The sequence below is a fragment of the Pan paniscus genome, chromosome 7 (assembly GCF_029289425.2).
Source record: "Pan paniscus chromosome 7, NHGRI_mPanPan1-v2.0_pri, whole genome shotgun sequence".
NCBI classification, from domain to species: Eukaryota; Metazoa; Chordata; class Mammalia; order Primates; family Hominidae; genus Pan; species Pan paniscus.
In genome coordinates, this window is record NC_073256.2 from 118252447 (window position 1) to 118324535 (window position 72089).

The window sequence follows — 72089 nt, forward strand, 5'->3', positions numbered from 1 at the left end:
CCCATTGCGGGCTGCAGAGAGTTCTGGATGAGTAAGCACCAAAAACGTGGGAAGTTTCTGAAAAGGGTTTCTCAGCCAGCAGTGCTTTCACCCCTTGCTGGGCGAGTCGCTGCCGTGCAGTGCAGATGACTCATCTGGGTAACTCCCTTGACAGAAGGAGCCAGCCAAGCTGCAGCAAATGTGCATTGGGGGGATGGGGAAGAAAGGAATGAACACAGAGCATTCCCTGTCACCAGACGCTATGCTAGACACTATGTGTATCATCTTATTAAATGATCCCAAATACCCTGTGACGATTCCATCCCAGATACTCTGGCCCCACCGCACACCTTGGGATCCACTACATGAACACTTCCTTTCCTGACATCCCCAGGGCCCACCTATTTCACATGAAGCTCTGGATACTGTCAGAAAAAAACATCCAACACCTGGAGATAAGGCCAAGAAGGTGGCCGGCACATCCTTTCAATATCGTAGGTGGTAACAGGCCACCTTTATGAATCTTGCAGTCTAATACAATAGCCACTAGCCAAGTGTGGTTACAGAGCTCCTGACATACGCCAGTGTGAATTGAGATGTGCTGTAAGTGTATGATCTACACTGGGTTTCAAAGACTTAGTATGACAAAAATTATAATGTACCTTATTAACATTTTTAATGTTGAGTTCATGTTGAAATAGTATTTTTGATATATTGGGTTAAAGAAAACATCATTTAAATTAATTTCAGGTTAGGTGAGGTGGCTCATGCCTGTAGTCCTAGCACTTTGGGAGGCCAAGGCAGGAGGATTGCTTGAGCCCAGGAGTTTGAGACCAGCCTTGGCAACATAGAGAGACCCTGTCTCTACAAACAAAAAACAAAACAAATAGCCAGGTGTGGTGGTGGAGATATTTTACATTCTTTTTTTATAGTAAGTCTTCAAAATCTAGCACATCTCAGTTTGGACCACATTTCAACTTCTTAAGAGTCACATACAGTGAGTAGCTACCATATTGAGCAGTGCAGGTTTCGATCCTATGCTTAGAAGGATCATGACCAACAAATAAAGGCAGTTCAAGTTCTCTAGTGTTCCAGTGTGAGCTGGAAGGCAGTTGTCTCTACAAAGGGATCTTTTTCTATCCAAGGCAACCACAGGGCTGGGGATGGTAGGTGTGGAGCTGTACCTTAAAGCATATGTCAATGCTCTGGAAATCCATGTCTTTCCTTCAGACATTTCCCTCCTCTCTGTTCATGAGCTACATGACCTTGAGCAAATCACCTCCTCTCTTGGGTTCTCAGCTTCCTCATTTGCAAAATGAGAGGGTTGAACTTGAAGATGAGGCCCCTTCTGTCTTTGATGTGTCATCATTCTCTGAACCACCACTCGGGCAGCATCCTCTGGGGAGCAGCCACCCACTCTTGGGAGCTCTCAGGCACTTCTCAGAGCTGCCACCTGCTCTCAGCTACCTCCGGAGTAAGTGGTGCTCAGAGGCTGGGAAATGAATATTAAGCTGCCTACCCAACCTGAGAGTAGCTGCTCCCTTTGGAGAGGTGGGGAGATAAGACTTTGGATGTGTAGAATTCTAGGCGTACCTTTCTTTTTGGCCTACGCATGTATTTTTAAGGGGCACCTCTTGCTTCCTGGAGCTGCTGTGGTTAATCATTAGCAATAGAAGATAAAGGAAGTTTAGCAGTAGAATTATCTTCTGAGGATGCCCAAGAGACTGTGAAGGAAAGTCAAAGTCTGAGTGTAACAAAGGAAAAAGGGAAGCTACACACTGATTGCTCACTGAAGGAGCTATAACGAAGTCTTAATTTCTGTAGCTAAAAGTCACTGGAGCCTTTGATTAAACAAGGGGTTTGATGGTGAATATTTCTCTTAAATAAATCAACGAGGGGAAACCAAAGTGGATATGCCTTCCCCGACCCAAGATAATGTCTGTCCCCTGGGGACCCAACAACCAAATAACAAAAAGAGGCCTAACTGGACGGTGCCCCAGAAGTGCACCTATGGGCAGAAACTACAGGAACCAATTTCTGTCTGTAAGTGGAGGGAAACTCTGAGGGTGAGAAAGCCCTGCAAATCAACGGGCAGGAAATGCATGTCCCAGAGGTCCAGGCGGAGTCCAAATGACCACCTGGGAAAAATGGTACACATGGTGGCTTAGAACCCTCCATCTGTGCCTCGTTGTTGAAATTACCTTACGATATTGTTTCTCTATCTCTTTTTAAAATCTGACACTGACACTGCAATCTGTTGTTAAATAATAGTTGTGCTTGAATCCTGATCAAGTGATAAGGTTCTGTGCCTTTTATTCAACTTTTATGCATTGCCTGGGCCAGAGTTGCTACTCATTAGATGTTGAAAGAATGAATAAGCCAATCAATCAAACAAAAAACTGATGGATAAATGAATGAGTGAATTCATGAATGAATGAACATGTGATTCTTACATCAGATGGGTAGTTGGACTAGGTCATTTTCTTCAACCCTGAGGCTCAACGGTTCAGTGAAGTACGAACAGAGAGGAGACCATGACTCCCTTCTCTGATGCTGAGGTCTGGCAGGTGACAGTCCTTTCTCCTGACCTTTCCTTCCAGCAGAACAGCCTGGAGTTCATGCGACAGGTGTCCCTCTTCTCCTGGTGGTGACTTCTAACAGAAAGGGGCTGGGGGAGAAGCAGGGGCAGAGATGCCTTCTGTCACCTTGGAGCTTTTCCATTCAGGATGGTTCCCGTTTGTCACGTTAAGCCACAAGACTGGCCTTATATACAAGGGCCCTAGAGAGCCCTTCAGTGGTATGATTCATGAGATGCTAGGGAGAGCACAAAATATCGCCTTCTCTGCTGCCTGAAATCCCACCATTGTGGGGTGCACTGATAATTCCTTTGCATCTTGAAGGATGGGAATTTTAGGAGTTCTCTAGCATAGTACATGTAAATCTGGGAGAAGAGGCATCTTTAGCCTTCTTAGTGCTTATCAGCTTTGCCCTTAGCTTGGAAGGAACCCAGCAAGGGGTGCTGGAGACCCACTCTGCTGCCCTCCTCCCCAGGCACTGCAGGACCTGGACCCTCCCTCCCTAGAGCTTGGGGATATCAGTCACTCACCTGTAGGAACAGCCAGTGCCTTGCATGTATTCTGGGCTCTGCTCCCGCCTGCCCCTCCATACCTATCGCCCTCTGCTTCTCCACACAAACCTTGGCTTCATCCAGACATGCCTTCCTCATTCCACTCCCCAGGCTCTGTCCACCCCAGCTTTACCTGGCCTACCCTCCTTCCAATCCAGGCTCCAGCGCTGCTTGGCAAGCCTTGGATGTCTGATTAGGGGCCAGCCGGTTAACTTGCCTAGTTTCTTCAGTATCAAAACAGGAAGATTTATATCAACCCTGTCGATCTCACAGGGCAGTTGTAAGAAGTAAGGAATAATCCTGATTATGAAAGTGTTGTTTTTTAATTTTATTTTATCTGTTTATTTTTTTAGAGATGTGGTCTCAATATGTTGCCCTGGATGATTTGAAGTTCCTGGCCTTAAGCAGTCCTCTCACCTCAGCCTCCCAAAGTACTGGGATTACACGCAGGAGCTACCATGCCCAGCCAATGAAAATGTTTGAAAATTTCAAAATGCTACACAAACACAGGGTTATTATAATGCTGATCCTAAAGGACCAGCAAACACAGGCACTCACGTAAACTCGGGTTTTTAATGTCTGTCCTTATTGTGTTTTAGAGGAAATTTGATCATGGGCTTGCAAACTCTTTGTAAAAGTATGGGCTACAGGTGTGATATCACTTTCTCATGCTGCATGTGTTTTAAATGTGAGACGGGAAAATATTCTTTGATATTACACTTTTTCTCTGTATTATTATTATTTTATTTATTTATTTATTTTGAGATGGAGTCTTGCTCTGTCGCCCAGGCTGGAGTGCAGTGGTGCGATCTTGGCTCACTGCAAGCTCCGCCTCCCAGGTTCACACCATTCTCCTGCCTCAGCCTCCCGAGCAGCTGGGACCACAGGTGCCCGCCACCATACCCAGCTAATTTTTGTATTTTTAGTAGAGACGGGGTTTCACTGTGTTAGCCAGGATGGTCTTGATCTCCTGACCTTGTGATCCACCTGCCTCGGCCTCCCAAAGAGCTGGGATTACAGGCGTGAGCCACCGCACCCGGCCCCTCTCTGTATTATTTTTATAGTGAAGGTCTAATGGTCCTCTGGACATTGGTGGATAAATCGACAGTGAACTTTTTTCTTTCTTCTAGGCTAAGAGTCTTTGTAGTGACAGACACTGGATTCCGAGGAAATAGAGATGACATGAATAAGTAAGTAAGGGTTTTCTCTTTCTCTCTTTCTCTCTCTCTCTTTTTTTTTTTTTTTTTTTTTGACACAACTTCTGATCTCAAGCAATCTTCTCACTTTAGCCTCCAAGTAGCTGGGACTACAGGTGCACACCACTGAGCCCAGCTTTCTCTCTCTTTTTATTCACATCTTCAACTTGGACACCTGAAGAGCAACAGGCACTCAGGGCAATAGCAAAAGCCATTACCAGCCTGGCTTCTGAAGCTCTGTCTTTGGAATCCCAGCTCCTTACAAATCTCCTTCCTGTTCTAGGAGGATGTCTGATTCCAAAGCCCATTATTAGAATCCTTTTAACAGGCCAGGCACGGTGGCTCACACCTGTAATCCCAATACTTTGGGAGGCCAAGTTGGGAGGATCGCTTGAGCCCAGGAGTTTGAGAAAAGCCTGGGAAACATAGCAAGACTCAGTCTCTACTACTACTACTACTACTACTACTAATAATAATAATAATAATAATAATAAATTAGGCTGGTGTAGTGTTGCATGTCTGTAGTCCCACCTACTTGGGAAGCTGAGGTGACAGGATTGCTTGAGGCCAGGAGTTCAAGGCTGCTGTGATCATGCCATTATATTCCACCCTAGGAGACAGAGTAAGAAAGTCTGTCTAAAAAAAAAAAAAAAAAAAAAAAAGAATCCTTTAAACAGATGAGGAAACCAAACTCAGAGGCAAGAAAGTTATCACTTGTGCAAACACACAAGTGATGAGTGGGAGGTGAGACTAAGGCCTGACCCTCTCTCCAATGGCCCATGACGAATGCTTGCCATCATGTAATACATTATTTTCAAAGACTGTTTTAGCCACTTGTAGTCATAATTTACAAACATGGGTCAAAAATGCACAATTTTCTTTCTTTTTTTTTTTTTTGAGATGGAGTCTGGCTCTGTCACCTAGGCAGGAGTGCAGTGGCATGATCTTGGCTCACTGCAAGCTCTGCCTCCTGGGTTCACGCCCGCCATTCTCCTGCCTCAGCCTCCCAAGTAGCTGGGACTACAGGCACCTGCCACCACGCCCGGCTAATTTTGTTTTTGTATTTTTAGAACAGACAGGGTTTCACTGTGTTAGCCAGGATGGTCTCAATCTCCTGACCTCATGATCCACCCGCCTCGGCCTCCCAAAGAGCTGAGATTACAGGCGTGAGCCACCATGCCCGGCCAAAAATACAACATTTTCAAAAGACTGTTCCTCCCACCTTTCCCCCAAGTACCCAGTTCTTCTGAGAGGCAACAAAATATATCAGTTTCTTGCAAACTTTTTCAGATATTTAATGTATATATAAGCAAATGTATTTGTTTTGCTTTTTGAAGTTTTTTTTCACAATTGATATACTCACTGTCCCGCACCTGGCTTCTTTTTTTTTTTTTTTTTTGAGATGGAGTCTCGCTCTGTCACCCAGGCTGGAGTGCAGTGGTGCAATCTCGGCTCACTGCAAGCTCCGCCTCCCGGGTTCACGCCATTCTCCTGCCTCAGCCTCCTGAGTAGCTGCGACTACAGGCGCCCGCCACTACGCCCAGCTAATTTTTTGTATTTTTAGTAGAGACGGGGTTTCACCATGTTAGCCAGGATGGTCTCGATCTCCTGACCTCGTGATCCACCTGCCTCGGCCTCCCAAAGTGCTGGGATTACAGGCGTGAGCCACCGCGCCCGGCCCACCTGGCTTCTTTTACTTAACAATATATTTTGCAGGTTTTTTCATGTGAAAACATAAAAAGCTTCCTCTTTCTTTTTATGGCTGTTTGGTGTTCAGTAGACTGATAGATATATAGGTGGTTTCCAGTCATGTGCTATTTAAGCAAAGCTGCATTGAATAACTTTGGTATATGAGTATTTCTACAGGAAATCTTCCTAGAAGCAGATTGCTCAGTTGCTGGGGTATGTGACTTTGAAATTGAAAGGATATTGCCAAATTGTCCTCTGAGTTGGTTGTACCAAGTGACACCCCACAGCAATGCCCAAATGCTTTCTCCTCACCACCGCAGTGGCTTTTCAGGCTCTGTGATCCTTGCTAAGGTCTCTCTACTCTCAGACCTGCACACTAGGCCTGACAAGACTCATTTCTCATTTTGTATCCAGTATGACCTTCCAGTTTGTTTAGAACCAGATGTCACTCTTCTGGTGACTAATGCAATATAAACTTCCAGGAAAAACAAAAACACATCCTCCCTACAAGGTACGTCATGATTCTATCCAAATGGCCATTATGTTTTTAGGGTATGATTTAATCCTTATTTAACCAAATCCCTTCTTGCCCAAGACTACATGGCTCTGTGTAGGCAATGGCTCTGCCATGGTGCCTTAGCACTGCTGCATGTTACCCATATGGGCAAAGGCTCACGTCACAGCTTCTCTATGTCTTGGCAGAAGACCTCGGGAGCCTCCCAGAACGCAGAGGCAGGGAGACCTCTATGAAGCTGCTATGAGGCCATCCCCCACTCACCTCCCTATGTCCCCTGGAAGGCTGTCAGGAGACAGTTTTGTCACAGGATTCTTGGGATGTCACTTTTTCAGCTGGAAACCTCTGTGGCCAGTGGCGTCTTTGCCTGAGTTTTGTTTGGGCCCCCTGGGCTTGTTCTGCCCACTCAGCCCAGCAGGCTGTGCTTGGCTCACACTACCGGCCCGGATCCCACACCTGCCAGGGGCAAGCCAGGTGCTGAGCAGCAAGGGATGCGTGAGCAAGCACAGGGTCTGGCCACTGTGCACAGCCAGGTGTATGGGCTGCCAGGTGTATGGGCTGTGCTGGAGAGGACAGTTCCAGGTGCTGGCCCCAGGCACCTGCTGCATGTGAGGCTGCAGCTGGATCAGGCGTATCGCAAGCGCTTCTACTGCAGGCACTGGGCAACGTGGTGGCACCGAGAAGCTTGGAGACAACAGGAACTGCAGAGCCCCAAAGAGGGTGTCACAGACCTGGCTCGGGGAGCTCCTAGGTCTGGGCTCCCTAAAGGGTAGCAGTTCTCTCCTAGTCACCTGCAACATGGTGAGTGGGGTGGGGGGCGTGTTTCAGCCCTGTTTGTGTTACAGCTCTTTCAGTCCCGCCATTCAGCGGGTCCGAGTTCTTGTCGCAAGTCCAGGAAGAATGAGGTACATGGAAAACTGGAGGGTGAGCAAGGCAGAGAGGAGCTTCATTGAGTGACAGAACAGCTCTCAGGAGACCTGAAGTGGGTAGTTCCTTTCTGCAGGCAAGTGGTCCTGAGGAGTGTCCAGCTCTCAGGGGAGAGGAGACCCGGAGTGAGAAGCTCTTATCCGCAGGCAGGTCATCCTGACATCTCTCTGCGAGTCTAGCTGAGTCTGGGACTTCTATGGGTTTTGAAGGGAGGAAGTGTGTGCTGATTGGTCCATGAGTGGCCATCGGCGGGGCTGGAAAAAACACCAAAAGTTCTCACTCCCGCGGTGGACTCCACTGGGAACCGACAGGCCCCAGGCCTCAGGTCGTCCCTGTCTTCAAAGTGGGGCTTCACCGGGACCGCCCCTTTCCACCCAGGAACCTATCTGCCTCCTGCTGCCATTGACAGGTTTATCCACCGCAGTGCCCTGGCTATCCGTGCCATGGGGGACCTGCAGGCCCCTTTCAGCCTTCCTCCCCGTGCTCGTTGGCACCCAAAGTCTGGAGGGGGCAGAGGCGGCAGGGGGCTGGCATGGCAGCGCTGCCCCGAGTGTACGCACACCCGGCCGGGTTGCAAAGCGCCCGGACTTGACCAAAACTTTGCTCAGTCCCGGAGCAGACACTGGGAGTCGGGAGAAGCCACGCATCTGGAGCAGGCACTTCTGAGCCTGCAGAGGAAAGGGGACTTCCCGGGGCCCCGAGAGCACAGGGATGCCCGGGTTGGGAGCCTTGGCTAGGCAGCTGCAGCTGCGCAGGAGGCTGGGGCTTCCGCCCCGCCGACTCAGAAGGGGGCGGGGCTTCGGCCTCTTCCCGGCTCCCGCCAGCTCCGTGGAGCGTGGAGCGTGGAGCCTGGAGCCCCAGCCGCGCCTCCTTGGCTGCAGCTGGTGTATTCACAGTAGCCGCTTCAGGCGGGCCGCCACGGCGATCAGTTTTTCATGGCCTCCAGGTTCTGATGAAGCGTGGGATTTTCTGCCCTGTACCCCTCAGAACAAGAAACCATCTTACTGCAGTCTGTAAGTGGCTCCTCAGTAACAGGGCACCCACAACTTTCATGGCATCCGCCCGTTACTTTTGTGTCTTCCCTTCTGTGTGTGGGACCAGGAACCTGTGGAGCTGGCTCTCAGCTTACTGCTCTTTGTGCTATGTAAGCGATCAACTGTCTGACTCTAAAAGTGACTCGTATTTTTCCTTTTGAATCAGACAGACCCTGGTCTGGGTTTTGCTTTGTGTTTTATGTGTGAGCTTTATACTCTGAAGTCACTTTATATTTTATTTTTTCATTTATTAATATTTCTATCATATTTCCTATGGACCAAGCACTTTACAAAGTATTAATACATTTAATACTTGGTATAACCCTATAAAGTCAGTGCTATTATCACCCTCACTTTAAAAATGAGGAAGCAAAGCCCTAGAGTGGTTAAGAAACTTGTCCAAGATTACACAGCCAGTGGCAGAGTCAGATGGGCTGTTCTGGAGTCAAGGCTCTTAACCACTGTGTTTTGCTGCCTTATGTTAACAGAGTTTACACTTAGGGCACTTTTTCTCAGACAACACACATCAGAAGCACCTAGATTACCCAGTTGAAATGCAGTTTCCTGGGTTCCATCCGGACCTATCCTGTGAGAATCCTTGGTAATGGGTCCAGAAATTTCCAGATACCTAGAGATAGAACCAACACTCTGCCGCAATGAAGCAACTGGAGGATGGACAGACAGGAGGAGACCGGGTCCCTGGAGACCCGAGGAGCCACCATTTATGCAATTTGAAAACCCTGACTCTTGTCTTTGGAGAAAAATTCATTCCTATTTGGTTAAGCCACTGCAGCTGGGTTTTTCTTACATAAAGCTGACTGTATTCCTAAAAGACACAGAGGATCTCTTTAAATAGGAGTAATATATTTGCTTATAATAATTTGATTTTCTGAAATAGCACTGTAGAAATATAATGTAGTCCACATATGTAACACTTTCTAATAGCTACATTTTAAAATGGCAAAAAGAGGTAAAATTATTTTAATATGTTGTATTTAACCCAATATATTGAAAGCATTATTTCAACATGATGCTAAAAATCATCAGTGATATTTTTACATTCTTTTTTTAAGAAAACTAGGTCTTCATAGTTCAGTGTGCATTGTACACCTTTTATTTATGGCACATCTTAATTCAGTCTGGCCACATTTCAAGAGCTCCATAGCCCCACGTGGCGGCTAGCAGCTGCTGTATTGGACAGTGCAGTCCTACAACTCCTCATCTGTGACCTGTTTTGTGCTCTGGTTCTCAAACTCTACTGCACTGGAATCATCAGAGGAGCTTAAAGGAATGCTACCTTGGTGGTCCCACCTCAAATACTGACACATCGGAGGTCTGAGTGCTGCTGGGGAATCAGGAGTTCTAAAGGATCTCCAGGTGATTCTAGTTTAGGAATTACTGTTCTAGCGCCTTTTTTTCTTGAGCCTCATTATCAGTCTGGGAACAGTTGGATGGTGTTTTTTTCAGGAGCTGCTTTCTCCAAATCAGAACTGGCAGGCTTGCACTGGGTCTAAACTCTGTCTCCAACTCTGCCTCCACCTCCCTCTCTCACACACACATGTGTAGACACACACACCCCACCAAGGCCCTAGAAGCTTAGTCCATGCACTGTATGTTACCAGGTCAATGCAGCTGTGGTCTCAGGGCAACCAGATCATACCAAAACATCCCAAAGATGAGCTCTCTTCATTCTCAAAGACTTAAGTTACAACAAAATCCTGGGACCATGAATAAGCCTGTGAAGATAGATGTAACACTCTGATCATGGGCTGGAAAGACTAAAGCCCCGGTGGAGGTCAGAAAAGCCCAGATCCATGTGACACCTATGAACAAGCGCCAGCCCAGCAGTCCTCAGGACAGGCATCCACAAGAAAGCTGGCTGTGCACTAGGACTCTAGAAGCCAGGTACATTTCTCCCTAAAGTCCCTTTCAAATTAACCAATAACTCCAAGTGATACTTTTTTTACTTTTATTTTTTGAGAGAAGTTCTCGCTCTGTCGCCTAGGCTGGTGTGTAGTGGAGCAATCATGGCTCACTGCAGCCTCAACCTCCTGGGCCCAAGCTATCCTCCCACCTCAGCCCTCTGAGTAGCTGTGACTACAAGTGCGTGCCACCGTGCCTGGCTAATTTTTAATTTTTTTTTGTAGAGACAGGGTCTCTCTGTATTGCCCAAACTGGTCTCAAACTCCTGGCCTCAAGCAATCCTCCTGCCTCAGCCTCCAAAGTGCTGTTATTACAAGCATGAGCCACTGTGCCCAGCTTAGTTGGTACTATTGATACCCTTTGTCAGACATTACTTCTTTAAAGAACAATCAGCTGTTAAATACAAAACAAAACAAACTTTATTCTGGAAATAAGGTCTTAAAAACAAATTTCCCAAGTCAGATTCATTCTCTCCAACCCAATAGTTTTTTGAGTACCTATTCTGTCATTCATCATGTTTGGTTTTTACAAAGGAAGAAAGGTAGACTTTTTGTTAGGAAGCACAGGTGCCAGAAGGGGATTCAAGGTTTATTCACAAATGTTTGATAAGTATCTGCCCTGTGCCAGGTTCTGTGCTGAGTGCTGAGAACGGAATGATAAAGAGGACATAGTTTCTGCCCTTCTGAAGCTTAAATTGTGCCTCTATTGGGTATAGCACTTGGCTGGAGTGTCTCTCCAGAATGCTTGCCCTGAGTAGGTTGGGGGCGGGGGAGGGGCGGGTATACTTCTTGCTGATATCCCCTTGTATATGCAGTTTCTAGCTGAGGACAGTTTTTTGTCATTAAGAATTCCTGCTGGAGGTCAGTCAGGTAATTTCTGCTAGTAGAAATGATCTCCTGCTAGCAATTATCAACAATGAAAATGTTGATTAAATAATGGGTCTTCTAACTTCTTATCTGAAAAGTTATTTTTCTTTAATGGCATCAGTAAAGGGATAATGAGTTATCATGTGCCTCTTGTTAGGATGCCTAAGGACTCAACTGATCTTCAATGAGATTCCTGAAACTAACAAGAAAACATTAGAGGAAATAAAAAAGAGGGACACTATAAAAACTTACTGGCTTATACTCTCCAAAATTGTCAAGGCCATGAAGACAAAACCAAGAAATTGTTCCTGATTAAAGGAGACTAAAGACTAGAGACCTAACAACTAAATTAATTGGAGATTCTGGATTGGATCCAGGACCTAGACAAAAAATTGTTTTTCTTTTGCTACAAAGGACATTAATGGTACAACTGATAGATTTGAATAAGTTCTGTAGATTATAGTATCATAGCAGTGTAAATTTCTGATTTTGATAATTATATAATTTCATATGAGACTAAATTTTCTGATTTTGATAATTACATAATTTTATATGAGACTAATTATTTTTTATGTCCTTAAGAAAAAAACAACCAACTCTATGGAAGTAAAGCAGCATCATATCTGCAACTTTCTTTTTTTTTTTGAGACAGAGTTTCACTCTTGTTGCCCAGGCTGGAGTGCAATGGCACGATCCTGGCTCACTGCAACCTCCACCTACTGGGTTCAAGCGCTTCTCCTGCCTCAGCTTCCCGAGTAGCTGGGATTACAGGCATGTGCCACCATGCCTGGCTAATTTTGTATTTTTAGTAGAGACGGGGTTTCTCCATGTTGGTTAGCCTGGTCTCGAACTCCCAACCTGAGGTGATCCGCCCGCCTTGGCCTCCCAAAGTGCTGGGATTACAGGCATGAGCCATGGCGCCCGGCCAGATCTGCAACTTTCAATTAATTCAGAAGAAAAATTTTTTAGAGAAAAAATAAATGGAAAAATATTGACATTTGGGAAGTCTGGGTAAAATAAAAGGGTACATAAAACTTTGTGTACTCTTTATGTCTTTTCTGTAAATTTAAAATTTTTTAAAAATAAAAAATGGCAGAATATCTAATGTCCACTCCTACAGTTAAGAATATGCGGCCAGGCATGGTGGCTCATGTCTGTAATCCCAGCACTTTGGGAGGCCAAGGCGGGTGGATGACCTGAGGTCAGCAGTTCGAGACCAGCCTGGCCAACGTGGTGAAGCCCCATCTCTACTAAAAATACAAAAATTAGCCAGGTGTGGTGGCAGGCACCTGTAATCCCAGCTACTAGGGAGGCTGAGGCAGAGGTTGCAGTGAGCCGAGATCATGCCATTGCACTCCAGCCTGGACAACAAGAGCGAAACTCTGTCTCAAAAAAAAAAAAAATGCAACCAAGAAAAAGGTCTTTAACCCCAAATCACCAAAAATTATACAACACTGAACATATTTGAATGTGTAAATGATACAATCAAGATACTGGATTTTTTAAAAAAATAAGAGTAAATAAGACTATTCTCAGGAAAAAATAAAGCTGCTGTTTTGTGTTAGAAAAAGTATTTTATTTGCTGTTCTGTTAGAAAATATTTCATTTCCTGGGAAAAGTAAAACTCTTCATGGTTAGTGTTTTGCTTTAAAGGCCCTTGAAAGAAAGCAAATCAAGCAGAGGGTGGGAATATGTTTTCTTAGTTTGAGCTGGGTTTTAGTTTTAAATTAGATTACCTGCCATACTGTTTAATTACCTAGAGACATTTCATTGTTTTCAGCATCATAGTTTTAAACCTTTGGTTTCTTTCTTTCATCTTCTTAATATTCATCAGCATATTTGTTTATAGTTTCAGATGGCTCTGTAGATCAAGTTTTGGTGTGCCAGTGCTTCCGTTGTTTGCAGACCCACCTTGTCATTTTTCTCTGTGAGCTGACTGTCTTATATGTGGGGATGAAAGTGTCTAGTCCTATTTATTAGTCACAAAGCAGTAATCCAAACCCCTAACTGCATTTTCTGTTCAAGTTCTCCTCCCTTTTGTGGTCCAGGGTATAAAGGATCTGTGGTCAGATTCATCTCTACATCTTTACCTAGTCCACTCCTTCTTCACCCCCTGGCTGCACTGGCTTCACTGGGGTTGCAGTGAGGTGGGGGCAGAAAAGGTCTCACTTGCCTGGAACTTAGAAAAACTGGGCATTGGTCTCCTTAGACCCTGACATTTAAGCTACCTTTCAAACTAGTCCCTTACAGATTATTTGGAGACCTGTCGCTGATTCTCTCTTGAGAGCCATCTCCACCAGCTCCTGGTTGACTCTGGTTTCTGTCAGTCCATCCCACATAGACTGCTTCAAAAGCCCAGTTGCTCTTAAGATAGCTATAGGCTGTCTTGATCCTGGCCTGCTGGGAACACGTCCACATTCTTGGCCTCCACAAACCTTGAGGGAATAGGCCATTTCTGACAGTAGTCACTTCTCCCTATTCTGCCATCAGCACAGCCAGCTAGCTAGCATCTCCTGACTTGACACTTCCCCAGAGCCTGGCATCACCCTCTGTGCCACACGAGTTGGATTCCAGAAGAGTTTGTGAAGTGCTCCCAGTAGAGCACCCTCTCTCCCCTCCTTCACTAGGGGGGCACATGATGGGGAGAAATGCCTGGCACTTGAAAGCTTTCTCCAAAGAAAATCTCTCATTTCCAATTATCTGGGCTCTTCAACTTTGACTCTTTATATAAAGACCCTCTAACAAGGGACTAAGGTCTCCAAAAAGGACTTTCTGGACTCCTCTCTTGCAAATCCTGAGGGAAAAAAAAAAAGCCAACAACCATATTTATATTTGATATATACTGTTTACAGATCATAAGTAAATTCTGTACTTCCAATTCTGTTGTCAGTAGAGTTTTCCTACAAAAAAAAAATTCAGTTAAATACAGAATCCTTGAAGAATCCTGAAGGAAGATGAAAAAAAATACTGAAAAGCTTAAGATTTGGCCATATATTGGGTGTAATCGGAGAGCCTCACTGATACGGACTGAATCAATATGGACTAAATGTAACTCATTTCCTCTAAAGCAGTCACCAACATTTTTGACACCAGAGACCAGTTTGGTGGAAGACGTATTTTTCCATGGACAGGATGAGGGTTGGTTTCAGGATGATTCAAGCACATTTATTGTGCACTTTATTTCTATTATTATTACATTGTAATATATAATGAAATAACTATACAGCTTAATAATTATCCCACTTAAATGGGAGCCCTGAGCTTGTTTTCCTGCAAACTAGATAGTCCCATCTGGAGGTGATGGGAGACAGGGACAGATCAGGCATTAGATTCTCCTAAGGAGTGTGCAACCTAGATCCTTCGCATGCACAGTTCACAATAGGGTTCATGCTCCTATAAGAATCTAATGTCGCCGCTGATCTGACAGGAGGTGCTCAGGCAGTAATGCGAACAATGGGGAGTGGCTGTAAATACAGACGAAGCTTTGCTCACTCATCCTCTGCTCATGGTACCAATCTTGTTATGTTTGTCTTATCTCAGGCGTCTTTTCAATCTGTGTCAATTTTTACAGTCAGATTTGTAGCTTTAAGACTCAGAGTTTATATGTATTTTTCTTTTCTAGTTAGTGCTGTGTCCATTTTAAGAGAGCTTTCCTTGCATTTAATGGTCAGCGAGTTATTCACTCTAAAGTTTGCTCATTCACCTCAAGTTGACTTCAATATATGGCCCAAGGTAAGAAAAATACAAATAGCATTCACTAAAAAAAATTGACAAAATCACATTTTATATGTGTGTGTACAACCTTTCCCTCAACACAGTAAAAGTTCTAAATGGCGTCTGTTCCTAAACTAAGTCAGGGTAATTAATGTGAAAAATTTGTTCTGATAAATAACCTCTATCTCTAATCTCTTATTTTGGGAAACATGATCTGCTAAGCAGATTCAAACTTTTTGTTCTACAAGTAGCCTTTTTGTTTTGGCCAGGTGTGGTGGCTCACACCTGTAATCCCAGCTACTTGGGAGATTGAGGCAGGACTGCACGAGGCCAAGAGTTTGAGACCAGCCTGGGTAACATAGTGAGATCCCTCTTAGAAAAAAAGAAAAAAGCCTTTTTTTTTTTTTTGGCTTAAATTGTAGTCTTGCATTTTTCCCATCTGTGTTTCTCCTCCCCCTACAGACATCAGTTGCATGGACAACTGCATCATTAATAACCATGGGAGTTTTGGCTAAAAAAATGCATATTCCTGGGCTCCAACCTAAATATTCAGAATTCTTGAAACTGAATGCTGAGAATAGGCATTTAAAACGAGTTCCCCTCGGGAGTCTAGACATAGCCTATTTCTTTTTATACTCCCACATAGCCCCCAAACCCAAACCTACAAGCACATGTTAAGTTCTTAATTCCCTGCATCTTGATTGTGCTATATATCCATTTGGGTCCCATTCTGCAAATCTTCACTCAAACATGAATCTCTAAGCGCCCCCCCACCTTTTTTTTTTTTTTTTTTTGACAGAGTTTTGCTCTTGTTGCCCAGGCTGGAGTGCAATGGCGTGATCTTGGCTCACTGCAACGTCCGCCTCTCGGGTTCAAGCAATTCTCCTGCCTCAGCCTCCCGAGGAGCTGGGATTACAGGCACGCACCACCATGCCCGGCTAAATTTTTTGTATTTTTAGTAGAGATGGGGTCTCACCATGTTGGCCAGGCTGGTCTCAAACACCTGACCTCAGGTGATCCACCCGCCTCAGCCTCCCAAAGTGCTGGGATTACAGGCGTGAGCCACCACACCCAGCCAGAATCTCTAAGCCTTTGTAAGAAAACACACAGAACAGCAGCTGGCCAAAGCAAACATCCAATGTTAGAAAATGTAAGCACAAACTGAAAATTCATAGGGTTTTAAATTCTAAAATTCGGAATACTAAGAAGTAATCAATTAAGACCAGTTAGGTTTGGACTTTCAAGGAATGAACTCAAATATGATCAAATATTCACATCTCTGATATCACCTAGGATTGGCTAACATTATGCTTAAATATATTAACTTATAACTGCTTCTGCATCCCAGAGACATATATGCCTGCTTGTCTGGCAAGGTTGGACATCCTGTTACAATCTATATTCAGGTCTCTCCACTTTGAAAAGGAACTAGAATCAATCAAGGAGACTGTGACTGCTACCAGTCACATAAAAGTATTTAATTAGTTTCACACTTAGAAAAGAATCCAAGTCTATTTTCCAAGTGCCCAGTCTCAGCCACCACTTTACTATTGTACATATTTTCAGTTCTACCATAGTATTTCCTATATGGTAAATGAGAGAATACAATCAAGCCAAATTTATTTCTTGACCTTTCCCTAGAGGAATGTGTAAGACCATCATTGAGCATAGAGCACCAGTTTTCAAAGTCAAAGTTTCACTCTCCATTTGAAGCCTGACTACAAATAACCTAAGATAGCAGCTTCCAAATTGGCTTTGACTCATTTTAAAATATGCATTGAGCCATGACAAGACTGGTGACTCTTTTGCAGGAAAAACATAATAAACAAATTGAGCCCCAAAATTAAGCCACTGGACATATTCTCTTTCTCCCCCCGCCCCCTATAACAGCATGAAGTAACAGCTGTTAACTGGAAAAACAAAGACCGTAAGCCAGAGCTGCAGGAAAGCCCATCGTTTTTACTAATCACACTGCTGCTCCACTTTCTGAAGGACAACTCTTAAGTGGCCAATTAAAAAAAAACATACCAGGGTGGGCACAGTGGCTCACGCCTGTAATCCCAGCACTTTGGGAGGCCGAGGTGGGCGGATCACAAGGTCAGGAGAATGAGACCATCATGGCTAACATGGTGAAACCCTCTCTCTACTAAAAATACAAATAATTAGCCAGGAGTGGTGGCACGTGCCTGCAGTCCCAGCTACTTGCGAGGCTGAAGGCAGGAGAATCACTTCAGCCTGGGAGGCGAAGGTTGCAGTGAGCCGAGATCACGCCACTGCACCCCAGCCTGGGCGACAGTTGAGACTCCGTCTTAAAAACAAACGAACAAAAAAATTCCAATACTTTACACACAAAAAATCATTGGATTTTCCAATTTCCTGGCACTAGGATGTTACATTGACAAAAGCAGACATAAAGCCTGGATTTGGGACAATCAAAGAGATAGTTACACATTATTCAAATTCCAAAACAATCTCAGGTTGGAAATTTTCCTTAATCTATCGGGAACTACTATGTAGAAAACATTAGTTAATACTAGTGAAGTGTTTTCATTATTCCAGGATCAACCTAGTTCAGATGACTGATGCACATTAAATAGGCAAATGTGCCAAGTTTCAGGTTTTATTTACTTGAATAATATCACATCTCTACTGGGCACAGTGGCTTATGCCTGTAATCCCAGCACTTTGGGAGGTTGAGATGGGTGGATTGCCTGAGGTCAGGAATTCAAGACCAGCCTGGACAACATGGTAAAACCCTGTCTCTACTAAAAACACAAAAATTAGCCGGGCGTGGTGGCGGGCACCTGTAATCCCAGCTACTCGGGAGGCTGAGGCAGGAGAATCGCTTGAACCCAGCAGGCGGAGGTTGCACTCAGCCGAGATCGCACCACTGCACTCAAGCCTGGGTGACAGAGCAAGACTCTTGTCTCCAAAAAACACAAAAACAAAAACAAAAAAATTCCCACCTCTTCAGTCTAGCTATAAAATATAATTACTTAAAATATATATATATATATGATTATTTTACCTCCTTGGCTTGGGGGTCAGGAGAAATCAGTAAGTGAGGTAAAAGAAAGAGCTGCGAGGGAAAAGGATTGTTGCCCTAGATGCAGAAGGTATCTTTTCTCCTGGAAATAAAGACCCCAAGGTCTCCATTGCACTTTTATTTGAATGTAATATTTGGGACAATTATTCAAAAGGGCCAATATTTCCCAATTTAATCTGAGGTCATAATAAAACAAGCAACAAAACAGTGTTTGGGATTTCAGTTTCTCACCCTTATCATCAAGACTCACTGCCTCCCATCATCAATATTTATTGAGCATTTACAGTGTACTAGGCACAATAGAACATACAGAAAACATTGTCCCTGCTCTTGAGGAGCTTACATTCTAAAAGAAAAAATACACCTTTTTTAAAATGGCATTTTTGTTTGGTGTTTTCTGCAAAGTACTGAGGAAATATTTTGTAAAGTGAGCTTTGGGTATAACTTAGCCCCATCATTATTTAGAGAGTAGAGGAGGAAGAAAGAGGAAGGATTTTAAAGGCAGACAATGACAGACCATTCAGGATAGGTAGGGTTTTAAAGGGAGATAAACACAATCTCATCAACTAAGGAGAGATTTGCTGCAGTAAATAGGATGAGGGAAATAGTCTGTGGGATGCAAGCAAAGGAAGCAGGGTGCCTTAGACACTGAGTGGAGCCAGAAAGATCATGCGGCCTTTTTCCAAGTACATGGCCACCAAGTAAGAATGGTTGGTGACAAGACAGAAGGCTAAAACAGGAAGGTAATCTTGTGCACCTGACAAATAGAAAGAATAAAGGATCAAAATTGAAGGCAGGCTATAAGAGTATCAAGAAATTCTTAAAAACCAAAAAGTGATTTGGAAGCACAAAACTTACAGTTAATGCTACCCAATGTCATGATGGGCCAAGAACATTGTGGCTTCCTAAGTTAGAAAATGCCATATGCCAAAATTTTAAATGGAACACACTACATTTTTTTCTAATCAATCCCCCCCTCTCCCAGAAAAAATAGGAACTCATTTTTTTCAGGGTGGGGAGGAAGAGAGGGGATCATGGGACATGGAAACAGTAGTTATATTAGTAGTATTTTTGTTATGATAAATTTTGTGTTTAAACTTGGTAAGAGCCCATTAGCTGCCAAGAGGGAATAAGGAATAAATTTCAAAAAATGTACAATTTCCTTTAGAGAAGTTTCAGAACCAAGACTAATTTACATGAAAAGCTGTAGAGAAAGTAGTTGAAAAGTCCATTCATAAAACTTTTATTCCACTTACATGAATTTAATACACGTGTTCTTAACAATTATGCTTGGATTGTTCATGAAAATTTCATAAGACATTAAACAAAGCTAGCCATCATCTCAAGTTATTTCCCTGTTAACTATTTTTACAGCACATGCATGTTAGGCAAGTATCAAAAAAAAAAAAAAATCACAAAAGCAAAAATCCTAAAAAAAAAAGTTAAATACATGGGTTTTTGTTTTACTGCTGTGCTTGATATACATGAAGTAATGAATACCAAGCAATTCATTTTTCCTGCATCTTTACTTTTACATTTGTTCTTAGGTTGCCTAAAACATTTAAATACAAATAAAATGAGTGTAGCAAAAATAATGAAAGCTAACAGCAGGTAACTTTACAAATAATGGAATGTGAACCGTTTCTGCCCTTATCCAGAGTAAAATGGGTCACAACTTTGTCTAAAGGAACACTTCTGCAGCTGTAGTCAAAGGTGTACACATTGAGTATTCCACAGATATACATGGTTTAATATGTGGTATCCATGGGGTATGATTCTACCACAGCCTTGTAAGTGCTCCAAACCTTAAAGTACCCACAATTACTACACCTGTGACTAGAACCAATGATCCCTTTTATTCCCCGCCAGGACAAACCAGTATGTAGGCAGTTTTCTTTGCTTAGACATGGAAGCAGTTTTACACTGGCCCTTTTGAAGCCACAATGTACCAAAAGTACTATGCCAAACACTTATAACTTGTATAAAAATTCCACATCCCCATATTGGCCACCTCAAGATGAAAACAGATAACTCCCTAAATGTTAACTGGCTCTACTCCCCTAATATTAAACATAAAAACCACATGGGAAATATAGAAATTCAAATAGAAGTAACATAAACCTGTCATAAATCGTAAACAAAAAACTATTTGTGGGACAGCATGGATGACAAATGGTCTACTGTGTAAATTTTAGAATGAGGCAGACAAAAGTTGGAAGGCCGGTTAATTTTCCCCTCCTTCTCCTGCTTCAGCTTCGTCTCCTTGGGTATCCGATGTCCACAACTGGTAAAAGAAGGAAAGATTTTTCAGCAAGTTTCAGTGGGATGGGGGGGGGCGTTTTCATATAAGTGCCAAGATACCTGAATGTTTTAGTTGGAAAGCATTCTTAAAAAGATAGCAGCATCACTTAGCTTCAAGATACAAAAACATCTCAATATACAAATTTACTTTTTTTGTAACCACTATATAAGCAGGTTAAGTACACCACAGAGTTGCCTTCAAATAACCTTCAGATACAGGAAAGTTTTGGTTATCCACAGAAGGTGAAGAGAAAGTAGAAGAAATAATACTTTTTTTTTGAGATGGAGTCTCACTCTGTCACCAGGCTGGAGTGCAGTGGCGTGATCTTGGCTCAATGAACCCTCCGCCTCCCAGGTTCAAGCGATTCTCCTGCCTCAGCCTCCCGAGTAGCTGGGACTACAGGCATGTGCCACCACACCCATCTAATTTTTGTATTTTTAGGAGAGACGGGGTTTCACTATGTTGGCCAAGATGGTCTTGATCTGATCTCGTGATCCACCCACCTCGGCCTCCCAAAGTGGTGAGATTACAGGTGTGAGCCACTGTGCCCAGGCCCTAAATTATTTTTTAAAAACTAAGCATCAATAGGTGTCAGAACCTAAAGAGCCCCAATATGAAAGATGGACGTCCAAGGTGAGTGCAACTATACCAGAAGCATCTAATTTGGCCCATGCTGAAGGAGCTAGGGTTGACTACTCTCCACTGGTAGATCTTAAAGTGACTCACACTCCAAACAGAATCCTATACTCCATGAAATTCAAGAACCAGCCTCAACTCTGAGCTAAACTACAAATCTAGCTTTTCTAACACTTTAAGCTTAGAAAAACAAACCTTTATTTATCAGGTTGGTGCAAAAGTAATCGCAGCTCTTGCCATTACTTTAAATGGCAAAACCCTCAATTACTTTTGCACTACCCTATCATATGATTCAAAATAAATGCTGGACAAAAACCAGAACCAAATCTTTTAACAGGTAAAAATGAAAGTTGTCCCATAGGTGGCAGGGTTATGAACTCTATTCCACCTGCTCCAATGTTAAAAATGTTGAAGTCTTAACCACTCTCTAGTGATTTTCAGAGGTAATTACAAAAGGATTCAAGACAATCTTAAATTTTATATATGACTTACACATGAAAACTGAGGGGAAGGGGAAAATACACTAATTATTATTTTTATATTCCCCAAATCATCCATTAGCTTCATTTATCTACTAAGCAAATATATCTCTGGCCTGGAAAGGAGACTACTTCCAAGGTCATACAGATAGCCAAATGACCTCTTGGAAACTGTGTGCTCCTCCTGTCAAACAAGGGGTTTTGTAATTGCAAGATGAAATTGTTTCTAATGTCTCTTTCCTGTTCTAACTTTCAAGGATTCTTGAATTTTCTGTATAAACATGCAAATTTGATACAAAATATTTCTTTTTCTAGAGTAATGTGTTGACAGTCTTGGTCAACCAAATTCAGAATGAAATATTAAGTTTGGGGATAATTTCTTGACAGATAAATGTTCCAATCAACCTATAATGGTGACAGCTGACACTAATAAGGCTCAGAGAAGACATACAAGTAGTGACAGAATTAGAATCAAAACCTTGGGTTTTTTCTTTCTTTCTTTTTTTTTTTGAGACAGAGTCTCGCTCTTTTGCCCAGGCTGGAGTGTAGCGGTGTGATCTCAGCTCACTGCAACCTCTGCCTCCCGGGTTCAAGTGATTCTCCTGCCTCAGCCTCCCGAGTAGCTGGGATTACAGGTGCCCACCACTATGCCCAGCTAATTTTTGTATTTTTAGTAGAGATGGGGTTTCACCATCTTGGCCAAGCTGTTCCTGAACTCCTGACCTGGTGATCCGCCCGCCTCGGCCTCCCAAAGTGCTGGGATTACAGGCGTGAGCCACCACGCCCAGCCAACCCTGGTTTTCTTATTGCAATATGCGCTCTTCATGCTATACTGATAGCAAAATTCAGTTGGAAGCAGACAGTAGATCAGGGCCTCTCAAAAAGTGATGTGAACAAAACACAGTATCTAGGTCTCAGGTCATCACTTTAAAAATGTCATCACTTCAAACTAGAAAAGAAAAATCCTTAATACTAAAGTTAGTTAACAAAGTGCTTCTTATGTTATATATAAGATTCTTTCATTCTTTACTGTGGCTTGTTATCTTGACTCAAGTATCAGAAAAGTTTATAGATAGCTCCAAATTGTGCTAATAAAGTAATTTTAGGTTTAATAAACAAGTATACAATACTATTCAAAAAACTCTTCAAGATTTTCAGCACTAGCATACAGAACTGGTTTATAGAAAATGGCAGTGGACTAGAATAAAGTTGGAAGAGAAATGTATAAAATGAGATTACATAGTCCCCAAGAGAAATGGCCCTAGAAGTCTAACAAAAAAACAGTAATACCTAGATTATGATCTGCAATTCCTACCTCTTTACCTGACACACAGCAAATGCTTGATAATTTTTTCACCTAAGCCTCAAAATTTCAAATCTAGTATTTATCTGAAGGAGAAGAATGAGAAGACCTAAGAAACAAACGAGACATACAAATCAACTGCATTGTGGACTGAATTTGAATCCCAATTCAAATAACTTAAAACAAGAGAGATAATTGGAATTCAAGTATTATTTAGATATTCAAACATTATTAGGGAATTATGTTGACGTTCCTGGTGTGATAGTGACACTGTTTCTTTTTATACATCTGCAGTATCCCAAGGACAATCACGACCTTTCATATTAAGTCATTTAAAATAAGAAGCTAGGCAAAATAGACTTCCACTTGGATTCTGTAGATACCTGAGATTTTGTAACTCAAGTTATTAATTCCCTACCATTATCTTTACAAATATGGAGGCAACTTGATGGGCAAGAAAATCATTCTTAAAGGAACTAAAACATGCAGAGTCTCAGCACACTTTTGATACTAACAAATTTTAACAAGACAGGTAACTCATCAATGTGTGTATTTTTTAGTTCTCAGTCTAATATTTCAGTTTCTGTAATTTTCCTTCATAGGACTTTAACAGTAGCTAAGATATATTTATGAGAGCCTATGAAATGTGTTGAGAAAAAATTTTAAAAAGATGTATTTAATAAAAAAAAAAATTCCCTAGAGTAAAACATAACCTCTTCAACCACATTCATCACTAATGATGCTGTTATGTACTTACTGTCAAGTTGTCTCTCAGTAATTGCATTATTAGCGTGCTGTCTTTGTATGACTCTTCACTTAATGTATCAAGTTCAGCAATGGCTTCATCAAAAGCCTACGATTTAAAAATAGTACATTACATTTCAGTGCTCAAATAATAAAGACTGCTAAATTTCTACGTAACAGGTAAAATACATACTGTCTTTGCAAGAGAGCAGGCTTTCTCTGGGGAGTTCAGAATCTCATAATAGAACACAGAGAAGTTAAGGGCCAGACCCAGTCTGATAGGATGTGTTGGTTGCATTTCCTTTTTGCTGATTTCAAAAGCTTCTTGGTATGCTTGTTGTGACTGATCCACAATCCCTGGATAAGACACACCAAAACGTACTGAGATAAAGTGCATTATATCTTCACCCCTCAAACCAAACCTTTAATATCTCACATATCCTTTGAAATACTAACCTGTAACAGCTTAATATTTGTTAATTGAACAAGGTCCTTTTTTTTTTGAAGGGAGCTTTCTCCTGGTACACACTAGCCATTGGTCAATGTCAAGATAAAACAACTTTATAATCTCATTATTGTTATGTTTTTAAAAAATTGACGAGTTTTGACCTCCCAGACCCAAGCAATCCTCCCACCTCAGCCTCCAGATTAGCTGGGACCAAAGGTTTGCACCACCATGCCCAGCTAATTTTCAAAATATTTTTTGTAGAGAGAGATGTTGCTCAGGCTGGTCACTTTTCTTAAAATCTTGAAAAAACATCCCTGTACACAATATTGGCTTTTCAGAAAGCATTTATTTTAGAATAGCAGTATGAGGCAGTAGATGTGTATTCTCAGAACACAAAGAGCACTACTACTCCTTATTCGGCACTCTAAGCAATTCAAAACAAGACATTATGTACGCTTCAGAGACTCTTCCTCACTATATGTTATCTTATACAAGTTCAACCAACAGGTTTAAAAACAGCATACCTTTCTTGTCATCACCAGCGGCAACCTCAGCCAAGTAACGGTAGTAATCTCCTTTCATTTTCAAATAGAAGACTTTGCTCTCTGCTTGTGAAGCATTGGGGATCAAGAACTTTTCCAAAAGAGACTTAAGAAGAAAAGAAACAGACATAGTGAGAATATAACATTTACAAAACTGAAAGAACTTGCATTTATTAAAGAACAAACTATAGCCTAAGTTATAAAACTTTAATGCCAAGTCACTGTGAATACAATTGTGAATGCAGCTGGCACATGAATTTGTGGTTTAAAGCAGAATGCTTTGGGCAGCAATACTTTAAGTTTGAAGTTAGTGTTCAGTTTATTATTTGAGGACAATAAAATTGAACATTGGTCCCTGACAATGTTATCTATTTACATGCTGACTTCAATGAATGTGGAGCATGACCGTTCACATTTAGGAACATTTTCTAATGAGCTGGCAAGCTTTCCATCTGAAGTTTCATGTGGTCATGACATGAAAATAGAAAGAACATACGGGATGAACCTTTTGGGACTCTGGAGAAATGACTAAAGCAGAAACCAATAATGTAAGACACTTAAGGAGTCCATGCCAGAGAAGGAGGAACAAAATAAACTTCATTTATAACAACACAATTCAAGCAAACCTCACAACACATAAAAAAACCATTCAAAACAAAAGTTTTATTTTTCCTAAAGACAGTGGTAGGAGACTTACAGATTTTAAAGAGCAGACCTTTAATCTCATTGAAGTCGTTTTCGGCTAGTAAGATACATGATTACAGATCATCCCAGACAACAGATAAAATTAAAACATCATCCTATAAAATTCTGTCTAAAACTACTATTACAATCTGAGTCATTTGATTAGGATTTTAAAAATTACACTCTTTAACTGATTTTAAAGCAAAAAGATTAGATCATTGTGTTGGGGATGGGAAGAAGTCTCAATAAATGTGTAATTTTTTTCTTTCCAGTTAAGGGGGAGAAAAATAATTCTAGTAGTAGAATTAGGTAAACATTAAAGCAAAAAAAACCCCAACCACCCATTCTCACTACCCCACTTCCTTTAAAGTTCAAGTACACTCTGAGAATCAAGGTGAAGTCAATTTTCAGCTGAGCTAAATTCCAAATCCATTCTTACAAAAAAAAAGTATCCGTTTATATAGCACCTACTTATATATAAAATATAAATTTGAAAAATGCTTTTAAATGGTAACTCCAACTTTTTGTTTACCCATTATGTTCCAATGGTGGGTAGGTGAACAGTTTTAACCCAACTTCTTCCCCCAGTGTTTTTTTTTTTTTTTTTTTTTTTAACAACTCAAGCTACAGATAACCCAGATGAAGTGGCAGTAGGGCCAGATTGCACTGTGCTATATAAAGAGGTTAAAGGTGAGAAAAGTCAACCTGAAATGATGTTTCCTGCAATTATTAACCGATATTTAAAAATACTGGCCTGAGGCCGGGCACAGTGGCTCATGCCAGTAATCCCAGCACTCTGGGAGGCTAGGGTGGCAGGATCACTTGAGGTGAGCCTCGTCAACATGGTGAAACCCTGTCTCTACTAAAAATACAAAAATTAGCCAGGCGTGGTGACGGGCGCCTGTAATCCCAGCTGAGGCAGGAGAACTGCTTGAGCCCGAGAGGTAGAGGCTGCAGTGAGCCAAGGTTGCACCACTGCACTGCAGCCTGGATGACAGAGCAAGACTCCATCTCAAAATAAATAAAAATAAAATAAAATTACTGGCCGGAAATCAGAAGAACGTTTTGGTTAGGATAGCAACCTCTGTCTTACACCACATTCATACTTTCATATTCAAAGTTCTCTTAGCTGCAAAAGTGTTTTGTCCTTTGAATACAATGCTTTTTACCACCTATGGTTGCTCTGTGGAGATCTGCCTCAAACAGTGGAAGATACTTGCATTTAAAATAGTCAAGTGAGTCTTTCCACTTAAAAACAATGGTTTTAAGAAACAAATAACCAGGGTTTTCAAAAGTTTCATTGTTACACAAATTGTATTATTCATTCAACTATGGGAGATGGTATAAACATAAGTGGCTTTCGGGTGAGTCTGGTTTTGAATTACAGCACTATACACTGTGTGAACTACTTAATCTCAATGATTGAGTTATCTCACCTGTAAGGCAGAGACCTCTAAGATTATTGAGAAAAAATACAGGTAAGCACTTAGGAGTAAGCACTTAATTAAATGTTTATTTCTATTATCACAGTAACACCAGACACCATGCTAGAAGCTGGAAGCACAATATTCTGGTACTTCATAATCTAGCTGTAGAGACAAGGCTATCATTCCTTCCATTACAATACACTTTACAAGAATTGCAGGGCACGGTGGCTCACTCCTGTAATCCCAACACTTTGGGAGGCTGAGGTGGGAGGATCACTTCTTGAGTCCAGGAGTTTGAGACCACCCCGGTGAACATGAGATCCTGCCTCTACAAAAAAATTTAAAAGTTAACCAGGTGTGGTGGCACACCCCTATAGTCCCAGCTACTTGGAAGGCTGAGACAGGAGGATCATCTGAGTCCAGGAGTTTGAGGCTGCAGTGATCTGTAATTGAATTATACCACTGTACTCTAGGACAGGGTGACAGTGAGGCTGTCTCAAAAAGAGTAACACTGCCTAATCACGTCCTTCACTTTTCAGTAACTTTAACCCCCTCTATGTATGCAGAGATGAAGGCCATAAACACATGCAGTTACTTAAGAGTGAACCAATCACTTAAGATGTAAAATTTTAAAGCTGTACTAAAAACTTAAATTTTTTTTAGGAAAGGTGTTGATAAATGCTACTAAAAGTAGTAATCTATCTTTTGTAGGTAGTAACTTTCTACCTGGGTAATATGCTGAACTAAGCAGTTCCCTGGGAATTAAAATGGCAGTTAAGCACTTCTTTCCCCAAAGCTGAACACTGAATTAACCATAAAACAACTTTAAAGCTATTTGCTAGAACCCACAAGTAACAGGAGGGCTGGGTAAACAGCAGTCAGGCTGCTTACTGGCCTAATGATAGACCAAAAGAACCAAACAAGTGGCAAGTGTTTCTGGTGAGATGCTCACCATAAGAGTTGAGAAAGGTGGCTGGGCATGGTGGCTCACACCTGTAATCCCAACACTTTGGGAGGCTGAGGTGGGCGGATCACGAAGTCAGGAGATCGAGGCCATCCTGGCTAACACGGTGAAACCCCGTCTCTACTACAAAAAGAAAAAATTAGCCAGGTGTGGTGGCGGGCGCCTGTAGTCCCAGCTACTCGGGAGACTGAGGCAGGAGACCAGCGTGAACCCGGGAGGCGGAGCTTGCAGTGAGCTGAGATAGTGCCACTGCACTCCAGTCTGGGCAACAGAGTGAGACTCCGTCTCAAAAAAAAAAGAGTTGAGAAAGGCATAAATGGCCTACTTCTAATAAATCGTCCAATGACATAAGCTAATTAAGATTTAAAAACCCAAAACCAAGCAAGACTGGATTAAAGATTAAATTTAAAGGGGCTAACACTGTAGCTCAAAAAAAGCTAACTATAAAAGAACATTTTCTGCCAGGCGTGGTGGTTCATGCCTATAATCCCAGCACTTTGGGAGGCTGAGGCGGGTGGATCACCTGAGGTCAGGAGTTCGAGACCAGCCTGGCCAACACGGTAAAACCTCGTCTCTACCAAAAATACAAAAAATTAGCCAGGCGTGGTGGCACACGCCTGGAATCCCAGGTACTCAGGAGGCTGAGGCAGGAGAATCACTTGAACCCGGGAGGCAGAGGTTGCAGTGAGCTGAGATTGTGCCATTGCACTCCAGCCTGGGCAACAAGAGTGAAACTCCGTCTTAAAAAGAAAAAAAAAAAAAAGGAACATATTCTCAGCCTCAATGGGGTGATATACCTACTAGAAAGGACGTGATTCCACAATCAGGAATCAAAGTTATGGCGAGTATACTAGAAACTGTCAGGATAATGGAAAGAACAGGACATGAATGGCTCCAAGAGACAAGACCAATTAAATTTAGCAAGAGGGAAGATTTCTGTTCAGTATGAGAAAACTTATGAGTGGTCCAGTACTGGAACCTACTCAGTGAATTCCCTCTTTTCACATAAAGGTAAAACAGGAAACTAAAGAGGGTAACTTAGATATTTTGTAGAGGAGATTCATAAAGAAGATGTCATCTGTTTCTTGTAAAAAAATTTTAATTGACAAAATAGTTGTAAATATTTTGGGGGTGCATGTGATATTGATACATGCATACAATATATAATGATCAAATCAGAGTAACTGGGATATCTATCACCTCAAACATTGATTTTTTTTTTTTTTTTTTTTTTGAGACAGTCTTGCTCTGGCACCCAGGCTGGGGTGCAGTGGCGCAATGTCGGCTCACTGCAACCTCCTCCTCCTGAGTTCAAGTGTTTCTCCTGCCTCGGCCTCCTGAGTAGCTGGGATTACAGGCATGTGCCACCATACCCAGCTAACTTTTGTATCTTTAGTACCAATGGGGTTTCGCCATGTTGGCCAGGCTGGTCTCGAACTTCTGACTTCAGGTGATCCACCCGCCTCAGCCTCCCAAAGTGCTGGGAATACAGGCGTAAAGCCACTGCACCTGGCCTCAAACATTGATCTTCTATTTGTGTTAGGAGCACTGCAATTCTTCTAGCTACTTTGGTAGAATAAATAAATGTTAACTATAATTTCCCTACTGTACTATTGAATACTAGAACTTATTTCTACTATCTAACCGGATTTTTGTATACGTGGTCTTTTTCAATTCTAAGGGAAGTCAGAGTTCACAGAATTAATTTAATGGTAACATAAAAGAGGCAATTAAGTATGTTGCTTTGTCAAACTGACCGAAGAATAACAAATCCAAGTTTTCCAGATTTGGAAGCCAGAAGATAAAACCCAATGTAGGAAGAATAGAAAAAAATGAATAAAAGAACAAAAGAAAAAGGAAGCAGCACGTATCAGAAAGCAGCAGTTACAACAAAGCAGAAAAAAACATGGAGGTGCACCAAGTAGAGAATGGAAGGGAGGAAAGGGCTGATAGCTACTTTCAAAATATGCAATAACTTCAGAGAATATCCTGCTCAACACAGAAATAAACCTCCTAAATTTCGTTCACCTACAATAGTACAATGAAAGCAATCATGACTGAAATAAAGTCTGAAGTAAAAAGGGGAGGGAGTGGGCACACCATAATATAAGGAAGTATACACTAAGTGTCACAATTTCAACCGTATTTAGAACGAAGTCTCGCTCTGTCGCCCAGGCTGGAGTTCAGTGGTGTGATCTTGGCTCACTGCAACCTCAGCCTCCCCGGTTCAAGTGAGTCTTCTGCCTCAGTCTCCCGAGTAGCCGGGACTGCAGGCACATGCCACCACACCCAGCTAATTTTTGTATTTTTAGTAGAGACAGGGTTTCACTGCATTGGCCAGGCTAGTCTTGAACTCCTGACCTCATGATCCACCTGCCTCAGCCTCCCAAAGTGCTGGGATTACAGGTGTGAGCCACCGCGCCCGGCCAACTCCAGCTGTAAAACAAGGGCTAGGTTGACTGAAGGTTCAACTTGTAAAATTTTTCAATTATCACAGTACATTAAGTTTTTAAACCAAATCTAAATGGTTTTCAGGTCAAACAAAATTCAAGCACATCCTACACTCAAGCTAAATCAAGGCTAAATGTTAATCTGTTGAATCTTCCTGAAATATAATCTCATTTAGAAATCCACAGTATTTCCTCAGTTTACTTCAAAATGTGGATGTAAGTTTTACTTTTTTCCCTCCCATTAATTTTTTTAATTTTTATTGAGAGATGAGGTCTTGCTCTGTCACACAGGCTGGAATGCAGTGGCCCCATCATAGCTTGCCCTGCTCCCATTAACTTTTAAATATGTTTTTTCATGACAGCCACTGTCTTTTAAAGATATCATGGCCAACATTTTAGAAAATACCCAAGATTAATTTGCTGAATTAGAGTTAATGCATTTATACAGCATTCACCCTAATAATATTAAGTGGGATAAGAAATCATTTACTCAGCAGCAAAATGCCACAAGAAGCCGGTATCTAATACTCTTTGGTAAACAGCTCCTAATCCAGAGTTAAATATGTGATATGGGCTCTGAAGAGAGGACACTAATCCTTAACCTAACCAACAGGTAAATTACATGAAATTTGAGATTTTAGAGATAAAAGAGATTTTTCTCTCTACTGCACCATAGTATAATTAACCTCTTAGATTGTGAAAACACTTCCAAGAGATGGGGTTCAAATAACATTTTTCCTCCCAAGCCAGTTTCCAACAGATGCCTTAATCCAAAGATAGTCTACATTTACAATGATGTTTTGTCTTTAAAATTAAGTCTATTAAAATTAAGGAACCACATAAATTGACAGGTCATCTGTTTCTGATCCCTTCTTGGCATAGACTCAACCTGATCCCACTAATATGAATTTTATAAACACTCACTCCTGCCTGTAGTCAAATATTCCTAATGAAAAGTTAATGAACTGAGAATCTATCTCTAGTGATATGCCTTTCTCACTGGTCTTTCAGTATGATTACCCCTAAACCACCAAAACTGCTGCCTGAGCTGGTGGCAAGACTTTAACCTTTTGGGCATTCAACACTTGTTAGAAGAAAAGCTTGATGTAATGCAAATCGTATAAACTCTAAAACCAGGCAGACTTGAAATTCCACCCTAACCCATTAATTTTGAGAATTTACACAATAGCTAATCTTTATTTTCTCATCTATATGAAAATCCACATCAAAAGGCTGTTATGAGGTCTAAATGAACATATAAACAGGAAGGCACCATTCACAGCTCCCAAACGAGAGTAGGCATTCTACTCACTGGTTGCTCAGTTATGTGAAAATAAAGTATGGAGATTCTGACATTCAAAAATCTGCTTTAATGCTCTTGTACTCTTAAGTACATCATTTTGGCTTTGGTAATCTAAAATTTGTATAACTAGGAAAAATGGTGAAGTAGGATGCAAAAAAGTTTTCATTCAAAAACAGGATTAAGACATATCAAAGAACAAAAGAAAAAAAGAACATTTCCTTTAGTATTTATTTTCTCTTTTTAAACAACAGACTTGTTAGGAACACAAACTATGGAGACAGACTGCTTACTGCCTAAATTCAAACTCTGTCACCTTGACAAAACTCTGAAATCTTCCTGGGTCTCAGATTCTCATCTGTAAAAGGCGAATATTAGTAGTAGACATAATGCACAAGGTTGTTGTAAGGATTAAATGAATTAACATATAATAAGCATTTAGCAGAGTCTGGCAAATAGTAAGCAACAAAGAAGTGCTGCCATCCTTTTGGAAGGTAAAAGTCTAGTGTCAACCACATTAGACTTCAAGTACTGTTTGTACTGCAGTAACTGATCTTAACCCACCCACTCACCCACCCAAAAACCACCTTAGCTCTGAACTCCCTCTTATGTGAAATAATTTCCTAATATTTAAGTAATATTACCTTATTTCTCCCAACCATGGTACATATATACTACCTCTATAAATAGGTACGTTTTCTAGGAAAAAACCCTAAACGGTAACAATACTTCAAATTTATGGCTTAAAAGTTTGTCTCAAGACACTTTTACGGTCATAAAAAAGTAGAAAACTAAGATCATGGTGGTAATAATTATTTCCCAAAGTTCTCATTTTTGCTCCAAAGCTTCAATTTTATCTGTCAAAAATATCATTTTCCCTTAAAGTGAGAGGCTCAATTCATTTAAGATATTTGTCGAATACCTAGGTCTGAATACCCACAGCTTATCTGCCTGCAGTTCTTTGAAGAAAAAAGTGTTCCATAAAAAAAGAAAAGCAGCTAGTTTATCTCACAATTCAAATAACTGCAAGTGTTTTTCTTAGAGACAACCACTGGACTTCCCATTTTGCCTCACTGAAAGATGTCTATTTAAGGGCTATTAATAAAATAATGTTTCAGATTCAAGGACATTAAAAAAAAAGTCTTTTTTCTTTTTAAAAGAAACAGTGAGTGCATAATGGTAAAGAAATACAATGATCACTAGTACAGTATAGTATCACTGCCTTGATTAGCGATAAGGAACCAGTAAGTTTGAGCAACCCTTGGGTTTGCACCAGTGCTAAATGTCAACAAAGTGATAACAATCAGTATTAACAGTATTTGCCATGAAAATAGTTGTGACCCGGCTCGGCGCAGTGGCTCACACCTGTAACTCCAGCACTTTGGGAGGCCGAGGTGGGTGGATCATGAGGCCAGGAGCTCAAGACCAGCCTGGCCAAGATGGTGAAAGCCCGTCTCTACTAAAAATACAAAAATTAGCTGGGCATGGTGGTGTGCGCCTATAATCCCAGCTACTCGGGAGGCTGAGACAGAAGAATCACTTGAACCTGGGAGGTGGATGTTGCAGTGAGCCGAGATTGTGCCACTGCACTCCAGCCTGGGTAACAGAGTGAGCCTCCGTCTCAAAAAACAAAAAGAAAGAAAATAGTTGTGACTTTTTGTGACTTAATAGACACCTCCCCAAAGGACTCCCAGTGATCGGCATATCACTTTTAACAACTGATTTAAAGTAACCTCTGCTATGTTGTACACCTTAAATACATTTTTTTTTTTTTGCCAATCGTACCTCAATAAAGCTGGAAAAATGAAAAGAATCTGTGCTAAATACCTCTCCATACCTAGCTCTAATGCTATGTTCTCCCTAAAGCTAATTATTCAAAGCTATTCAGCTTCATCTACATTGTCTGTACAGATAGTGTGTAGTGTAGAGCTTTTTAACTGAAGAGAAAAAAGGGAAATATCCTAATTTCTGTCAATAAAGGACTAACGGCCAGGTGTGGTGGCTTATATCTTTAATCACAATCACTTTGGAAGGCTGAGCTGGGAGGATTGCTGGAGGCCAGGAGTTAGTGACCAGCCTAAGCAATATAGCAAGACCCCATCTCTACTAAAAATAATTTAAAAACTTAGCCTAGTGTGGCCAGGCGTGGTGGCTAACGCCTGTAATCCCAGCACTTTGGGAGGCCGAGGTGGGCGGATCACTTGAGGTCAGGAGTTCAAAACCAGCTTGGCCATCATGTTGAAACCCCATCTCTACTAAAAATACAAAAAATGAGGTGGGCATGGTGGTGCACACCTGTAATCCCAGCTACTTGGCAGGCTTGAGGCAGGAGACTCACTTGAACCCTGGAGGCGGAGGTTGCAGTGAGCTGAGATCGTGCCAAAGCACTCCAGCCTGGGCAACAAAGCTAGACTCTTGTCTCAAAAAAAAAAAAAAAAAAAAAAAGCCTAGTGTAGTGTGCACTTGCACTCCCAGCTACTCCAAAGGCTGAGATGGGAGGATCACTTGAGCACAGGATGTCATGGCTGCAGTGAGTGCACCACTGCACTCCAGCATGGGGGACAGAGGGAGACCCTATCTTTTTTTTTTTTTTTAAAGGGGGGTCTGGCTAAGTAAGTTGCTACATACCCAAATAATAGAATACTATACAGACATTAAGAGTGAGGAGGTACGGGCTGGTTGTGGTGGCTCACGCCTGTAATCCCACACTTTAGGAGGCCAAGGTGGGTGGATCACCTGAGGTCAGGAGTTCGAGACCAGCCTGGCTAACATGGCGAAACTCCGTCTCTACTAAAAATACAAAAATTAGCTGGGTGTGGTGGCAGGCGCCTGTAATCCCAGCTACTCAGGAGACTGAGACAGAAGAATCACTTGAACCCAGGAGGCAGAGGTTGTGCCATCTGCACTCCAACCTGGGCGATAGGGCGAGACTGTCTCCAAAAAAACAAAAGAGTAAGGAGGTACCTGTCAAAATGAAACATAAGATATACATCAAAGTGTGTAGTTTTGTACAATTTACAAAACTAAGTATATGATCCTTATTCTTCAAGGACAGAATTGTTTACTTTGCACATAAATTCCCAGGATACACAAAGAACTAACAGAGATTACCTCCAAGAAGGCAGGATGAGGTTACAGCAGCTTTATTTTTTCCTTCTACATGCTATGCTCTTAACACCTAAATTCTTAGGAGCAAGTACAATTTAAAATAAAGATTACCAGCCTGGGTGACACCCCGTCTCTACTGGGAAAAAAAAAAAAATTGGATGTGGTGGCACACGACTGTAATCCCAGCTACTCGGGAGGCTGAGCCAGGAGAATTGCTTGAATGAACCCAGGAGGCAGAGGTTGCAGTGAGCCGAGATTGTGCCACTGCACTCCAATGAGTTAGACTCCATCTCAAATAAAACAAACAATTATGGTTTTGCACCTTTAACTTTTCACACACATATACACTCTTAACCTACTCATAGGCTCTATTAAAGGCACGTTCTACACATTTTAAGCACTCAAAAATATTAAACTCCCTGACTGAATAATATACGCATAACTGTAATAGCTTCATTTAAATAAAACATTTTAAAACTATCTTGGAGGATATTTTAATAGCTCAACATCCTAAAAACTATTTTTCAGAAAGTCTTCATCATCAAGAGTGTATTACCTTACCAAATTCCTAAATAGTTAAGACAAAACCTGATAGAAATTGAGGTTGACACTACATTCAATAATGAATATTCTGCTGTAAGAGACAAAACAATGTTCTACTTCTCTGAAAACCTAAGAGATTGCTCATTTAAAATATGTGAGTGCTGAACTAAACACATATATTCAGAAACAGCAGCAAAGGGGCAGGCTAAGCACCTCCTAATATGGATAAGCTCCAGGTTTCTATGTAATGAACAAAGAAGAACCTAAGAAAAATCCTGCAGAGAGAACTGGAAGAGAGTGTGAGGTTGCAAGGCAGAGTAAACTTGTTAAGAAGTCAAGGGTCCTAGATTATGGTACTAATTCTACTAACTAAGAGGCAAGACAGGCATTTCAAATACAAAACTATGACCAGCCTCCTCCTCACCTTAATCTTCTTGTGTTTCACTACAGCATTAATTTCAAAATCTCCCTTCCAATGCCAGGAAATCTCCTCTAACATAATGAATTTCCCACCCCACCACTATCCCTTACATTTCTTTAAATTCAAGATCACTTTTTTTCTTAAAAAGTAATCAGAGATTTTATAAACTAAGGGTCCTTAGACCAAACCCCAAAATTATGAACAAGAACTCAATCATTAAGTATTTGTACATTCACCTCAGCCCTGAAGAATAGCCAACCTGCCACTATACACTCAAACCACCGTGCTATGTGCTGAGATTTGGGCTTGCCAACTAGAACACAAGAAGCCAACTAATGAAAATAAATTCGAAAAAAAATTACAAGTTACAGAGCTGGGATCCTATTTTCCCCTTTGAAGAAGCAACCTATTCAGTATAAACAGAGGCAGCTTATTTAAAAAGCACTTTGGCAAAATAATTTAGTTTGTTACCTTTGACAAAGTAATCATAATCTTAAGGCATATACCTTAAAAAAGATTCAATGGGTATTTTGCACCATGGGGTGTGTTTTCAGAAGTCCTAACAGCATAATGCACTATCTAAATATAATTGGTTAAGTAATAGGACAACACCACACGCCTCCTAATATAATGCACTGAGGAGGACACCATATCACTTCCAGGAGTTCTCACCAAAAACTGGCAACCTAAATTTAATCATGAAGAATCACCAGACAGGCCGGGCACGGTGGCTCACTCCTTGGGAGGCTAAGGCGGCCAAATCACTTGAGGTCAGGAGTTTGAGATCAGCCTGGCCAACATGGTGAAACCCCACCTCTACTAAAAACACAAAAATTAGCCAGGCATGGTGGTGGGTGCCTGTAATTCCAGCTACTGGGGAGGCTGAGGCAGGTGAATTGCTTGAACCCAGGAGGCAGAGGTTGCAAAGCGAGCCAGGATAGCTCGCCACTGAAGTCCAGCCTGGGGGACAGAGTGAGACTCCATCTCAAAACAAACAAACAAACAAACAAAAAGGATCACCAGACAAATCGAAACTGAGAGACATTCTACAAAATAACCAGCCAGTACTCTTGAAAAAAGTTCCAAAATCATTAGAGGCAAAGACTAAAACAAGACTGATCCACATTAAAGGAGAGTAAGGAGACATATAAGCAAAATGCAAAGTGTAATTCTGGATGGAATTCTGGAGCAGAAATAGGAAATTACAGTAAAACAATTTGCTAAATTTAATTAAGATTATAGGTTACATAATAGTTTATCATTTACTTTAATCATTTTCCTGATTTTAATAATTATACTGTAGTTATTAACATGTGGACAATCTGGCAAAATACATGAAAAACTCTTCATATTTTTCCAACCTCTTTCTAAATCTGAAATTATTTCAAAATGAAAAGTTAATACATTTTAAAGAAGTCCCTTTTAATTGTCTTTATTTCTGAAAGATACCCTTTTTCATACCCTTTTTATGCTTTTTTTTTTCAAATTTCCTTATGTGGCTGATACTACTTTTGTATTTAACACAGAAATGGTACAAAAACAATGATACATTTGTAAAGAAAAATATGTGGGGTGGAGAGAAAGTTCTCATCTTGTCTTAAAACAGTATTTCACCAACTGGTCCTAATATTAAATTTAATTCGCACAAAGATAATTAGACATCGAGTGTCATTAGCAAATAGCAAATCCCCCCAGAATATCAAAGCAAAACAATCAACCTCTAATGAGACATTTATGAATTGAAATTTGCGAATACAGCTGGGCTAACTTTGACATGACCTCACCAAATATGTGAGTGGGAGAAAGATCAAGCCTCCATAACCCATTCTTCTGTTTTAGATTGTACTGTCATGGCTCTCTTCCAAAACAACAAACGAAGAGAGAGACATTAGCACACAGACATGCCTGCTTTCATACAAAGCATACACACACCAGAAGTTAAAAGGTTGAGGTAGCAAGTAACTGAGGCATAAGAGCCCTCAAAAGTGATTCTCAATAAGTACAGCACCCTAAATATAGTCTGAAACAAAAATCGGCCGGGTGCAGTGACTCATGCCGGTAATCCCAGCACTTTGGGAGGCCGAGGCAGGCGGATGACCTGAGATCAGGAGTTCGAGACCAGCCTGACCAACATGGAGAAACCCCATCTCTACTAAAAATACAGAATTAGCTGGGCGTGGTGGCGCATGCCTGTAATCCCAGCTATCCAGGAAGCTGAGGCGGGAGAATCACTTGAACCGGGGAGGCAGAGGTTGCGGTGAGCCAAGATCATGCCATTGTACTCCAGCCTGGGCAACAAGAGTCAAACTCCATCTCAAACAACTAAAAAACCCCACTGTTTTCAATAAAATTAAAGCCATTTATTTTGTTATTCTGACAACTCCTCATCGCCCCCTACAAACCCAGTATCTTGATAGCAGATTAAATGTCATGTTTCAATCTACAATAAGGTGATACTACATTAAGGGACTACAAATATTAATGCTTACTGTATTGACCTCATGTAAATAGCTGAACCCCTGAGCTGCAGTGTCTTGATCTGTTAAAATAAAAAGGCTAGATCAGATGTCCCTTCAACCCTAAAATTCAATGACTCAATGAAATTTCTGTATACTTAAACATATTTCTACAAATCTATAAATTATGTAAAACTCCCAGTTTATATTATTCAATTTAAAAACTCACAAAAATACCCCACAAATGTCATTTTAATAACATCCTCATTAATAGATTTAATTCCAACTCTTCAGCATAGTGTAGTTCAAATTTCTGGTCTTGTATAATTCTCTTATGCAGAGATAATTTTCCTATAATTTTTATTCTGTAGAGACACTGGGCCTTGTATAAATCCTAGATCTCTTAAAATTTTAAAAAGAAATCATGCAAGAAGCCCATAATCTGTCACACATTAGGGGCCCATAGATTTGGAAATTAATCTCTTACTCCCCCTTGTGGCCGGAGTGGCTTCCATTCTTTGATTTGCAATTTCCTCACTTGCTTTCAACCAACCAATTAGAAAAGTGCTCCACCAGAAATGCTAATGATTAGGAGGTGTCAAGAACTAATTTATTAAGTCTTTTAGACACTTTGACTTTAAATTATTACCTTTCTATGCAATGTGGCCTAACAGAATAAGATTTTAAGCTGTGAACATATGTTCTATAAATAAGGTCATCTATAAGCAGGCTTGTGCCTCATCACTTAACGCATTTTCCATTAATAGATGGCAAATCTGCACTTTTAATCAACAAGAAATCTAGCAAAGCAAAAGTATATTATCCCTGATGTTCAAGAACTGTTAAAGCCAGCCTAAAACTTTATTAAATATAATTCCTGTTAAAAGAGGAGCTGCTCCCTGATATTTACCCCAAAACAAAAGATACCTACACTAAACAATGATAGAAAGCCCCATCTGTTCTGTTCTAAAACTTTTTTTTTTTAATCAACTGGGTGAAAGGGCTAGCAGGAAGTGAGAATAAAAACTGCCAAATTAGATCAGGTTCAGAGAATTGTCTCCCTCCGAATCATGAATGCTAGCAAAATAATCCTAGAAGGAATCAGTGTTTTAAGAACATCTAAGGCTGGGCACGGTGGCTCACACCTGTAATCAATCCCACTTTGAGAGGCCGAGGCGGGTGGATCATCTGAGGTCAGGAGTTCAAGACCAGCCTTACCAACATGGAGAAACCCCGTCTCTACCAAAATACAAAAATCAGCTGGGCGTGGTGGTGCATGCCTGTAATCCCAGCTACTCAGGAGGCCGAGGCAGGAGAATCGCTTGAACCCAGGAGACGGAGGATGTGGTGAGCCAAGATCACGCCATTGCACTCCAGCCTGGGCAACAAGAGTGAAACTCCATCTCAAAAAAAATAAAAATAAAAAAAGGAACATCTGAAAACAAATTTTGAAATGTTGTTCCTAAAGATTAAAAGTGAAATACTAGGCCAGGTGCAGTGGCTCATGCCTGTAATCTCAGCACTTTGGGAGGCCGAGGCAGGCGGATCACGAGGTTAGGAGATCGAGACCAACCTGGCTAACCCGGTGAAACCCCGTCTCTACTAAAAAATACAAAAGAATTAGCCAGGCGTGGTGGCGGCCACCTGTTGTCCCAGCTACTAGGGAGGCTGAGACAGGAGAATGGTGTGAACCTGGGAGGCGGAGCTTGCAGTGAGCTGAGATCGCGCCACTGCACTCCAGCCTGGGAGACAGAGCGAGACTCCGTGCCACTGCACTCCAGCCTGGGGGACAGAGCGAGACTCCGTCTCAAAAAAAAAAAAAAAAAAAAAAGTGAAACACTAGCAAGTATCAAAAAGAACTTATATCAAAAAGAACTTAATGAGTAGTTAAGTATAATCTTAAAAATTATTGACACTCACTGAAGGCGTTCCTCTTCTCCCCTCCCCCAGGATCTAGGCCTGCGCTGAAGTTTCTCACAAACCAAGGCCCAATTTACCAGTATTTCCCTCACGATGCTTTTTGTTGGTGGTGGTGGTGGTAGTTAAAACGCCTCATTTTTCATAGGGCTTTTTAGCTTGTAAGTGGCACGCTATGTATTATGGATAAACTACATGGGGGACTATATTTTATCAGCCCCTTTTTAAAAAAGGCTAAAGACCAGCTTTTCTATGTTCAATGAATTTGCAGTACTTTTCCCTCTTTGACTTGTATTATTTGTGCACGTCTATTTCCCTCTCCAGACTGAAGAGCAGGGGCTTTTACATTTATTTTTGTAATAGCACAGGGCTTATAAAATAGCAAGTTGTCAAATATTAAATAAAAAATTTCAGCTTTCTAAAGTTCTCTTAAATTTAATCCAAAATTTATAAATCAAACCACAGTAAAGTGATATCACAGAGGTACAAAAGGTAAAGCAGTGTATTTGCTATTTAACACCACCACAGGGGTGTGTTAATTCAACAATTTCCCCAAAACATCCTAGAGGTAGATAGTATTATTCCCATTTTGAAGATGTGGAAACAGAGTCACAGACAAATGCGGTAAAACTTGCCCCAAATCACACAATGAATCAAAAATTCAAAAAGTCTGCATGGCTCATGCTAAGTTTTATCACCTCTCTTAAAGTAAGGTAGTATACACTTTAGTATCCTTTATTTTTAGAAATGTTACACAGGGATATGCTTAAAGTTTTATCTCTGCTCCAATTAAAGAAAAAGAGCCTGATGCTAGTCCTCCACTAGATGGCAACAATCAAAGGGCAACTGGGAAGGAAAAGTCATTACTCTTACAAAAAGCAGATTGCTTGAGTTGTCTTATTTCCAAACATCTTCCAAACACAATGCTAAAGGACTCATCAAATTGTTGAATTGAGAACTTGCCTGTTCTAGGCAAGAACTACAGCTTGCCTATATAATACTACCTTCAACTGTCAATTCCACAGAATCACATTTTAAGTAGGTATTTTGCATAATATTTTCATCAAGTGTCTCTTGGTTGAATGTGGTCCAAGTATGTCATTCTAAACTGGACAATGTTTATTACGTTTAAGGAGCAAAAAAAATTATAAGCTGAGTGTTCATAAGTCTTGGATCAACAAATAGGTCTGTCTCAGAAAAGCGTTTGTAATTAATCACTTAGATGAGAAACATTCCGCATACCAGTGGGTTCCTTGGTATAACGCTAATTTTTAAAAACTCTAGATCCCAAAAATTGTTTGCAAGTTAGAAATTAACTGCCACTAAAAAACATTTCTAGGCCGGGTATGGTGGCTCACGACTGTAATCCCAGCACTTTGGGAGGCCGGGGTGGGTGGATCACCTGAGGTCAGGAGTTCAAGACCAGCCCGGCCAACATGGCGAAACCCCGTCTCTACTAAAAATACAAAAATTAGCCAGGCATGGTGGTGGGCGCCTGTAGTCCCAGCTACCTGGGAGGCTGAGGAGGGAGAATCGCTTGAACCCGGAAGGTGGAGGCTGCAGTGAGGCGAGATTGTGCCACTGCACTCCAGCCTGGACGACAAGGTGAGACTGCTGTCTCAGAAAAAAACAAAACAAAAAACGACAAAAAAACAAAAAACATCTGTAACTTCCCAACTCATTAAACGATTAAAATAAAATACTAATACAACAAAAATTGGGCAGTCCCTGCAAATTTAATGCAATAATCCTTCTTAGATTTTAAAATTCAACACATGCATACAGGCCAACCCATTAAGCAAATCTTATGTTGGTCTGCTTAACTTTATAGATTAATACTTGGCTGAAACTATCCTTATATTCTTTTACCTGTTGTTACCACTGTAAGCACATTTTTATTTGGGGGAGAAAGGAAGGCTCACAACAAATCCTGTCAAAAGAAATCCACAAGAGCTTACATGCTGAAACTTTTTAATAACGTATCCAATGTAAACAAAAGGGCAGGTGTCACACAAAATGATCTTACTGATATCAAGTCAGCTATATTCATCCACATGGCTTTGGTGCCTGAATGGCAATAGAAAAAAAAACTAGTGAAATCTGCCAATATGTAAAACTCTATCCTACACTACACTACTACTTCTATCACATTATACCTTACCAGAAAACAAAACTAAATCAATGACAACTGCTATTGCACAGTAACTTTCACATATACAAGCTTTTCATAATTAAAGGGAATTACTGACTAGAGAACAAGTGAATGATCGGTTACATAGAAATACACATAATAAAAAAGAGAGAACTGCTGATATGGTGGCCAAGCACACCGTTCTTCCCACACCAAAATTTACATTTGTGCCATCTAAATATCAAAGCATATACTCCTTCAGTGTACTTTACAAATACACAAATGTTTTCAAGGAGAAAAGAACAGAGCCAATCTTCTGATGCTGAAAGACAGATAATCAAGATTAAAATAAGTCCTAAATCGAGTAATGAAGCAGAAACCCTCAGGCCATAAAGATGGTAATTAGCAACCGTTTGTATCAGGGATAGTGAGACGACCAAACTAAAGCTAAAAGCCTCTTGCAGGTAATTCTGGCAAGGATAAAGCAAATAGATGGAATGAAATCAGCATTTTAGAAAGATTAGAATAAGAAATACATGCAACATAGAACTGAAAAAGGAAAAGTAACAAGTCCAAGTGAATGACCACAAGCAGCAGTAAAAAGATGTTTATAATTTAGCTTTTGTCCGTTAAAAGCACATCAAGTTTATCCATACAGTATCATTTTCCTATTTGGCAATGTGCACTTTTCTGAGTATAATCCTGGGAACTATACAATTCAGCGTGAATGTAAAGGATAGGGAACCAATGATATGGGAAACATCAACAGCTTGTAATCTGAAAATTAAGTCAAAGTTGAGTCCAACATGTCGTGTGATTAAGTCTAGAAAACATGCTAAAATTGGGTAGTTATAAAGAACAGGCAGTTTCAAAAGGAAAAGGAATGCTGGCTTTGAGTATATTGAAACTGACAGCAGTTCTAAGTCCCCTAAAACCTTGAGCGGTGTTTATTCTCTATGTGGAACTGTCAAGAGTAAAGCAAAAGCTATGGGAACTAGGATGAAATCACAATAGGGAACCAGGAATTCTACAAAAAATTCTAAGAAACTTATTAGAATTTCAATAAACTATATGCTAACTTTTAAAACTTACTTGATATCAGAACACCTGTCATTCTGACTTAAAAATTCTCACACACACATTCAATATAAATATGCCAAGAGTAACTTATTTTGGAATCAAAAATTTGAGAAATTAATCCAAAAGTCCAATGACATTTAATTCAGTATTATCAAGACAGAGCTAGTTTCCCTTCCCATCAAACAGCAAAGGCCTCTACACCTTTCCATTCCCTTTCCTTTATTTTCATCATTTCCACTTCATATACCTCAGACTTTTTGTATTTGTACAAAATATGTCATTGGGTGTGGCACTTTACATTAAAAAAAACTGAACTTTTATTACCAAAGACACTGTCCAGGCCGGGCGCGGTGGCTCACGCCTGTAATCCCAGCACTTTGGGAGGCCGAGGCAGGTGGATCACGAGGTCAGGAGACCAAGACCATCTTGGCTAACACGGTGAAACCCCATCTCTACTAAAAATACAATACAATTAGCTGGGTGTGGTGGCGGGCACCTGTAGTCCCAGCTACTCGGGAGGCTGAGGCAGGAGAATGGCGTGAGCCCGGGAGGCAGAGCTTGCAGTGAGCCGAGATCGTTCCATTGCACTCCAGCCTAGGCGACAGAGCAAGACTCCGTCTCAAAAAAAAAAAAAAAAAAAAAAAGAAAAAAAGAAAAAAAAGACACTGTCCAATTTTTTCCTTCCTGAGACCACAGAACTGGAATTATTTATACTTTGAAACATACCAAAACCATGAAGACATGTAAATATACAGTATATCTTAATAAAATAAAATAGTAACAATAGATATAACCCTACAGAGTTCTTTGGAGAAGCCCTTATTCCAATGAGCTGTCTAGTGATTTTCATCTTAAAAACTAACTCTACATAGCAGTTTTTAAAGCCCAAGGCACGTAATAATATATTCAGACTAAAACGGACCCAAAAAGGTGCTTGCTTTCTTATTTCTGTTTAATGGTAGTTCTGTGGGCTGGAGATGAAAATCAGTGACCCATAACCACAACTTAAAATTGCCCTGAGCAAATAAAAACGTAGAGCAGCAATAAAATAGAACTCAGTCAAATTAACAGAATCACTATTAAGATTACTCAACTGCAGTTGCCAACTGTTATAAATGTTAGACACACAATTTTACACTGCTTCCTCTCGGAGACCTCCTATAAAGTCATTCTCTGCCTACAGCAGTGGATTTTAAATTTTAAAATGAAACCTTTGAAAATTTGATGGTTGGCATGGACCTTCTGCCCCAGAAAAATACACAATTTTAAAGGCTTCTTCAATCTTCGAAATTCCATTCATGGACTGTAAGTTAAGAGACCCCTGCACTATTATACGCAGGCTCACACTTTTAAATAGAACTGAAAAGCTAAGATAAACAGGACACAGAAGGTAGTCAAGGTGCTTTACCTGACTCTCATTCCCCACAACCCTGTGGGATGAGTATTATTCCTATTTAATTGAGCTTAGTTCTCAGAGGGACTGAGTGATTTCCTCAGGCCATGCATCTATTAAATGGTAAAACTAGTTTGACTCAGTATCTTGAGCTCCATTATTCACCTGACATACTTCTTTGAGTTTGAAAGAGGCTTCCTAGACTGTATTTCCTTGGTATTCATTTCATCATGTGCAAGATAAAAACTACCCAATTTTTGGCTGCCATCTTTCAGGTTTAAAAAGGTACTAGTGTTGAGTCCCTCTCCAACTACCAAGAGAGCTTTTGTCTAAGCATCTGCCAGGAAAGGCAGATTGCATTAGTTCACATATTGCAGTTTGAAATTAACACGTGGAAGAGAAGAACCCCAAGTTCTTTTACATAATGAAAAGTCCACATTGTGAAGAGCATGCCAGTGACCACTTCCCACCATAATGCTCTATTTACTCTTGTAATATGCAACATGGTCCAAGCTCTTTGCTTATTAAATGGTTATACAATAGATAAATACATATAACCAGAATGGGTTACTTAAAGAGCTCTTCAGAAAAACTCAGAACTTTGGAGATTAGCTGCTTTTTGTAGGAAGAAAGTTTATTTTCATAGCTATTATAAAATAGGTGCTCAATATAAAAAATCTGGTTATCACTAATGCCACAAGCCAATACTATTATTTCTGCAAAGGCACACCTGCTTATTTTTCTCAAATTAAAAAATATATATATCAAAGTCCAGAAAAGGCTGGAGTAATAAAAAATTATAATTGATTTTTTATCATGTAAGATCTTAAAAATATAATTTAAAATATTTTTACTAATCATTAATAATGATTCAAAAACTTTTTCTAGTAGAAATATCAGTTCTGCTACATTTTATTCTTCCATTTCACAGAAAGGGCAGAAGGAATTTTATGCAATATGTTTCCAGAGTCGATGTGACCTATTTGAAAAAGATGGTAGGAAAAAGAAGCCTATTATCGGTAAATATCAAATTTTCCCAAGCAGAAAAAGAAAAAGCTAGGGAAATTTTGCAGTGCTGCTGACCTAATTCTATGCTCTTTCTCAAAAGAAGCCTTTCTGCTTGTTTAACAAATATTTGAGCATCTACTACACGTTGAGTATGCAAAGATCACTAAGTCTTACTCCTGAAAAGACCAAGGCTGGAAGCAAAAGCTTGTTTAGAATTCTCTTCAAAGCCATTTGTATAGTAAAGAAATTAAACTCTCATTTATCCAAACTTTCAAAGTGTAAATACCATTAAAACTTTTTGGGAAGCCAGTGCTATTCTGGAGGGTAACGATGTGGGTAGGGACCAGAATGAACTTCCTTAATAATCATAACAAGAAGAAACTATTTATATTAAGAGATTATCTTGTTATCCTCATCTACTGGTTCTATGCAAACAAATTTTCTTGATAAGGAAACTAAAGGGAAGCATAGTCAAAACTGCTACAAGTTGGGCTGGACGTGGTGGCTCACTCCTGTAATCCCAGCACTTTGGGAGGCCAAGGCGAGTGGATCACCTGAGGTCAAGAGTTAGACCTGACCTGGTCACCAGCCTGGCCCACAAGGTGAAACCCCATCTTTACTAAAAGTACAAAAATTAGCTGGGCGTGGTGGTGCACGCCCAGTAATCCCAGCTACTCGGGAGGTCAAGGCAGAAGAATTGCTTGAACACGGGAGGCAGAAGTTGCAGTGAGCTGAGATGGTGCCATTGCACTCCAGCCTGGGTGACAAGAGCAAAACTCAGTCTCAAAACAAACAAACAAACAAACAAACACAAAAAACAAACCTGCTACAAGTCTTTTCCTTGGAAAAGACTCACAATGACAGGAACTTTTATACTTTGTATATGGAAAACATGCACATACCTACCTGGTATTGCAAATAAGCGTGTTAGTAAAAGGTAAATGTTACATTCCTTTTTATTCCTAAAATTGACTTTTGTCTTAAGGGAAATGTTAATGTGTAACACACCCTTTGAAGCCAAAATAAAAACTTTTCGATCAGGTGTAATAATTGGGAAAAACACTCCAGACTGAACAAAACTGAATTACACATACACAGATATTAGTAAGGTGAGCAAAAAAAACAAAAAACAAAAAAAAAAAACAAAAAAAAAAACCAATACATTTTTTATTATAGAAAAAAAAAAAATCACATTTTCAAAATTTAAATATTTGGCCGGGCGTGGTGGCTCAAGCCTGTAATCCCAGCACTTTGGGAGGCTGAGGCGGGCGGATCACGAGGTCAGGAGATCGAGACCATCCTGGCTAACATGGTGAAACCCCGTCTCTACTAAAAATACAAAAAAATTAGCCGGGCGCAGTGGCAGGCGCCTGTAGTCTCAGCTATTCGGGAGGCTGAGGCAGGAGAATGGCGTGAACCCGGGAGGCGGAGCTTACAGTGAGCCAAGATCGCGCCACTGCACTCCAGCCTGGGCAACAGAGCGAGACTCCGTCTCAAAAAAAAAAAAAAAACAAAAAACAAAATTTAAATATTCTTATTACCTTAGCAAAATCACAAAATAGACATTTGTCACTTGGCCTCAATAAAAGCAAGATATTCCTTTTTTCAACTTAGATACAAATAATAGCTATCATTCTAAAGGTTTCAATAAGCAAAGAACAAAAAAATGCCCCAAGACAGATGCCTCATTGAGTTTGTGACTGTGAACCCAAATAAGCATGTTTAAAAAATCACTATTCTTTAAAAAGACAGTGTCAAGTAAATATCATTTGAGAAAATTACAGTTTAGGAACTGATGCTATTCCATTAGTAAATACAAATGTAAAGAAATGATAGTATCATCACAACTTTAACAAAAACCCCAAACCCACAACCACATCAGACATTATCCTATTGCTCATTATAGCACTTCTTCCATAAACAAGGTTCATATAGTAAGTAACAAACCTGGATTTCCATACTGAGTTCCAGATTCAGTAATCTGTCCAGAAAAATCGAGATGCTGCCCCTCTTTGTATATCAGAGCCCTTCCATACTGGTTAAGTGTAACCATTTAGTAAAACCACTTTAAATATTATTCCAAAAACTGCCAGCTTGGTTGGATTCTCTACTGGTTTATCCTCAAATTTAAACTATTCTTGATCAAAAAGCCCTACTTTATATGACAGATTAAAATTAACCAAAATGTAGTTTAATTCTTTTAAGCGCAGTGCTTCAACACAGTAAGTACTGAATACTTAAAATACTCGATTCAAACTGGAAAATCAAGCTTGAGTTGTTCATAACCTTTCATCATGGTTGTGAGTGTTCAAAATTTACCTTCAAGAATTCAATGCAGGAAGAGGTTTCATAGTTGTGACGCCAGAGTTTTCTGCATGGTTGACTCATTACATTAACATTATAGCGGCTAATCCTGAGAAGAGTACTATTTCTACAATGAGTATCCTATTACATCTCTCTTACCTAAAGTATGTAAAATTCCTTTATCCACAGATGTACATTTAAGATAACCAGCTATAGAGCTACTACAAATATTCTAACCATAAGTAAAACAGTAACACAATTAGTTTATCTTTTCAATTAATATAAAATACAATACTAAAGTCTGTTATTTTTAACAAAACTGAACTGTTTCATAATCATTGTTGCAATTATTTTACATACACGTATCTATAATTGTCTTAACATCTTTTTAGTCATGACACCATGAAGACTTTTAAATTTGGAACACACAATGTTTAGAAGGAAAAGAAAAACCAAACAAAAAGTTAAGAGTAATGTAACTGATACTCATAGGGACCCTACAGTATAATGAAGCCAGACTGAATTGATTCTCACCAGTACATCATTGCAGATATCTCTTAGCTCCGTCTCAATTTTCTCTCTGTATTCTCGAGCCATCTGCTGTTTTTTCTCAGCACCTTCCGTCTTTTGTTCAATACTTGAGACGACCCTCCAAGATGACCTACGGGCTCCTACAACATTTTTATAAGCAACTGAGAGAAGATTCCTCTCCTCATTGGATAATTCAGCTCCTTGCTCAGTTACAGACTTCATGCAGGCTGCCATGTCATCATATCGCTCAGCCTGCTCGGCCAGTTTGGCCTTCTGAACCAGCTCATTTTTATCCATGACTGGATGTTCTGCAGGGGGGAAAAAAAGAGTATTTAAAATTTTTCCCATCAAAATAAACAGACTCAAAATTATACCCGTGGTAAATGAGTTTTTTAAACCTGAAACCTAACTGCCTGTGAAAGACTGTTCACATGAGGAATTAAAATGCAGCCTCACAAAAGGATAGTCAAAAAAGGGAAAAAAATTTAGCATACTGAGCATCAGAGGTAAACTTACAGCCATTAACACATCAGTGTAGCAAAACTAAAATTTGTTCAGAAGACCCAAATTTCACATGTCAAAATTACTTCCAAAAGCTGCCTCAAAAACTACCCCTAATCTTACCTGACCAAAATCTCAACTCATTTCCAATACCACTAAGTGATCCAAAATTAAGCAGCTTTTCTTCCTTTAGTAAAAGCATTGTTTACAGAGAACATCTGGATTTCTATCATATTTCCAGAATCATAATTCATATCAGTTTAATGTAACTCACGTCTTTTTACTTTCATAATACTCTTGTCAAGAGTGATTACATTTTAGCTTTAGTGTTACCCCTACCCCAAACCTACTAGATCTCTGCAACAATTGCCAGCCAATAATAGCATAACAATTTGGGGGGGAATGACCAACTGTTTGTTTTCAGATATTTTGAGTATAAATCCACCACAAAGGATCAATATCTGACCCTAATGTCTCAACTCTTTATCTTGTTATATGTCCACATGCTTTAAAAATATCCGCAAGTCATGACACTTCAACTCTTACTGTGAGTACTAGAATATATCACATTGGAAGTACTTAATTTACAAGTGTTTCCAATGTCATCGCTCCAGTTGAAATGCAGAAGTGCTGCATTTTGCTTCTAGCCATCATAATGTAATTGGATGTTACCACTCAAGCTGTCCTATACCATGACTACCCATCTAATTCTCTTTCCCTCGCATTTTAGTTTCCTGGACCTTTTCAATTTACCTCAGCTACATTTTTCTGGAAAGACACCCTTTTGCAAGTTGCCAAACAGCACAAAGATACTAATCCACACAGTGACACCACAGAATAAATGACTTCAGAGGAAAATACACACCCTGAATGAAGTGCACTTTTAAATTAGAAGGTGAACAGAAGAGTCCACCTTGGCAGCTGACTCCCGAATATTAATCATCTTTTACCTTCCCAGGGAAATCCCACAATATTTTTTTGACCAAATGAGAGAACAGGTCGCCACATTTTAAACAAATAATTAGCCACTTTGGATGCAAGGTACTGGCTCAATACGTAAACTATTTAACCTTTATGACGGCATCATTTTCGTCAGGTCTCTAAATTACTAATTTTTCCCTTAGGATCTCAGAAACGCTCTCTGGTTATTTCTGCTTCTAACGAAAAATGATTTAAGCCAGTACAAAGGATTCTCTCCCCAATCACTTCGGTACAAGAGGAAGTGGATAAGGTTTCTCACACAGTAACGAGTGCTCCAAGGCCTCGCCTCTACACTGCGGGCAGGACTCACCGCACCCATTTAACCCTTACCTGACTTGAGACGTCGGTTACTGTGAAACGAAAACGGGCAGACCCGGACTTTAAAGTGCAAATTCTCCGGTCCGCGTATCGCAACCACCCCCCTCCAGGCTCCGCCCAAGTCGGAGCCACGGCTCAAGTCCCCGACTCTCCTCCTTTGTCATGGCGGATCTGTGTCAGGGAGCCCAACCTACTGCAGAGTGTTAATTCCTCCCCCCGACCGGAGCCAGAGGGAGGAGCAGTCCGCGCCCCCGCCCAAGCCGTGGGGGCGGGGGGGGAGCGAAGCCGCCCGACCCCGGGGCAGAGACGCCACAGCAGCCCGCAGAAGCGGAACCACTACCAGCCCCGCCGCGGACACACCCCGCTCTCCCACCCAGCGCCTTCCCCGCCGCCGATCAGCGCCGGTGACCGTGTACAGCGTCTCTAAGGGACCGACAGCTGCAGGTGGGGGAGGGGACGAGAGCCACACCCAGCCGAGCGGGCCACCAGCGGCTATGCTCAGGCTCACCCGCCCCCAAAGCAGGATATGCGTCCCCAAACCGAGCGCAGGAACCCTCCAGTTCTAGTCCATCACGCAAGGCAGCCGACTGCGGGCTCCCCACCCTGTTCTCTACCCCGACCTGGACTTGCAGCCCCCGTCCACACCTCCCCCTCCCGTTCACAAGAAGCAAAAAAAGTCAGACCCATCCCCCACCCCCACCAGGAAAATTCAAGTCCTTCCTCCCACCGCGGAGCCCAGGAAATTCAGCTCTAGGTCCCAGGCGAGCCCCACCCCAAAACCTCACCCCGCAGTGGACTCCCCTCCCGCCGGCGCGCGGCCTCGCCCCGGTCTACCTGGCGGGCGCCGCCGCGCCAGGCCTGGGCTCCGGCCCGCTCTCAGCCAGGCCTTTCCCTCGCGCCTGGGTCCCCGAGGCCCCCGGCCCCTCCCCGCCGCGCCACCGCCTCCCGGGGTGGGGGAGGGCCGGGTCCCGCCGCCGCAGCGCCCAGCGCGGAGGCTGCGCGAGGGGGAGGGAAAGGAGGGGGCGGCCGAGGGAGAGGGGAGGGGGCGGCCTCACCTGCGCCACTGCGATGCCCGCCGCCGCCGCCGCCGCCGCCGAGTCATTATCTCGGGCGGAAGCGAGAAGGGCGGCGAGGGAGGGGGTGGAAGCCCGCAGAGACAAGGGTGGGGATGGATCGCGGCCGGCGGCGCCCCGGCCATGCCTCGTTCACCTTCGGGAGCCGGCGACAGGGAGATCCCCAGGGATCTCGCGTGTGGGCGCCCTACCCACTCCCGGGGGCAGGACGGGGGAGCGAGCACCGATCGGCGCCCGGGCGTCGATGCGGAAGCAAGGAGCCGGAGGCGGCCGCTAGCCGCCCGCCCGAGCCCAGCGGAAGAGGAGCCGCCGCCCGTGTCCGCTGAGGAGACTCCGCCTCAGCCCGGCGCCGCCACCGCGGGGCGAGTGGGGATGAGGGGACGGAGCGAGGACGGCTCCCACGCGTTCGGAAGGCTGGCCTGGGACAGGAAGCGAGGCGCGGCGGCGGCCGGGTTCCTCACCTGTGTCCGGAGTGGGTGGTGGCGGCGGACGGACAGGGGCTCAGCAGTCTCTGGGCGGCGGCGGCAGCAGCGGCGAGGCTGAGACTCTGTCCCTGGATCTCGCTGCTCACAGGCTACAGCCGCTCCGCAGACACGGGGTTTCCTCCAATCACCAGCCCCGGCAGCAGGGGCACCACACGCACGATGACGTCAAACGCTGCTATGGCAACCGTTGATTGGTGCCCACAGCGATCGGGGCCCCGCGCAATCGCCGCTCCCCGGCGCTCGTCCTGCCCGCCCGCGCTGGAGGGCGAGCGGAGGCGCGCGCGTCCTCGCCCGCAGCCGCCACTCCTCCCACCCCGCTCGGCTTCCAGCTCCTCTACGCTTGTCCCGAGTGCACCTAGGGCAGGAGGCTGCTTTTTTCCTTTTCCTCCCCAACGCAAATCCCCCACTCCTCGCCTTCCCTTTGGGTCCCCAACGCCCTCTCTCTCCCTCTCCCCTGCAGCCTCTGCCGGCCCACTCTTCGTCTCAGCCGGCGGGAAGGCGTTCTCTCCCTACCCCCACCTTAGCTTTCGCTCAGCCCGTCTGCGCTTGCCCCAGTCACTCCCTCTGGAAGGGGCTCCCGTTCAGCAACATCCGGGACCTTTCACATCCCCCCACCCCCTCCCCGAGGCCCGGCCCGGCCCGCCCCGCCCCGCCCTCCGTGCTTCGCGGTAGTAACTGCCCTAGGGCCGTCCCCGGGCAGGATGACAAGGGTGGCTCGGCGGCTCCGGCATTGTGATCAGGACTTGCGGGGTGGGGGCCCCGGGGTGGGGGCCCCGGGGCGGGGGCAGGGCGCGGTCGCACGGCAAGGGAGTGTTGTGTGTGGTGCGCTCCCCCCGCCCCGCCCGCCGCTCCCCTTCCCCGGCTGGGCCGACCGGGGCGCGCGGCCCCTCTCGGCCTCCCTCCCGCCGCCGCGGCTTTACCTGCTGGCTCGGGGGAAGCGGTCCTAGACCTTTTATGGCTCGGAAACGGGAGTGAGGCGTCCAGCCCCTGAGTGTGGCTGAGTGATGGGGAGGCGTTCCAATCGAGAGCGCGGGATCTGCGCTCGGTGACTGCGCGAGGGGACAATGGGTGGGCGCCGAGGTGGGGGCGAGGTGGGCCGGGCCGGGCGGAGCCGGCAGGAGGTGAGGCCTGGAAGGAGGCGCGGCCGCTTTAGGGAAGCCAGAGTTCCGAGGGGAAAGGACAGCCTTCTCCGGCGGAGGGCTGGAGCTGGTCCTGGCAGCCTTGACCCGGAGACAGGCAGTCAGGCGTGACCGCACGGACCCGTTTCTCGTAGGCTAGGTTTTCCTACCCAAATAAAGCTTTCACGTGAAGACCTCATACTGCACATGACGATCATTACCTTTTTATCTCCTAGAAGCAAAGTTTGAGGGACGTCGTAGTCCCCAGGGTTCCAGCTGGCGGTGGGAGTGGGCCACAGGCCGGGTGATGAGCCGGGACGGGAGCCCGGAAGAAGGGGAAGGAGAAAGGCGGAAATTGCAGGTGCCTGAACCGGTAGGGCCTCCGCCCAGTTGACTTCAGGAAGTTCAGAGAGAAACATTCACAGTGTGAATGATCTCTGCCCCTTCCCTCTTTAAATGTGTTCGGGCTAAGAAAAGATTAGTGCTTGGATGACCTGCAAAACCACTTGCAACAGCCATGGAGAGTGTACGGTTAGCAATGAGAAAGCTTGGAACTCTTCATTTTACTCTTGTGTAAACCTCCCATTGATTCTTCCAACGTATCTTTATTGAGCTGACCAGAGCCTCCGTTTAGCCTCATGTTCTCTACAGAATTTAGTTTCTCAGTAGTAGACACGAAATGATTGAGTCCTCGCTCTTCCAGTACATTGTCTTTCCTACATAATACAGTGGACCACAAGGCTGCTCTACAAATTACTTTTTGCCTGACATGACAGCTGGCATTTAGATAGTACAGACCAGAAAGAGGGTTTCCAGTGACCAGTTATATTTTAGTGGGTTTTTTTGTTGTTGCTTTTCACAAGTTGCCAAATCACAGACTCATGGTAGGTTAAATGGATAAACAAATTGGAGTTTTATTTCTGAGATGTTAGGGTCAACTAGCTTTGACTCCCAAGTAAATTCTTTTAGGGCGTGACTCACTTAAAATGAGTAATATTTCAAAAGCTATTTTTTTACAGTTTTTTCCAGTTTTGTAGTAGGCACCAGAAATTTGACAGAGGATACTAAGTTAAACGTTTTTTTAAAATGGAAATTGATGTTTCTTTAATGTCTCAAATATATGTCTATGTAGAGTATATGCCTTTTGTTTTAGAGGAAGTTAAGGGGTTTTTCTGTATAAATGTGGATTTACTTCAGGAAACAGCTAAGTTAGGCTTTTGCCTCATGCTTTAATAGCAAGGCATTTTTTAGTGCAACAATAGGCACTGTTAGGTTTTACATACTCAAGTCAATGTGTCTGCACAATAAAGATATAATGAAGCTGCAAGAAAGGAACGGGATGTTATGAAAGCCCTGAGGAAAAGATCTTTTAAGAAATAAGGAATAACCTGTGGCATACAGAGCAGAATAAATAGAACCTATGAACCCTGGGAACGTTGCTGGAGACTTTCACTAATACCCTGACCTGTATTTTCTTCAATGCGCAACTCTTACCTCACTCAAGTTGGTTAACCTCTATGTGCTTTGATAGCCACGACAATAAAATACTGGCAACAAAAACACTTAACTCATCAGGTGATGCTGAGGATTAAACGAATATACACATACATATATTTCTTAGAGTAACCTAGCTATTATTCATTTGTAAATGGATATATCTGATTGATATCTCTAGTGTTCAAAGGATTGTAAAGATAAAATGAAACTATTTTCTTTTTGATTTTTAGGAAACTTCAGTAGCAGAAAGAAACCATATTTTTAAAGTATCTTTTAGAAGTAGAAATGCCTATTTGTGTTTCTTAGTGCTGAGACATGAGTGATGAGGGTGAATATTGATTCATTCCTCTATAGGGGACTGCAATGATCTCTTCAGAGCTATACTTCAATATGTAATGCTATACATTAAAATGAGAAAAAGCCCAGGCACAGTGGTTCACTCTCATTATCTCAGCACTTTGGGAGGCAGGCAGATAGCTTGAGTCCACGGGTTCAAGACCAGCCTGGGCAACATGGCAAGACCCCTTCTCTACAAAAAATACAAAAAGTAGCTGGACATGGTGGCATGTGCCTGCGGTCCCAGCTACTGGGGAGGCTGAGGTGGGAGGATCATTTGAGCCCGGAAGGTAGAGGCTGCAGTTAGCTGTGATTGTGTCACTACACTACAGCCTGGGCAACAAAGCGAGACCCTGTCTCAAAAATGAAACACTAAAATGGGAAAAGAGTTTAAGTGAATTAGCACAAGTCCATCCCTCCAATTGGGAAAACATCTCCAAGGATGGACTCTATTGATGATGTGGCAGTTATATGATATTTTAAGTGTAATCACAATTCTGTCAGGCTATAATTTCACTTCACTGTGTTTTATTTGGAGAAATCCAACATATTGCAGAAGGTTTTGCAGCAGAACAGGGACTAAATCTTGGTTTGTCATTCAGAACTGTGTGACCTTAGGTTTCTGAATTGGACATACCAATTTCTAATCCCATTATAATGGTTGTTGCAATGATTTCATGAGAAAGTAAGGTAAGGGCTACCTACATGTAGTACACCAGATCATGTATATCTGTTGTTGAAATAATCTGCAGTTAGTAGCAGAGACAAGCTAGCTATTCACCAAACCGATTTTTCTCCTCTTGCTGCCCCAGTTGGACTCCATTGCCCATTCTCCTTTGCAATTACATGTGGCCATGTTACTGAGTGCTGGCTAATGGGGTATGACCGCAGGCATGTGCTCCACTTGCAGGCCTGGCCCATAAAAATCTCCCTGTTTGAATGTTCATTCCATTCCTGTTTTTCCGGCTGAATGGAGAGGATTCCCAGGCCTTAGAGGCAGTGAGGTCATAAAATGAAGACAGCCTGGGTCCCTGGAAGCCTATGAAAGCCTGCCCCAATCATTTTGGAGTTTACTGAGGGATAACTTCTATTTTAGGCCGCCGCAATTGAGAGTTTATCTGTTAAAACAGCTAGCACTATAATGTCCGTGAAAGTAATTGGCAAATCTAAAAGATGGGAAAGATTTTTTTTTAAATGAAAGAAAAGGGGAGGAAAAATGAGAGTAAGGAAAGGGAAACTGAGCTTTTGATAAAAGGCAGTTGAAAGAAATACAGGCCAAGTGCAGTGGCTCACGCTTGTAATCCCAGGTCTGTGGGAGGGTGAGGTGGATGGATCACTTGAGCCCAGGAGTTGGAGATCAGCCTGGGCAACATGGTGAAACCCCGTCAATACAAAAAATACACCAAATTAGCTGGGTGTATGTGCCTGTAAATCCAGCTACTTGGGGGGCTGAGGCAGGAGGATCGATCACTTGAGCCTCGGAGGTTGAGGCTGTGGTGAGCTGTGATTGCACCACTGCACTCCAGCCTGGGTGACAGACTGACACCATCTCAAAAAGAAAAAATAAGAAAAATATAAGTATTCTCAACTATTCTGTTGACTTCTAGAATTGTGTCCAGCATGGGTCGGTTCTTGGTCTCACTGACTTAAAAGAATGAAGCCACGGACTCTCTCGGTGAGTGTTACAGTTCTTAAAGGCGGCACATTTGGAGTTGTTCATTCTGATGTTCGGAGTTTCCTCCTTTTGGTGGGTTCCTGGCCTCGCTAGCTTCAGGAGTGAAGCTGCAGACCTTCCCGGTGTTACAGCTCATAAATGCAGCATGGACCGAAGGACTGAGCAATAGCAAGATTTATTGCAAAAACCAAAAGAGCAAAGCTTCCACAGCGCCAAAGAGGACCCAAGGGGATTTCCACTGTGGTCTTGGGCAGACCTGCTTTTATTCTCTTATCTGGCCCCACCCACATCCTGCTGATTGGTCCATTTTACAGAGAGCCAATTGGTCTGTTTTACAGAGAGCTGATTGGTCTGTTTTGACAATGTGCTGATTGGTGCGTTTGCAATCCCTGAGCTAGACACAAACGTTCTCCACCTCCCCACTAGATTAGCTAGATACAGAGTGTCCACTGGTGCATTCGCAAACCCTGAGCTAGACACAGGGTGCTGATTGGTGTGTATACAAACCTTGAGCTAGATACAGAGTGCCGATTGGTGTATTTACAATCCCTTAGCTAGACGTAAAGATTCTCCAAGTCCCCACCAGACTCAGGAGCCCAGCTGGCTTCACCCAGTAGATCCTGCACGGATACACCTGCACTCAGTCCTTGGGCGGTCGATGGGACTGGGCGCCATGGAGCAGGGAGTGGCGCTCCGTGGGGCGGGGGAGGCTCAGGCATGGCGGGCTGCAGGTGCCAAGTCCTGCCCTGCCGGGAGGCAGCTAAGGCCCAGCAAGAAATCGAGCACAGCCGCTGCTGGCCCAGGTGCTAAGCCACTCACTGCCCAGGGCTTGCACGCCGGCCGGCTGCGCCAAGTGCGGGCCCGCCGAGCCCACTCCCACCCGGAACTTGCGGTGGCCCACAAGCGTGCGTGCAGCCCCAGTTCCCGCCTGCGCCTCTCCCTCCACACCTCCCCTCAAGCTGAGGGAGCTGACTCCGGCCTCGGCCAGCCCAGGAAGGGGCTCCCACAGTGCAGCGGCAGGCTGAAGGGCTCCTCAAGCGCAGCCAGAGTGGGCGCCAAGGCCAGGGAGGCACTGAGAGGGAGCGAGGGCTGTGAGGGCTGCCAGCACACTGTCACCTCTCAGAATGACCTTAGAAAAGTAATATTTCCTCACTTAATTCTAAATACATTTAATAGTCTCACTACTTACTTTACTTTTTACTTTATTTGATACCATCTTCTACTATGTTAGCCTTGTTTTTCTTAAAAAAAAAAAAAAAAGTGTTTTAAACCCATACCTATTAACTTGATTCCTACATTGCAGACTCTAGCCCTGTGTTCTATGGTATTTTGGTGACAGACTGGGTTTTTTTGAATCCTGCTTTTAAAAAACAAGAAAGCCATGCTGTGGGAGGATCGCTTGAGCCCGGGAGTTCTGGGCTATTGTGTGCTATGCCAACTGGGTGTCTGCACTACGTTTAGCATCAACATGACGACCTCCTGGGAGCGGAGGAACTCCAGGTTGCCTAAGGAGGAGTGAACTTGTGCAGGTCAGAAATGGGACAGATCCAAACTTCTGTGCTAATTCTTAGTGGGATCGCGCCTATGTATAGCCACACTGCACTCCAGCCTGGGCAACATAGTGAGACCCTGTCTCTTTTTTTTTTTTTTTTTCAGAACGGAGTCTTGCTGTGTCGCCCAGGCTGGAGTGCAGTGGCGCGATCTCAGCTCACTGCAACCTCCGCCTCCCGGGTTCACGCCATTCTCCTGCCTCAGCCTCCCGAGTAGCTGGGACTACAGGTGCCCGCCACCACGCCCGGCTAATTTTTTGTATTTTTAATAGAGACGGGGTTTCACCGTGTTAGCCAGGATGGTCTCAATCTCCTGACCTCGTGATCCGCCTGCCTCGGCCTCCCAAAGTGCTGGAATTACAGGCGTGAGGCACCGTGCCTGGCCAAGACCCTGTCTCTTTAGAAAAAAAAAAAGAAAAAGAAAAGGAAAGAAGGAAAGCCATGCTGACTGTGAGGTCTCATTTCATACATGTTATGAAGCACTTAATGTGGACTCACTGGTCAGAGATCATGCTAGTCGCTGGTGATAAAGTTGGATAAGTCATGGACCTTCCCTAAAGGAGCTCACAGTCCGGGGGCAGGGACACACTAAATACAGTTACAGTGCAGCACAGTGAGGTAAGGGCTAATGGAGGTAAGCAAATTATGCTTTAAGAAATCTGAGCTATGAGTACCAACTATCCATGGAGAGTTTAAGTTTCCCTACAAAAACTCATTCATGTTACAAATTACTGATGTGGTTATCACCAGAGTCAATTTTGCTTTCTTCACTGCATGTTAAATTTTGCAGTTAAAATTTTAGTTTCCTTACATCCTTACCATATAGTTCACTCTTTGATAGATACCGCATGTCCTCACACCTTATTAAGATCACAAACAGACATTTTCTAAAGTTTTCTTATTTTCGTGTAATCGTTTTCAGATACCCGCTTTTCCTTAGACTCTTCAGATGGTGTCCTATTTCCTTGTACTCCAGAATTTTTGGTAGCTGTTATGTTGTGGTGGTGATTGTTTTTCTGTTATATGTCAATGAGGGAGATTTCCAGTCTCCAAGTTGGCCAACCAACAGATAAAATTTCCTCTGCTTCTCTTTACTGTTCTCTTGAAAACCGATCTAAAGTTGTAGGGGGGTGCAAGTACATACTTTCTTGCCCAAATTCTGGAATCCAGCTGACATTTACATTTATCGCCTGTTGAGCGGATGCCATGACAAGATCTTCCCCTGACCCAATTGTCCAGTTGTCTGCAGTGAGGGGAATTTATGTTGTCAAGAATCAGAGGCTATCTATGGTTCTTTAATCAGCTGTGATTATAAATGGAAAAACTACACACTTGAACACTGTCAGCTGTCAGTGTGTTTCCGCATGCTCCCTTATCAGCAGCTCTTTATTCTAGGAGACTATCCATCACAGTTTTTTTCTTTTCTTTCTTTCTGTTTTTGAGACAGTCTCACTCTATCATCCAGGCTGGAGTACAGCGGCACTATCACAGCTCACTGTAGTCTTGATCTCCTGGGCTCAAGTGATACTCCCGTCTCAGTCTCCTGTGTAGCTGGGACTACAGGCAAACATTACCATGCCTGGCTAATTTTTAATTGTTTTGTAGAGATGGAGGTCTTGCTATGTTACCCAGGCTGGTCTCAAACTCCTGGGCTCAAGTGATCCTCCCGCCTCAGCCTCTCAAAGTGCTGGGATTACAGGCATGAGCCACTGTGCCCAGCCCACCACAGTTTTTAACCAGCCACCTGCCAGGCCTTTGTATTTCTGTTGTGCCTTCTCTGGGATTTGTAAATTCTGATTGAATAATAATTTGAAGGATTAAATTCTTTCCTATCAACTTTGCTTTTCTTTTTCAGAGGATAAAGTATCCATGGTAGAGTTTCTGAGTTTGGCCTCCTCTACACTGTAGTCAGTGGAAATTCCACCCAGACTCTTGCAAATGGTTGACTCTTGTTTTTCAAAAACTCATGATATTTTAATGGGAAGATGGGAAAGGGAAAGGTTATAGCAAGAACCTTAGCTTGACACCGTTTTAACATCTTAACCCTTAAGTCTTCAGTCAATTATATTTTGTACTGTATTATATTTTTACATTTTGTAAGCAAAGGTAAATAATTTGATGTTAAGCATTAGGAATAGCTTTTGGAAGTTACTGTTGAGATCAGTGGTACAGAAATAAAGGTGCTGGTTTTTTTTGGGTTTTTTTTTTGTGACAGAGTCTTGCTCTGTTGCCCAGGCTGGAGTACAGTGGTGCAATCTTGGCTCACTGCAACCTCCACCTCCTGGGTTCAACCAATTCTCCTGCCTCCGCCTCCCAAGTAGCTGGGATGACAGGTGTGCGCCATGACACACAGCAAATTTTTGTATTTTTAGTAGAGATGGGGTTTCGGCATTTTGGCCAGGCTGGTCTCGAACCCCTGACCTCAGGTGATCTGCCCATCTCAGCCTCCCAAAGTGCTGGGATTACAGGCGTGAGCCACCGTGCCGGCGGTGCTGGTGTATATACTTACCAGAAATTCTGTTTCAATTCAGAAATCACTTCTGTAGAGGTACTCATACATTTTAAGAAAAATAAGAAAAGGTACAGGTATTACGTGTCTGTTCAACCAGTGAAGCTTGCCACCACGTGACAACTCCTTGAGGCAGGTAGCGGCAGGGGGAGCTCACAGTTTCAAAAGTGTGCTTATTTACAATTCAAAAATGATCAGTTTACAATTCAAAAAGGCATCACCACATGAAAAGGTCAGAAGAATTTGTCCCTTTCTAGCCTGTATTTCAGTCCTGAATACTCAAGAATAAGCACAGTGAACACTGGAATTCATTAAAGGTTTAAAATACAGTAAGGATGCATATATATATCAGTAGAAAAAATTTTTCCCCACCCTCCAACCCCCAGCAAACAGGTATCTGGAAAAGGAATAAAGGCAATGTGAATTTCTGGTAGCTTTCCTGGGGCCTGATACACATTTTTTCCTGGACCTAAGAGCAGAATTTCTGTATTCTAGCTTCCTTGGTCCTTATTTGGGACAATTGCCTTCAACTTAAAACTATTTTTAATTTGGTTTTTTGGTTGTTGTTGTTGTTTTTGTGTGGTTTTTTTAATCATATGGGGTCTTGCTATGTTACCCAGACTGGTCTGGAACTACTGGGCTCAAGTGATCCTCCTCTCTCGGCCTCCCATAGTGCTGGGATTACAGGCATGAGCCACCTTGCCTGGCCTAAAACTATTTTTTAGGAGGACTCACCACACTTTCTTAGCCATGAAATCCTCAGGAATCCCTGAAATATTTCAATATTCCAGTGACTGATAAGAAACACAATCCAAACTCACTCTATAAGAAATGAGATGGTTATTCTGGGTAAATCAGATCCATGTTTTTGACATGATTAATTTTCACACAGTTAATGCCTCACTTATTTGTTAAACATGGATTTTTCAGTCAGGCTAATACATTTGGTAGGCTTCAGGCTAGGACAATTAAAAACTGAGTAAAAACCATAGGACCATCCTAATTGATAACTAACAGAAGAACAGGATACATGTGCTGAACTTTCTCTAAATGAAGCACTATTTGTCAAAAGCTCTAAGCAATCTACAAGATGAGATCACCTTTCTTTTGTGACTTTCCTGTCACAGCAGTAGCACCTAGCAATAGCTTATGCATGCAAGCAGCATAAATAAGTGAAAATATATAAGGTAGGCAGCATCTGTAGATATGAGAGAGCAGGGATTGGAGACAGTATGAAGGTCAAGCTTTAGAAAGAACAGTTAACCCCGAGCTGCTGACAAAGAAGGTTTGATTGTTTTATTACAGTTATTTGAGAGTCAGAGGTCAGGGAGAAGTGGCTGTTGGACTTGACCTGAGAATAAAGGGAATACCAAATCCAGGGAAAGTACCTAATAATACCTACTGGAAAGAGACAGAATAGAGAGCACATTTCCTGATGAGGTCTTGGTTATGACATTCTACTGTTCTTTGCTGGAACATCTCATGGGCCTTTCTAGAAGAATCAATAAATAATATCAGAACCAGGGGATGCAAGAATGTCAGTAAAATGTTTGATGACACCTTGGAATATTATGTCTTTTAAAAAACAACACTATCATTGGATTTGGGTTCTGGAAAAACCACATGCATTCTTTCATTCACATGGTCGTTGAATAGATGTTTACTGAATAGCTGTTTAAATGCCAGAAATTACAGGTATTGAGTTTGAAAAGATGAAAGCAAAAAAAAAAAAGACACTTATGGGCTACCTTAGAGTTACATTTGGGGTGAAGGGACAAGTATACAGTATCCATGGGGATTGGTTCAGGACTCCTCTGTGATACCAAAATCCATGGATGCTCAAGTCCCCTATGTAAAATGGTGTAGTATTTGTATATAATCTATGCATATGTTCCCATATACTTTAAATCGTCTCCATATTATTGATAGTAATGAATACAATGTAAATACTATGTAAATAGTTGTTATACTGTATCGTTTAGGGAATAATGGCAAGAAAGAAGTCTGTCCATATTCAGTACAGATGCAATTTTGTTTCTGAACATTTTTCATTCTTGGTTGGTTGAATCCATGGATGCAGAACTGGTGGATATGGAGGGCCAACTATATTAGCCACCTCCTTATAGGTAATTGGTGAAGACTGGTTGAATGAAAGAATAATGAATAAGTAAATGGATTTTTTTAAGACGAAGATAGCATTTTGGAGGTTATTAATAATGCTACATATGATAATAACATGAATAAATGAAATTCACTGATAAACACATTCTAAATATTTAAACCCAGAAATTTCCAAGTATTTAAACCCAAGAAGTATTTATTTCTCTAATTTTTTAAGACCATTTAAGTGCAGTAGTGAGAAGGGAGAAAGAGTAGAACAAGGAAGTTTGATCTGTAACTGTGAAAAATCAATTGAGATAACTCACTAACTTCAGACCAGCCAAGGAAATGTTTCTTATTAAGAAAAACTGAGTAAATTTTATTTTCCTTTTTTTTCTTTTTTTGAGACAGGGTCTCACTTTGTTGCCCAGGCTGGAGTGCAGTAGCGTGATCACTGCTCACTGCAACCTCGACCTCCTGAGCTCAGGTGATCCTCCCACCTCAGTCTGCCGGGTAGCTGGGACTGCATGTGTTGCCAGTAAATTTTCTTTATGTTCATTTCTCTACCAAAGACCCTGGATAGATTTGCTTAGGAATGAAATAAGATAGGGTGTAAAAGGAGACTTGCATAATTCAATTATTTTATAGTGAAAATAAATGAGACATGATTTTCTTTTGAAGTATTTACGTGATTCAGGGCACAGACTCAAGACATACATTTTAAAAGGGCTATTAAAATTCAAATATTGACCAGGCATGGTGGTTCACAACTGTAAACCCAACAATTTGGAGGGTGTGGTAGGAAGACTGCTTGAGCTCAGGAGTTCACGACCAGCCTGGACAACATAGGGAGACCTCATCTCTACTAAAAATTAAAAAAAAAAAAAAAAAAAAAAAAAAAAAAGTGAGCCAAGCATGGTGGCACATGCCTGTAGTCCTAGCTACTTGGTAGGCTGAATTGGGAGGATTGCTTGAGCTCAGGAGATCAAGGCTGCAGTGAGCTATGACCTCACCACTGTACTCCAGCCTGGGTGACAGAGTGAGACCCTGTCTCAAAAACAAAACAAAATAAAATAAAATGCAAATATCACTTTCAAGTGTATTTTTTTTTCTTTTTTTTTTTTTTTTTTGAGACATAGTTTCGCCCTTGTTGCCCGGGCTGGAGTGCAATGGCATGATCTGGGCTCACTGCAACCTCTGCCTCCCAGGTTTAAGCGATTCTCCTGCCTCAGACTCCCGAGTAGCTGGGATTACAGGCATGCACCACCACGCCCGGCTAATTTTGTATTTTTAGTGGAGATGGGGTTTCTCCATGTTGGTCAGGCTGGTCTCAAACTCCTGACCTCAGGTGATCTGCCAGCCTCAGCCTCCCAAAGTGCTGGGATTACAGGCATGAGCCACCGCACCTGGCCTCAAGTGTTTTCTGAAAAATATCCAAATAACCAAAAGTTTATATAAACAATAAAACCTAGTGTTAATCTCAAAATTTCATCTCTTGCTGCACAGATCATTTTTATAGAAGTTTAAAATTACAGATAAATAATAAGGGTTTTTTTTTTCTTTCTCTTCTTTTTTCACACTATGAAGTATCTGTAGCATGGAGTATTTTTTTATTTCTCTTAATAATGAAATGTTTTTTTCCCTCCACAGCATCCTTGTCTTAATAATTTGGCATCTAGTAGTTTCTTGCAAAAATAGTGTTTATGTTTATTACATGAATGATGAATCAATTAGTAAGCATTTGATTATTTTAGACTTTTATAGAAAAGTCATATTTCTCATTCAGAGTTTACAAGAAGATAGAGGTTTGAGAAATTTTGAAGAAGAAAATATAAATATGGCCTGTGGAAGAGTCTACAAGTTTTTTTTCCAATATACTTATTATTATTAATAGAATTTCTAATACTCAGCGGGACACATAGCTGCCTAAAATGAAGACCACATTTCTCAGCCTCCTGCAAGGCTAGGTGTCCCATGCAATTAAGTGATGGCCAAAGAGATGTAAGGAGACGTTTCATGTGAAACTTCCAGGAAGTGTCCTCAGAGGGAAGCAAAGCACCCTGCTTTGTCCCTTCCCCTTCTTGCTGGCCAGAATGTGGACACGGTAAAGAGCCTGGACAGCCAACTGGGGACAAAGCAGCACAGGAAGGAGAGGGGAGCAGCAAAGTTGAAGGAGTCTGGGGATCTCACCACTTGCAAATGCCAGATTAGCCCTAAATGGTTGACCTCTGCATAGTTATTTTTAATGAATAGAACCTTATGTAATTAAGCTCCAGTTTATTTGGGATTTCTGTCATTGGCAGTCAAACCTAGTCTTAACCAGTAGTGACCTAAGTAGCTCTAAAATTGTTACTTAATTTGTATACATTTTGTGGATTCTATGACTCTAGGGCATCTCCTAAGTGATCTGGTATAATGTGTCTTTTTTCAGTAGGCCAATGTATTAGTCCATTTTCACACCGCTATAAAGAAATACCCAAGACTGGATAATTTATAAAGGAAAGAGTTTTAATTGACTCACAGTTCCACATGGCTGGGGAGGCCTCAGGAAACTTACAATTATGGTGGAAGGGGAAGCAGGCACCTTCTTCACAAGGCAGCAGGAGAGAGAAGTGGTGCTAAGGAGGAACTTCCAAACACTTATAAAACCATCAGATCTCATGAGAACTCCCTCACTATCACGAGAACAGCATGAAGGAAACTGCCCTGATGATCCAATCACCTCCCTCCCTCTACATGTGGGAATTACAATTCAAGATGAGATTTGGGTGGGAACACGGAGCCAAACCATATCAGCATGCTACCTTTTTGCCTGGCTAGGAAAACTGCTGAAGTGATGTGTCACCAAATTTTATCATATTTATTGAGTATACCTACTATGTAGAGTAATTCCTATGTCTTGCTTTCTGAATTCATTAACATAAGAATTAGGTTTCTGAGAGTTGCTTTGTACTTCAGTTCTTAAAAAATTTATTCCTGATATTTTCCTCCAGCTACTCGGGAGGCTGAGGCAGGAGAATCACTTGAACCCGGGAGGTGGAGGTTGCAGTGAGCCAAGATTGCACCACTGCACTCCAGCCTGGGTGACAGAGCAAGACTCCGTCTCAAAAAAAAAAAAGTTAAATCATACTGTATGTAGTATTCACTGTCTGACTTTTTTCACTTAGCACAATAATACAGAGAGATCCCATGTACACTCTTCCCAGTTTCCCCCAATGGTAATGTCTTACAGAATTATATAGTATAAAATCGCAGCTAGTATACTGACATTGATAACACTTAAGATACAGAATATTTCCATGGGGATTTCTCATATTGCCCTTTTAAAGCTACAGCCCTTCCTTTCTACCCCATCCTGTCTATAATCCCTGGTAACCACTAATCTGTTCTCCATTCCTAGGATTTTGTCATTTTAAGAATGTTACATGAATGGAATCACAGTATGTAGCCTTTTGGGGTTGGCTTTTTTCACTCTGCGTAATTCTCCGGAGATTCATCCAGGTTTCTGCAAGTATCAGTAGTTGGTTCCTTTGTATTCTGAATAATATTTCATGGTATGGATATATCTAAGTTTATTTAACCATTCACCGGTTGAAGGACACTGGGGTTGTTTCCAGTTTAGGATTATTACAAATAAAGCTGCTATAGGAGTTTGAGACCATCCTGGCCAACATGGTGAAACCCCGTCTCTATTAAAAATACAAAAATTAGCCGGGTGTAGTGGCATGCGCCTGTAGTTTCAGCTACTCGGGAGGCTGAGGCAGGAGAGTCGCTTGAACTTGGGAGGTGGAGGTTACAGTGAGCTGAGGTTGCAGCACCGGACTCCAGCCCGACAACAGAGTGAGACTCCATCTCAAAATAAATAAATAAATGAATAAATAAATAAATATTTTTTTAAAAGCTGCTATAAACATTTTTTTGGTGTGTGAACATAAGTTTTTCTGTGAATATAGGTTTTTTTTTTTTTGGAATAAATGTGCAAGAGTGAAATTGATGTGTCATATGGTAATTGGATGTTTAGTTTTTAGTTTTTAGGTTTTTTTTTTTTGAGACAGAGTCTCGCTCTGTTGCCCAGGCTGGAGTGCAGTGGTGTGATCTCGGCTCACTGCAAACTCCACCTCCTAGGCTCTCAAGCGATCCTACCACCTCAGCCTCCCTAGCAGCTGGGACTACAGGCATGTGCCACCACGCCCAGCTAATTTTTGTATTTTTAGTAGAGACAAGGTTTCACTATGTTGGCCAGGCTGATCTGGAACTCCTGGCCTCAAGTGATCCACCTGCCTCGGCCACCCAAAGTGCTGGGATTACAGGCGTGAGCCACTGTGCCTGGCCTACAATATTTAGTTTTGTAAAAATTTACCAAACTGTTTTCCAGAGTGGCTGTATCATTTTACATCCTCACCAGCAATGTATGAGTGATCCAGTTTCTCTGCATCCTCACCAGCATTAGATTTTGTCATTATTTTTATTTTAGCCAATCTGATAGCTGTGAAGTGATAGCTCATTGTGGTTTTAATTTGCATTTCCTGCTGGTTAATGATGTTAAATATCTTTTCAGTGCTTATTCACCATCTGTTAATCCTGTCTGGTGAAATGTCTGTTTACATCTTTTTGCCCATTTTTCTAACTGGATTTTTTTTTTCTTACTGTTGAGTTTTGAGAATCTTTTATATATTATAGATACTAAACCTTCATCAGATATGTTTTGCAAATATTTTCTTCCAGTCTCTAGCTTGTCTTTTTATCATCTTCACAGGGTCTTGAACAGAACAAAAGTTTTAAATTTTGATTATATCCAGTTTGTCAGCCCTTCCTTTTGTGAATTGTCCTTTTGGTATCAAGTCTAAGAACTCTTTGTCTGCCCCTACATCCTAAAGATTTTCCCTCATGTTTCTTTTAAGTTTTGTAGTTTTACATTTAAGTTCACGATTCATTTTGAGTAAATTTTTATGTAAGGTATAAGAATTAGGTCGAGGTTCAGTTTCCTTTTTTTTTTGCCTGTAAGTGTCCAATTGCTCCAGCATCATTTGTTGAAAAAGCAATCCTTCCTTTATTGAATTGCCTTTGCACCTTTGTCAGAAATAAGTAGGGCACGGTGAGCAAGGTGGGGCTCACCTAAGTCCCAGCCACTCAAGAGGCTGAGGTGGAAGGATTGCTTGAGCCCAGGAGTTTGAGGTTGTAGTGTGCTATTATTCTGCCTGTGAATAGCCACTGCACTCTAGCCTGGGCAATATAGCAAGATCCCATCACTAAAAATAAAACAAACTAAAAAATTAAGACACAAAAAATTCTGAAAAGGCTCTGGTTGAATTAAAAAAATCAGTGGGGCATATTTGTGTGGGTCTATTTAATTCATTCCTTTTTATTACTGAGTAGTATTCCATTGTATGGCTATACCACAATGTGTTTATACCTTCACCCATTCTTGAACATCTGGTTGTTTCTAGCTTTGGGTTATTGTGAATAAAACTGCTGTGAACATTCATGCCAGCTATTGTGTGGACACGTTTTTCTTTCTTTTTTTTGGGGGGGGGACGGAATCTTGCTGTGTCGCCCAGGCTGGAGTGCAGTGGCACAATCTCGGCTCACTTCAAGCTCCGCCTCCTGGGCTCACACCATTCTCCTGCCTCAGTCTCCCGAGCAGCTGGGACTACAGGCACCCGCCAACACGCCCGGCTAATTTTTTGTATTTTTAGTAGAGACGGAGTTTCACCGTGTTAGCCAGGATGATCTCGATCTCCTGACCTCATGATCCACCCGTCTTGGCCTCCCAAAGTGCTGGGATTACAGGTGTGAGCCACCGTGCCCAGCCGACACGTTTTTATTTCTTTTGGGCAAACACCTAGGAGTGAGATTGAGGGATTGTATGGTAACTGTATGTTTAACTTTACAAGAAACTTGATAAGAAATTGCCAAACTGGTTTGCTGGTGAGAATGCTGTGGGTGAAGGATTACCTAGGTGCCGAGGCAAGAGACTGAAGGCAAAAACTGTTTCAGTATAATAAAGAAAATAGTTAGAATAAGAACACTTATAATACAAATTAGATATAGAGATGATCGTGGACATTATCAATAATTAGCATAAACATTATTAATCCTTAGTTTTTAATATTACTGTTTGTTGTATTACTAATATAACCAAGGAATAACCGGCGGGTATAGGGTTAGGTGCTGAAGGGACATTGTGAGAAGTGACCTAGAAGGCAAGAGGTGAGCCCTCTGTCACGCCCGCGTAAGGGCCGCTTGAGGGCTCCTTGGTCAAGTGGTAACACCAGTGCCTTGGAAGGCACCCGTTACTTAGCAGCCCGTGAAAGAGAGTCTTCCTTTCCTTGGAGGAGTCAGGGAACACTCTACTCCACCAGCTTCTCGTGGGAGGCTGGATATTATCCAGGCCTGCCCGCAGTCATCCGCAGGACTAAACCCCTCCCTGTGATGCTGTGCTTCAGTGGTCATGCTCCTTGTCCACTTTCATGTTCCTCCCGTACTCCTGATTCCTCTTTGAAGTTCTTAGAAGATAATGGTAGAAGAAATAGTGAAAGTCTTAAAGTCTGTGATCTTTCTGATAAGTGCATAGAAGAAAACGCTGACGTATGCTGCCTTCCCTCTCTGCTTCAGCTACCTAAAAGAGAAGGGCCCCCTGTCCTACGATCACATGACTTGCTTGGCCTTATCAATCACTTAGATGACTCACCCTCCTTACCCTGCCCCCTTGTCTTGTATACAATAAATATCAGTGTGCCCAGCCATTCAGGGCCACTGCCAGTCTCCGCATCTTGGTGGTAGTGGTCCCCCAGGCCCAGCTGTTTTATCTTTATCTCTTTGTCTCGTGTCTTTATTTCTTATGATCTCTCATTTCCGCACATGGGGAGAACACCCACAAAGCCCCGTAGGGCTGGACCGTACAGAATGCAAAAACCATTTTGTATTCTCACCAGCAGTAACTAAGAGTTCCAGTTGTTCTACATCTTTGTCAACACTTTTTATTGTCAGACTGTAATTCTAGCCACTCTAGCGGGTGTGCCCTAGTATCTCATATTGACTTTAAAATGCATTTTCCTAATGCTTAATGATATATTGAGCATTTCTTCATGTTCTTACTTGCCATTTGTATATCTTTGCATCTTTTCCTCATTTTTCATTGGGTTCTTTTTCTTATTAGTTGTGTGTTTTTAAAATACCATGTAAGTATTTTGAGGGAGATTATCTCAAAGGAACCCTAAAGTGGTTTTTTCCAGCCTCAAGGAAACTTAGGTCTTTAAGAAAATAAAACTTGCTCCTTATTTTTAAAAAAGAGGGAGAAAAATAAATCTCCTAATTTATTTGGTGTATCTATTTGAATGTCCATGTACAGCACTAAGTTGTTTAAAGAAGATATATGACAAAGTAGCTAAAAAACATGGCTGGATATGGTGGCTCACACCTGTAATCCCGGCACTTTGGGAAGCTGAGGTGGATGGATTGCTTGAGCCCAGGAGTTTTAAGACCAGCCTTGGCAACATGACAAGACCCCATCTCAAAAATAAATAAATAAATAAAAATAAAAAGCATAATGCTTACTATTCATCATTTGGTGAATTAAAGTGAATGCAATATTTTGGTGATTCATTTTGCTGATCCAATGTGAATGACAACTCTTTTAAGCCACGTTACCATTTATTGAATAACTCTTCTTAATGACTTTTCTGACCCCTCTCAAAGGTAATAATTCATTTCTCTACTTTTGAAAAGCCTCTCTGTATCTTGTTACCATTTTATTGAATAACTCTTCTTAATAACTTTTCTGACCCCTCCCAAAGGTAATAATTCATTTCTCTACCTTTGAAAAGCCTCTCTGTATCTTGCAGTACGCCTCCTCTAGAAATGGCAGGAAGTCCTTGGCCGGCGCGGTGGCTCACGCCTGCAATCCCAGCACTTTGGGAGTCCGAGGCGGGCAGATCACGAGGTCAGGAGATCAAGACCATCCTAGCTAACACGGTGAAACCACGTCTGTACTAAAAATACAAAAAATTAGCCGGGCGTGGTGGCGGACGCGTGTAGTCCCAGCTACTCAGGAGGCTGAGGCAGGAGAATGCCGTGAACCCGGCAGGCGGAGGTTGCAGTGAGCCGAGATCACGCCACTGCACTCCAGCCTGGGCGACAGAGCGAGACTCCGTCTCAAAAAAAAAAAAAAAAAATCAGTTTTATTTACAGCTTAATGTGATTGTATCACAACTCTTTAGAGGCAGTATGGCATAGTGAACAGGGATTGGGTTTTAGAGTCACTTGCAACCTCTCTGACTTGATCCTCAGTTTCTTCATCTATAAAATAGAGATTATGATACCAGATGTAATGTGAAAATTAGGACTAGGTAAACAAAGTGCCTGCTGCTATGTTTGGCTCAATAAATAATAACTATTATTCTCATGTTTTGATCTTCCTAGTCTACAACTTAACCTCTTAAAAATTAGAAATTGTGAGGCCGGGTGCAGTGGCTCATGCCTGTAATCCCAGCACTTTGGGAGGCTGAGGTGGCCACATGGATCACCTGAGGTCAGGAGTTCGAGACCAGCCTGGCCAACATGGTGAAACCCCATTTCTACTAAAAATACAAAAATTAGCCAGGCATGGTGGTGAGTGCCTGTAATCCCAGCTACTCGGGAGGCTGAGGCAGGAGAATTGCTTGAACCCAGGAGGTGGAGGTTGCAGTGAGTGGAGATTGCACCACTGCACTCCAGCCTGGGTAACAGAGTGAGACTCCGTCTCAAAAAAAGAAATTAGAAATTGTGATAAGATTTTAACTTTAAAGTTATATTTTGTTATAGATCATCTTCTGTAATTGGACATTTACTATGTGCCAGGCTATAACTGGACATTTACTTGTGCCAAGTGCTTTATATATGAAATCTCACAAGGCAGGTAGGTTTTCTTATTCTTATTTTACAGACAACAGAGACACACAAGGATGAAGTAACTTGCTCAGGATTCTTCAGGAAGAGGCAGAGTTTGAATTCAAACTAAAGCCAGATTCTGACCCTGGCATTTTAGCCACTATGGTTTCCTGCTTCCCACTTTTGTTTTTATTTGCATTCCAAGCTTTACCTAATCTAAAACTCGTGTTACTTTAAATCTAGCCTCATCTATGTTTGCACGTATCCTTGCAGATATTATCCATCTACATCACTGGAATTGTTATGTGTATAAACTTGAACAATATGTGATCTGTTTAGCACATCCAGGTTTTCTCTCCTACAGGACCTAAGATCTAGAAGTTGACTTCATCAAATTCCATTCCATTTCATTCTATTTATTCTATTCTATTTTATTTTTTTTTTGAGATGGAGTCTCGCTCTGTTGCCTAGGCTGGAGTGCAATGGTGCAATCTCGGCTCACTGCAACCTCTGCCTCTTGGGTTCAAGCGATTCTCCTGCCTCAGCTTCCCGAATAGCTGGGATTACAGGCGCCTGCCACCATGGCTGGCAAATTTTTGTATTTTTAGTAGAGACTGGGTTTCACTATGCTGGCCAGGCTGGTCTTGAACTCCCAACCTCAGGTGATCTGCCTGCTTCGGCCTCCCAAAGTGCTAGGATTACAGGCGTGAGCCACTGCGCACAGCCCATTCTATTTATTTTAATTTAAAAATATTGCCCGGGCGAGGTGGCTCACACCTTTAATCCCAGCACTTTGGGAGGCCGAGGCGGGTGGATCACAAGGTCAGGAGATCGAGACCATCCGGGCTAACACGGTGAAACCACGTCTCTACTAAAAATACAAAAAATTAGC

The 72089-nt window shown here is 42.1% G+C and overlaps 1 protein-coding gene across 4 annotated transcripts; it reads right to left on the reverse strand.

Moving 5' to 3' along the window:
- Nucleotides 1-18269: 18269 nt before the first annotated feature.
- Nucleotides 18270-57409, reverse strand: YWHAZ (tyrosine 3-monooxygenase/tryptophan 5-monooxygenase activation protein zeta). 4 transcript variants are annotated; one of them, XM_055116803.3, is made up of 7 exons: nt 52884-57409; nt 52465-52672; nt 48190-48494; nt 24452-24575; nt 23673-23836; nt 23493-23588; nt 18270-20299 (listed from the first exon to the last, which is right to left on the reverse strand). In XM_055116803.3, exons 1-7 carry the CDS (start codon nt 53079-53081, stop codon nt 20240-20242), a joined length of 1155 nt encoding a protein of 384 aa, XP_054972778.3. In that variant the 5' UTR covers nt 53082-57409; the 3' UTR covers nt 18270-20239. The 4 variants fall into 4 exon arrangements, with proteins under 4 accessions (XP_054972778.3, XP_008973431.1, XP_057159051.1 ...); XM_008975183.5 differs by lacking the exon at nt 52465-52672 and having other exon boundaries at nt 52884-53001; XM_057303068.2 differs by lacking the exons at nt 52465-52672; nt 52884-57409 and adding an exon at nt 51521-51551.
- Between the last annotated feature and the right edge of the window lie 14680 nt (nt 57410-72089).

Coding starts and splice junctions, on each gene's coding strand:
- YWHAZ (XM_055116803.3), bottom strand. CDS start 53,081: ATGTTTCTCTCTGAACTTCCTGAAGTCAACTGGGCGGAGGCCCTACCG. Junction 52,673..52,883: donor TGCTTCTAGGAGATAAAAAG/GTAATGATCGTC, acceptor GCCTCCTTCCAG/GCCTCACCTCCTGCCGGCTC. Junction 23,837..24,451: donor CGCTGGTGATGACAAGAAAG/GTATGCTGTTTT, acceptor TGTCTTATCCAG/GGATTGTGGATCAGTCACAA.